The sequence below is a fragment of the Opisthorchis viverrini genome, assembly GCF_000715545.1.
Source record: "Opisthorchis viverrini unplaced genomic scaffold opera_v5_116, whole genome shotgun sequence".
Taxonomy (NCBI): domain Eukaryota; kingdom Metazoa; phylum Platyhelminthes; class Trematoda; order Opisthorchiida; family Opisthorchiidae; genus Opisthorchis; species Opisthorchis viverrini.
In genome coordinates, this window is record NW_008751772.1 from 1,366,810 (window position 1) to 1,438,898 (window position 72,089).

Genomic DNA, 72,089 nt, shown 5'->3' on the forward strand with positions numbered 1-72,089 from the left:
AGTTCCTTCATCCGAGTAGGGGTTCCTGTTTATTTTCGGGGGTTGAACTGATTATTACTTCATTTTTAATAGCCATGTGGGCGAAACCTCACAAGGTCCACCAATTTTTCATCAAATGAATCGAATTTATTTCACAACTCAAGTCTAATTGCCCAAAAGTTTGTCGTTTCACTGAATGTGCACCTTGCCTTTAGCAAGCAAAAATTGCCAAGGACAACATGTTGAAGGAGCAATCTCCAGATGAGGCATTTTATGAAGAGCTGTTTTTGGGAGAACCGGCTTCGGACGTAAAGGAACTGCATAAAAGCCAATGGAATAACCGCTTTTCGTTAAGACACATTTCATCGTTTGTTCTTCGCTCGTCCTTGACGGATGTGGGCTGTGGTGCACAACACCTTTGAATGCAGGTTTGCTCGTTGGTGTATATGTATGTATGCATATACTATGCATGAATTCGGCTTACTACAGTTCACGTCGTTTGCGTCAGAAAAGCTTCGGACAAAGAAGAGACGGCTAAATGTGAATCGGACCGTGGTATCAATTGAAGTATTTAACCACGAACTACTACTGAATGGTACTCATGAGTAGTGTTGGTAAGGTGGCGTCCTCTGGGAAGTGTAATGGAAATTCCGTTATGTGAATGAAGAAACGCTATGCTGAATACCCGGGAAGCTGCTCCACCTTTAGTGGATAACATTCCGACCAATCCAGAGATTCCCGTACGGGGAATTTTGGCCGCAAGCGGCTAATCAGTAGTGATCAGCCCGCACCTAGACGGAGTATATCGCCCTTTACCCCTAATTGGGGGGATTTATACAACGCGTTCATACATATTAACTAGCACCTTTTGATAGTTCGTAGTTGACTGGTGGTGGGTCGGTCTCCTCTCCGCAGGTGAGTTAATCACACAACTGCTCAGTCGCGGAATTCAATCTACCGACTGAAAAGCGGTGAGTTTGAGATTTACAAAAGCTGCTTGATTTTCAGTTTGGATTGGCTTCAATTGTGGGACTAAATCTCCATTCAACCTCTATTTAATCCTGTGAAAATCCAACGTACTGCTTTATTGATGGAACACTTCGTGCAAGTGATAAATAACCAGTGACAATTTCCCCAGTAAAGTGTGAAAAAAGTTCGAATGTTCCACAATGAAAATGAATTATGTCTTAGCCGATTCTGGTCCCAGCTGCGGTATACGGTTTTGCGTGGGGTAACGCGGCTGCTTGTCGTATGCTATCCGGTGAACTTGAGAGCGAATTCTCCTGCGAATGAATTCATGAAATTATCTGGGCGGCAACGCAACGTGTCCTATTGTCTTTCCGATACTCAAACCGTGATTATCTAGAAATACAACATGACATAATGAATTGAGAACATGTTATTTAATTTGCGTACATTGCCGCATTAAAAGGCTCTGGTACAAAACGGCACCAGTGAAACAAGTTTTGCTCCCATGAACCGCAGTAAGTGGTTGATAAGTAAATGATAATTAGTTGATAAACAACTGGTTTTGCTTAATTCTAGAATCTGATGCTTCTGAGAGTTGCTTGCCGTTTGGTAGCGTGTTCACTAAAGTTTTCCGCAGTTCCGAAGTTTTGTTACTCTCAACGGTCAGTGGACTGGGTCAAAGTAGGATTGGTGAAAGTCCGCCAGATGGAATTTTAGGGGTATCCACTTCTAAGAAAACTTTTGTCCAAGCGTTTCCCTTCTTTTATTTCTTACTCCACAGGGTTGCAATGCGTCACGAAACGTCTCATTTCCAAAAATGTGCACTTTCACCTGCATTTTATCTAAGACTTATCGCTTGGACACTTCTTCATGTTTCAGCTCTCGAGAGTTTGTTGCCCTCCGTCCAATCGGCGTTCACCTGGATTCTGGAAAATAGTGGTTTCTTAGATCAATAACGAATGTCCCATTTTGTTAGCGTTCGTCGTACTCACGTCTCCGAAACATAGTTAACACGTATGTGGGTCGACTACCCGATACGTTCCCTGCACAAGTGTTCAATTTTAGACGGTGCTGTCCAAAATCAAACTCAATTCTACCTTTCTCGTTCATTTTGTTATCGAAAGTCATACTTATGGAATATCATAAAAGCGAGATTCAGTTGAGTCTCTCTCTCGAAAACAGTCCACTTCGGGTAGGCCTGATGGGCCCGAAGGATGGCGAAACCGGTCGTGGGCTGTCGAACAATTTCAGCAGCTTTGTGAGTAGTTTCCTTCATCAATTCTCCAACTTTCGTACCAACATTTTTGCAAGTCTCCTAAATCAAAAATGATTTCGTTGAACGCGTGATTTGCATCATTCTCTGAGCGTTATCCATACTGCTTTGTGGCATCAAACAGCGTCACCCAAGCTTGACTCACTTCTGATTACGGGCGATTGCACTAATGCCAATATCGGTGATCCGTACATCCTTTCTGGTTAACAAAACCACATGATACCCTTGATTTATGTTGAAACAAAAGTTTGTTTGCTGTCTTTTTTGTCGATCATACGTCTCCATGGTTGTTTACAATTCACTTGACAGGAGTGGATTCTATGAACAACTCTGATTGTGAATTAATACGAATGACCGTTTTCACAAGCCTTTCAGTTTGATTCCACCCACTCAAAATGTGTGGTAATTACCTGTTCAATTCCCTTGTACAAACCGGTCTACGCTAATAAATTCGGCCCGTTTAGCAGGCTAACTCAGCTCTCCTCTATACTGATCACATGACCAGCGACTCTGAGAATGTGAAATTATTATCACTCCCTCACATAAACGGACGTGATTAGAATGCCATTCGGGAAATGCGTTAGAACTACTCGTTGTGTTATTGTGTTTTGTAACCTGGGGGCAAGAGAGAGAGTTGTTACAACCCGCGAACTGTTTTCCATAGACTTGGCATGTGCTTGACGTGTAGTTCGTCAAAACACATTGAAGATGAGGAAGAACACATTATTGATCATCTCAGCCGAGTTTTATTTTGATTTGTACATAGGAGAGCCAGCTCCGAATGTAACGGGACTATGTAACTGCCAATGGAATGACCGTTTTTCGTTCAGAGAGATTTCAGTAGCTGTTCTTCATTCGCCCTTCACGGACGAGTTGTATTCTTAGCATCACTTATGACATCTTGTCCGCGACAGTGATCAATAAATCAGCCGCCACGAACTGTTGTTGACTTTTTCCGCGTTTTTCCAAGCGCACTAGGCGATCAAGAGTCTATCGAGACCATGGTTTAGGGTAATAAAAAGGCATTAAGGAGACCGTGTTCCACAACACCTATGCCCCTAGTTTGGTAAGCCACCAACAGTTACAACAAATCTACATTGATCTACTGACTACTAATAATCATCATAAATAATACTGATGGTGGTCTTCACAGTCTCCTTTCCCTTACTCTGTAATGACATAGATGCCCCTTAAATCATCGGTCCAGTACAGTTTTTCTTTGGTCTTTCTGATGTGATTCCCGAACGCAGCTTCCGTTCAGTTTGCATTCATCGCATTTGTTCGACTTCAGCAATAACTCATAACGACTTCCGAACGTTCGAGATTATACGGAGAGCTATGCGAAGCTTCGGTACACAAGGTGGTATCCGTCAGTAAAGCCTACTCCCATCATTCAAATTTAATTCCCTAATCACTGCAATAATGAGACGAAGGCCGGTATGCACTTTGCACGGAAATTCGTAAGATCAGCTATCGAGGGCGCCACTTACAATCAACGGGAAAGCACTCGACGTTGTAGAGCGTTTTACGATCAGTTCTGAGTGTAGTGTGACTGATGCACGAATCTGCGACGAATCTGCCCTGGCTAATTTGAGACACCAACGGCGTCAAAGCGGTACATGCCCGAATATCAAAGGACGTGTGAATTATTGCTATTATTGTTATTACTATTGTCATTACTAGTATTATTATAAATTAGGCCACAGTACAAACTGTGTTGTAGTATGAATGAAACTTCTTTTGTGCGAGCAGATAAACTTGGAAGTTGTTAAAACCACTGTTTTCGAGAAGAGCACTGTTTTCCGTACCCATTTTAGAGTGGCGGAATTAGAAAGATGACCAATTAGTTAGGCGGCTTAGAGGTATGAAAGAGGTTACGATGCTACTCGCATCACAGGATGGCGATCACATGACATCCATGTTGTAGACTCCGCAAGGCATCGCTGCCAAACGATGTCAGCGGCGTTCTTGTTGCCGGTTTTTATCCCGCCTTTCGGACTAGGTTGCTAGATTTGGCCCTCCTATGTTTTTTCTCCAGCCAGTGCTCTCATAGTCCTAAATCACTTTCCGATCGTCCTCCGTTGTGCCCTACACGTAGGTTAACCAGGAAGCCATTTTCGAAGCAACGGCTATCCTAGAATGCTCCAGGTGACACAGTAACTAGAGGAGTGCCACTTCTCACGTGGTGGCTTAGCTAGATAATCAACCAACTTCCCGCAAGTCACTAGTGTGGTGAGCTTAGATGCTGGAATTTTCCGGTCCACGTTGCTTTTTAGATTCTGTCACCGAGTGTCGCACGTTCAAAGCTTCATAACACTTCAGTTCACGGCAAGGTGTTACTTGGCGGACACAATGATGTGCACCTTCCACCACACATTGATATCGTATCTACATTTTTGGCCACTGAAATTATCTCCAGCTTGGATTGTGATTTACACTAAAATTGACTTCCTACTCAAATTCCACTAGACTTTTCTTGTGTTTTGCTGCATCACATCCGATGATATAGCCCACAAAAGTATGTGCAAACCGGGTAGAAAAATACACTGCCTAAATGCATCCGGTAGTATAGAAGTAGCGAGGATTATGCGAAGCATGTCCCGGTATCAGCTGCGGTTTCCGTGGGCTCTTACTCCACCAGATCAACTAAGAGGTTGGCTTGAGCAAAAATGTTTTTCCCATGACTCGGCGCTTGAGTCCTCCTTTACCAAATCAATATGTTTACTGATCGTTTCGAAGTAGCCATTTCTATCACGGTGGATCGTTTTCAGTCTTCACAATATGGGAGTTTTCTCTGAAAAATGGATCTCCTTTCAAAAGTGCCACGTTACATCGACCAGTTGTAATTCTGAACTACTAAGGCAGTTTCAGTTAGTCTAAAAACTGCCCAGAATTGTTCTGTGAAGTTAGTACTAAAAACAAACCTATTACCAGTCATATAGATGTCGAACAAATATCTAGCCGATGGGACATTTCTCGCCTCATTTTGGCACCAGTCAGTTGGAAACATCATTAGAATGGGCGGAAGAAAGTTGTGGTAATGCCGACCTCTAACGCTGACCTCTAAGAGGTTAGCAGATATCAGCCCACTCTGATAATGCGGGATCCCATCCATCACGTATTCGGACTTTCAGGCCTATTAATTAAGCCATGCCAACTCATCATGAGCACACAGTTTTCTCATACTTGGGAGCGAATGACGATGGGATCAGCCGCCGCTGCTCACTTTTCTGAATTGTCTAAAATCTATGCGATTTCACAGTGTCTTCTGTTTGCATCTGAATAAGTACGGTTCAAAGATGTACACCAAAGATTGTAACAAATTTCCCAAAATTCATTTTACCCTGTATCGCTAAGTATACTGTAGTCTGCCCGCCGAAGGAATGGGATACAAGAAAACTCGTGACCAACGTGAATTGGATATGTTGATTCGCCTTCTAAATAAAGTCATTCACCAGATATAGATATCAGGGACCTACATTTCGGGGATCCTTTGTCTGAATCAGTTTGCCTTCGGGGACCATTTAAGCAAAACGATTTACCACTGGTAGCCCCAGTTCAAGTGCAGATTTCTAATACATGTTTGTTTAGGAAACATTTATGCTTGTATGATCCAGGCTTATAATACAAATATATGTCGCACGGTTCAACATTTTCCTTTTCCTTTTTGATATGGGCCCTAGAGGTCAGCGGAGAATGGCCGCCTGCCACCCTAGTTCAGTGTCCCATCGTCACCAGCAGTAACCTTCCAATCTTTTCTATTACATTCGTTTGTTGTGTTAACCGTGACACTGACGTTTTCGCTGAAACCTAGCTGATGATTGCTAGCACCGCACAGAACATTGTCAAACCCAGTCGGGTTCAATCCTGTGCTATGACATTAGTAAGATTTTGAAAATAGAATGGACAGCCTACGTTCACATGACTCTTGAGAGTCTTGGAATATGTGATCAAAATGTTAATTAAAAATATCCTTTTTAAAGCAAAATCCAGGTGTGTGTTTTGATGTCCCTAGAGATATGGGTTGCCAAGATCTGTCTGTGCTGTCTACGATCAGGGCTGCCGACACCCCAAAACTATGGATGTACAGAGAATCGGACGGAGTTGACCCCAGAAGCCGGTCAAATCTCCTGGTTCTATTTTTCCCATCAAAGCTATAGTGAGTGTACGGATACGATAGACCTATGTGGGGTAGGAAACATTAGGAAATAAGATGTAAGGAGGCATTATTTGAAGACTGCTTTGGTGGTCGAAGGTGAACTCGAGGTTGGTCAACAAAGTACATGGGGTATGGCAGTCACCTGGTCCCATCATCAGACTAGTTAGGATCTGTGCAAATCATTTCTGTGTAGAGGGGATCAGGTGGATAAGACCTTATGCCAATAAGTTCTGCNTCATCTACATCCTCAAAGACAAAGTCAACATTGCAGATGAGTGTGAAACACGTTGCTACTCTCATATGATGTTCCATGACCGGGAACAATTTTATGGTACCCAGTAGCCATGCGGATATCCCAGTGTTGGAGAGACTTCCAACTACTGATAGGTTTTATTCTTTATTTGAAATCATTCTATGTTTAAAAGACAAGAAAGTCTGTAGAGCTGCACGAACGCTCTGGTGTTGAGAGCCATTACCAGTGGAAATCAATAACCCCAGTGTTAATTCAACGGGTGGTTAATTATCCAGGAGTTCAAAATTTTAAAATGTTCTTGAACTGTTGTAGCTATCCTACCTAAGATCAGCTTTATTCGTATAACAGCTGAGAACCATCCGCGAACTCCAATTTTCTCATGTTTATTTTAACGTTTGCTCAACAGCATTGGCAAATGTATATCACAACTGATTGATGGCGTTTGCGGTGTGACAACAGGCGCTGCTGAGACACCCAGAATCCTCCGTGTCGAAGCAAGCATGGCGTCTATATTAAGCGGCAGTTTCTTCGCCCATATGCATGCAAAGACACCTCAGCACCGTTTTCTATGCAATATCCGGTTGGCCCCACATTCAAACATGCAAAGGAACCCATGATATTTGAAGGCTTTTTGCCATGGATGTTTCTAAACATTGGGCAAAGGTTATCAAAATGATGTTCGATCTTTGAGAATCATGGTGACAAATGGATTCAGGAATACGGGGGTTTGTTATCCCGCAAATGTTTCAAGTTAGGTGCGCTGAATGTCAACGAATCTCATGAGACAATTGGACAATTGGCTATTACAGAATGTGTTATGTGTGTAGTTCATCATGGGGAACACACAGTGTGTTACAACTGCTATTTCGGGGAACTAAGTTTGCGGTTAGTCTTCAGAGTCACTGTATTATTTAGGTCACTGTCTGTGTATACTTCGTGACAGCAGTTTGAATCTCTGAGCAATTTCACCAATTTACCTCATATGCGTTTGTACATGCAACCATATAAATGGCCGGTAGTCAATTGGTCTTGCGTCTGCCCCTAGTTGAGGGCCACATCAGGTATTTTCGGAGCCACGCGATTCCTTGACGCCAACGCAGCCTTGGGTGAATATGTATATACGTGTCCCACGACATCACCGACTGCATCAAAGTGGGCAACTGCTCTAGCGGCTTCTTCATTCCGGACGTCGGTGAATTTTCCCGTCTTTTAGACCCTCGCAGTGTGGCTCGAAGACATGGGTCATGGGTCACCGAGTGATATTCCATTGATTATAAGTCAGCGTTCTCGTCACTTTTTGAATGAAAATGTTCGGATGGTGCCGGCCGAAAACTGGAATATCGTGCTCGCTGTGTGGGACAGATATATATTTTACTTCTTGCTGATTTCGTCCCTGGAGTCGTGGCCCGTTGTCAAGTCAGCTACGTTAATTTTCGTAATTTACTACTCCTGAGGTTGCTGGAAATTCGTCGACAGCCCACGACCGGTTTCGCCCTTTTTGGTGCTCATCAAGTGGGCGCTGTCCCCGGGTTTCCGTCAAACTTATGTTCAACTTGAAACCAGATTCCACGAAATTAGTGAACTACACTCATTTGCAACCCAATTTGGTTTTTCGAGAGACTCACTTGGAACCGAGCAATGGAATGTGCTTCACTAGGCCGCCTAACGTTTCAGTCGCTACAATTTTGAGATATCGCGATACATGTATGTATTTGTAATATATTTATATATATTTGGACTATGTTCAGTTTAGGTACTGATACCCTGAATAATGCCCTAATCATTGCTTTATTCATTATTATCTCGTTTTAATACTCTGCATGCCGTATATAAACGCCAATCCGAATACATACGTGCCACTTGTTACGCTGGCCTGAATTCTGAATTTCTAGTTCGTCTAGTTATTCCGATATCCGTGCGAAACTTATTTTCCACACATACTCTCCACTTCGAAAATTTTGGGGCTGTGGATTCAGCATATCCATTTAGAGGCGAGGATACTGCCATTGAGATCGATCAAAAATCCGATTGCAGGATTTGCGGACAAGTGAAAATTGCTCTTGTTGAAATACACTTGGAGGAATCCGGGTTTCCCTTTCAAACCCGTGCTTTTATTCCATTATCGAGCATCTTATTTATGGCTTTTTTCGCCAAGAACATCCCTGAAGCTCAGGATCGCATGACAGTTTAGCTGGATAGATATAATTTCATTTTAATCCCATATGAAGTCTGATTGAGCTAAAACGATTGGCTGAATATGTTTCCATTCGACTGCCGCTGACCTGATGGACCACCGTTACAATGGCGGAACTACTCTGAGTCGTTGGCTGTCAACCGAAATCAGGGCAAGAACCCAACCCTACTTCACCACCACATCGAAATTTAGTCCACTAGCTTTCCTGAGCAAGTTTGCACACCGGTTTTGTTAAAGTGAATTACGCTTCGTCAAGGTTGGTAAACGTGAGACGGTGTTTAGTATCCCTTTGTCGACCGGCCCCGACGGTTACTGGTGAGGCCCACAAACAGTCGACAGGAAGTTCGATTACCTCCACGGCATTCTTGATAGATGTCCTGTGATAAAATTGAAGTCACGGGTACACGAGCTGTTCTGAAGATCATAATGAACTACAGAAACACGTTCCTGCAGAATGCTACGCATCAGTTATCCGCTGATTATTAAAGCAATGAAATTGAGTGCCGCTCATAGTATGTCAACTCCATGACAATCTCTTGTCCAAATTTAACCGTTTTTCGTCATAAGAAAGGATTGCTTTTGCACCCTTCAAAAGACGTCGAACGGCTTCAGTCCATTAAATTGCGTATGGCAGTTAAACAGAATCCCGTTGATCAATGTTGGCCCTTTCATTTTGGCTTACTTCGGAGTGAATGTGCCGAAACCGCTGCAGTTTTAGGTCAGTGAACCAGACACGTCTTTACGGTAGGTTGGGTCAGGTCAGCTCAACTAAACATCCCCCGGGCGGTTGATGTGTGACTTGTGTCACGGAAGTCTGTGTACGTCCGACTTCGGATCCGTGAAAGAACTACTGGACAGCCGTGATTTACTGTCTGACCGCTTCGGGTGACGCTGGAGAGCGCCCGCTAGAGGAACGAGACGAAGGCGGTTTTATTTGGGTGTTCAAGTCAGTAGAGAACAAGCTAGGTAAGTCAAGCAATTCAGATTCAAGACAGCGTTGCGCTTAACCCCCTACTGTTCTTGCTATATATCCATAATGCTAATGATTCGAACACTAGTGGATCACCCTTTCTGTTCGCTGATGATATAGAGACACATTGTATAGTTGACGCTAGTGATACACGTTATATTATTGCTAACATTCAGTGTTGATCCCTACTCTTCGCCACGTAGGACACTTAAGTCTCAGGTATTCCCTTGCGTTTATTTTCCTAACATGCGAAGTACAGACCGGCCAAAGTCCACAAGCAGTGCGCATTTTCCCGCCAATATTTTCTCAAGAGACCATGTTTTCTTTCTATCATTAGGCAGTATGTAAGGTCCAACCTTGAATCTAGCCCGCAATTCGCCTGACAGTACCCAAAGGCATACAGGACTGCCGTGGAAAATGTTTAGTGCTCGTTCACTAAGTTCATGTTCCCTGGATGATTCCCATATCCGTATCATCTCTGCTGTTTTTCGATTGGGCTGGATCCTTTATGGCCAAATATGCATTAGGATGAACCTCGGTCTTCTGCACCGCCTATTCTACCAACGAGCTTACATTTTGTACAAGTTTGAGCAGATATTTGACCACTCAGAACTGCGCATATCTGAATATGTTAGAAACTTGTTAACAGTGGTGATCGATGTCTACGATACAGTAATAATCCATTATCTGAAATTAATAGACCAAGTTTCTCCGGGAGTGAAGCAAATCCTTTTGACCGACTTCTGGGAGCTTTACTGAAAGAGCTTATGTCCCAAGTTATGCAAGAGAATACTAAACACGCATTTCGTAAATCCGAAGACGGTGACCTCAAAAATTAGAATTCTGGCTGTGATCAGCAAGTGAATCAACAATATCCACTTCCGCACAAATTCACCGTTTCATCACCTTCTTCTTGTTGGCTCCAATTTTCCAATTGCTTGAGTTCTCCCGTGTGACATCCTAAAACAGACAAACACGCATGACCAATTATTCCTGTGACAATGGTGTTCTCCACACTCATTCTATTCACAGTAACTATCCATTTGCAATATAACAAATCAGTGAAATCTATGCTCTTCCATCCATCTTCACTCATATTATTTCCGCGATGGTCTCTGTATGCTGCAAACTGAAGAACTCAATTGTTCGTCTATTTGCCAAGCGTAGCATTTGTATTTGCTCCCCGAGCCCAGTGTCAGTAGTTTAGTTGAACATGGACTAGCTGGGAACACTACCAAGAAACCCTCATTTAACTCAGTAGCTAAGGAATGCAACATACGTGGGAAATACCCGAAGTGAGTATCACTCATCAGCATGATCATCACAGTGGAACATCTCTTATCTATGATATCATCCAGCTAAATGTGCTGCCCTGAACACGCTGCTAATTTTGCTTGGTGCATCACTCGGGATATCACACATTCGATTGAGTGTGACTGATAATCCTTCACGCAGAAATAATTTAGGTACCGAAAATTCTCCCCGTGGAGAACACAACACGAATACTTACAAATTAGGTGCGAAAATATAATGATTTTAGGTAACTTTACATTCAAACAACACCAGTGGTCGATTATCTGAGCATATCCATGCGCAGTGCCCTGGAATGTAATTCGATTGAGTAGGGAACGAGATGGCTCTAGTGGCTAGAGCGCGAATTAACCGACGGGCACTTCCGTAGATCCAGCCCTACCTCTGCCTCCGACCTCTCTTGTCCAGGCTGGGGAGACCTGGCAGTATCCCAGCCCTCGTGCAACCTTCGTGTGCCGTGGCAGCTAGACACCTTAAAGATGCTACAGCCGAACTATTGGACCATGAACGACTTGCGATTGTTACAGTCTCCACGCAGGAACCAAACTTTAATGCTTTTAGAAGCTCTTTTCTCCTCTTCGACCGCATTACAATCTGTTTAACCTACCAGATTGCTTACTATTTGCTCCAAATCATCAGCCGGGTGGTGCACTAAGACAATATCTAGATATCAGTGTAATTCATTTCAGGCTACTCAAATGAGTACTCAGGCTGGTACACAAACGAGTAAATATCATTGTTGGTAGTGTGAGGAGCTTTGAGATCTTTGTGGAGATTTCGTCGTGTAAGTGAAGCCAATCTATGCTGAAAAGTCGAGAAGCACTGTACAGCTGTTTCATCCTTATTGGGAATCATCAGCAGTGCGCATCTCACGAAACTTCGGAAAGTCTCCAACCCGCGACCTCCTGGCTAGTAGTTTGAACACTTAACCATTCGGCCACGCTCGGCTGATCAGCAGTGTCATTAACTAGAACTAAGACAGGATATAGCGCTGCTCATCCTTCAATTACGGGATCCACATCACGAGGACACACGTGTTGACCATATCATTATCATCGTCATCATCAGAATGAGCTGGTTGTATCAGGGTTCTATGGCATCTACAGTCATGAAAAGACATCAACCAAAAAATTAAATCAGATATGACATCTGAACTGATGCATAAAAACCCATAATTGTCTTCAACTCCAACTCAACAGTTATATGCATGAGAAATACGGCAAAACAATGAGACGTGTCAAAGCCAAACAACGAAGCGCAATTTCTACACTCCTTTTGTTACCATATATCGATGTGCGTTGTAAACTTCCGCTGAACATGGACTACCTGGACTACTCACTAGAAAGTAGCCCTCATCTACCTCAGTAGCTAAGGAACACAACATACTTGAGAAATAGCCGCTATCTTGAAGTGAGTATCACTCATCAACACTAAACTGAATCACAGTTGAACATCTCTTATCTATGATATTCTTTAGATGAATGTGCTGTCCTAGACACGCTGCTTGGTTTCTTCGGTGCATCACTCGGGATATCACAGGATATTTCCCCGGAGAAAGCTATTCGATCCTTGTTGGCCCTCGTGCACATTTCGTGATTCTTTTGACAAAAACGCTGGCCTACTTGATAGGCCAAAAGCAGAAAGTTGAACTCGGTCATGGGTTGCTTGAATGTTCTCCATGATTTTATGTCTAGTGTTCGGTCAAGTGGATCGAACATCCTGTAATATAGTAAAACTAAATTGCATGCCCCACGGTTTGTATTGTGTGTTCATCCGCAGTGTAATTTCATTTGCAAATTGTTACACGGTGAACTGATGCAGGAATTTACTTGATTGCCGCGCACCAGAACACGGACTTACATTTCCTCGGTAGTCAATAATCACACCATTGTATACATCTTCGTGGTCGTAGTCATGGAAAACCTTGCCTTTGAAAGGATTTCTGGAATAAGAGAATGGAAAGTGTTAGTGAGTCCTCCGGGAGAAATTAACAAGTAGGTCAATTGGAAAGAAATGAAAGGCTCCAAATTCTGTTCGAACCGGGTTCGCAGGCTTGTTTTGGAATATATTTCCAAGACTATGAGTGTGCTTTCTGTCACACATCTGATTAAGTGTTAAATAATAATCCTTTACGCAGAAATAATTTAGATATATTTACCTGGGATTGTTTGCAATATCGTCGTAGGCGAGCGTAATTATATTCTGCGCTGGAACGTTGTTTTGACGTACGATCTGGTACGCGTGATAAACGTCAGCCTGAATGAGAACACAAATGACAAATGAACTATGGATAACAGGCGGAGTGAGGCATGGAGGCTAAAAAAGGCAAGCAGCGTGTGTAGAATAATCCATGCTTGGTGGAGCATCAGTTCTCCCAACAGTATTGGGATGCATTATCACAAGAACAGGAAGCAGGATTCCGCTCTGGAAGGGCTTCTATGGACCACAGTTCCACATTCGGTCAAGTGTCCGAACAACGGCCTGCTCATCGAAGTTGTGCAATCTTGGTATCCCTTGACTTCGAAAATACGTCCGAATCTGTCTTTCGCTTGTGTACCAGATAAAGGGTCAAATCGTGGCGAAACTCAGTGGCAATAAACTGTTACCCGCTGAATCTCAAGAATGGATACAGACGCACTCATTCTCGTAACATTTTCAATACGATTCTCTTGTATTTCCTTGCAAATGATAGACGAACGGACGATCGGATTTGACCAGGACGGATTTCTTCATTTTTATTCCAAATACACGCAACTTGAACTCAACAAGTAGTGAAGACTTATCTGCTCACATTGCTTAACATTTCCGGTCCTTTCGCCGTAACAGCCAATGTTGTCGGTACGTCAGTTTTGTTTGATGAGTTTTCTGAGACCTGCGGATTCCGGGAGCTTTTCTCTAATACAATGAAGCTACAATGTCAGGTCAAATGATTAGTGGTGGCTTGAAAACCATCGAATTCGTGTTTTGTACAACAACTTACGTTCCACGCACCGGCCGTCATTTCAACTGACATAACGCACAAGATACACTAAGCGTGACGATGACGGACTTTGAATAACTTAAATCACGGTGTACACCCCAGTAACATCTGAATTGAATAAGACCGGAGAATCTAACCATCCAAACCAAGATATCTTTGCACGACAGGGAAATACCGACCATAACCAACACACGTCACGCAATGTGTGTCCATTATTGTGTCCAATAGATCTGGCTTCGATCCATCGCCTTCTAGAATGAAATATCACATCCATTGAGAAAACTAAGTGGGACACAGCTAATCGGGGTACCGTTTTTTAACATTTTCACTTTGAAAATCCAATCTTGCGGGATTTAGATGAACTGCTTGGGCTCAAACCAGCGAAAAACCGACGGAAACATACTTGATGTCGATATTTGTCCCAGGTTTGGGTACCAGCGACAAGGAAAACCTAGTTCTTCGACAGATTGTTGTTAAATATGGATGACCAATTGTGACCACCGGTGGCTTCCACCTATGCAACATGGTCGATGCAGAACTAGAATGCAACAAAAAGCCAATAACGACGCATCATATTCAGGTACACTTGAAGCTTTATGTGCCTGGAAATTTATATTGTGTCTCCTGTGAATCAAACCTGCCTTACAAATTTATGGCAATAATGTAAAAAAGGTATCCACCAAAAATCTAACAGGTCTGTGGTACACTGTTTGTGGTCATCAGGGTATAATCGGCAATTTTGATCAGCTTGTTCAATGACTGATCATTTGTGCAAAATTACTCCGATAATATGTGCACATTGGTGGTTTGTGGTCGTGCGCATGCCATCGATTCTGTTACGTCGTACCCCGCCGTCGACCTCAGTCCACTGCTTCCAAGATTCTGACGATCCTTCCACATGACCCTCGTGCCTATGGGGAATGTTCCTGCCTTTCTCTTTGCCGTTTTCTCCCTAGTCTTTTCCTGAACGGTGGTGAAGTTGCCTCGAGCTCTTATTCTCTCTTTCATGGCTCCTCCAGAGACAAGCGTTTCGCCGGCCAACCCAATTTCCCGATCAACCGGAAGGTCCGGATATCGAAATTACTTCAGCACAAACGTCGACTTGCCTGTGGTTGGCTGTATGGAAGCACGATGAGCAAGCACCACCATCGACAAATTCACTTCCCTGTTATCTCATTTGGCCGCCAGGCACTACTTGTTCCTCCGATTATTTTGTTCGGTTATGCCATTTGTTTAAGGGTAGTATGGTATCGTCTGATACCCGAATTCTGAAAGCAAATCCTAAACTCCTGGCGCTCGAACCAAGGGCCGTGAACGCCCAGGATCATTTTGACGCCCCATGGTTGGCCACGATCTGATGCATCACAACTCCACGGATCGTCGTCGCCTGCTGAATAGGCACGACTGCCGCCTCGTTCCACCACGACAGATGTTCTGTCATTATCGCAACGTACTGATTCACGCTGAGTGTCACCGGAAACGGACCACAAATCTCCGGTTCCTGGGTCCGCAATGTGTTCTAGGGAATGGACTGGCCTTGATAGCTAGTTGCCAGTATTCGGAATGTAGGTCGAACACAGTGAAATATCGTTAATGCTGTATGGGGATCGAGTACGGGTACACTGGTTGTTCCCGAGTCAGATCCAGGTAGCATCCTGGCTGTCTTGAAGCGCCTCATATCCTCTAAGCGGTCGGTCGGCATTTCGAAATCCACTTGGAGGACTTAATTCGCGGCAGCGCAGTCGACCTTCCAAGAACCTCCTTTGGCCGCATCCAGAGCTGCCATCTTCCGATCCCTGAGGAGGAACTTCAGCGTCGTGGACTTACTCCGGTTGGTCTCCAGTCCGGCGGCATCCGCGACCTCCTAAAAGTCCGCCAGGAAGGTCCGAACATTCCCATCCTCAAAGGGTGGTGGCCACGGAATCTTGATCCTTATCCTGGTCACGGCAGCAACTGAAAGGAAGAAGGCCTTTCTGCGGAGTAACATGTTGCGAAATGCCAACTGACCAGTCACAGACTATTGGACAAGAAAAGCCAATCTCTCAAATGCATCTTGATTAGAAAAAAATCGAACATGCATCTTCACCTAAACGCGTCTTTTTGAACGGTTTTGGATATTCATCTTGGATATTCATTGAGGGTTGCGCAAGTCCTAGTAAATGGAACAAAGCGAGTCCACAAATTCCGCAAAGATCTGGCTTCTCAAGCAAATTATACAGGATGAGAACATATTACTCGCATGCCGGTCCCATTTGTAGTACCGCCGTTACATCAGAAATTCATGAGTATATCAGAGGAAGAATGGTTTTATAGGTTGACTGAAACTTTCCTTTGATAAGTGGTTACTCGATGAGCCTGTCAACATTATGTGACTATGTGAATTGGTTTCTGTGATTGAAGGATGATTGGCGCTATATCACTGTAAATGAGAGCTAATCGCATTACTGATCGGCAGTTCTTGGTTCATTTACCTGGTTGTTCCGTAGGCGAATTGAGGAAAGACAACGAGACTGATCTAGTGGAGGGTTTCCTCTAATCAACTGCAACAGACTATTTAAAAAACAGCTATGAAATTTTTCGCATCCGTGCTAAGGAGTTGGGCACAAAAATTTCCTTTAAAAGCTTCAGCACATCGGAAGCTTCGGCATGCATAACATACCCTGATTCGACACACCGCACCGTCGAGTCAAAATAGGTCTTGGGATTTCCATCTTCCGGATTCCAAAAGCCAGGTGAAATCGAGAATTTTTTGACGTGTACCAGCAAGCTAGGCGATGCATTAGTAAAAATAAGATGTTCAACATAGAGCCAACTCAGTGGGATTACCTAATCCGCCTTAATGTTTTTGTGTCTGTTTCTGAGGGGTTGAACTCTTTAGTACATATGAGATGTCAAAGGTGGGCCATTGAACCCGATGCTCAACGGTCGTGCGACTAAAGTCGCACTCGTGCAATTCCGCCGGCATCGCCTGAGAAACTGCATTCTCCACGAGAAAGCCAGGGCAACCTTTGAGTCGTTGGCCGGATATTATGTCAAAAGCGGAAAAAATATCACAGAACAATGGTTAACGGATCCACCGAACATCTGAGGCTCCTAGTTACGTATTGACTGGCCACCAGGATTCTAGCCCGGAGTTTGTACGCTGTTGAATCGTTGGACATCCGGACGCGCCGTAAAATGGAATTCCTATTTTAGGCCCAGCACATTTTGTGATTTTCTTGCTGTTCACCTGGCCTGTCCTGGTGTGCTAAATCATTCGTTGACACGAATCGGTCAGGATTAAACCTTATTTCAGTGTTGAATCGATGGATTCAGGGCGAACATAGTTCGAACTTGTAACCTATTTCAGCAAATAAACAAATGACCAAATGTTCATGACCTCGTCGGAGGAAGCCTACTTTCTGCCTAAACGCATAGCCCAATTTGGACGCGCCTATCCAAAAGGCTTCTACGTTCAAACCAAGGTCTCATGAAATCTCGGATGTGTAAATACTGGTCGGCCGTGGTTATTGCTCACCCAGATATATGTCTTCGTTAATATTTATTCGCCTAATTACTGGAAGAGACTGCAAGATTATACGACAGAGCCTAGATCCTGTACATGGATTTATCGTTCTGAGAATTTGATAAGAGCCTGAGATTGTTGCGCGGGTCATCGGAACATCATCGGAATGGTTGCGAACTACTTACACTGCCTGAGTAGGGGAAAAATGGATCAATTAGAGTATTCGGTTTCGGGCGTCATCCAGTATTTTTCAGAATTTCCGTAACTAATTCGGTGACCGCGGCGAGATGCGTTATCCCAAAGCCTTGGATGTGTTATTTTTTTCCATGCGGCATTGGTCAAGTACCGGTTCTCCCGTTATAGATTTAAAGCAGTTACTTTTGGAAAACCTCACGTTGCAACACAAGCTTACTTGTGAAATTACACTGTTTTTCGCACATCATAATCCCCTTAAATTAACGTGAGCTTTGCACTAATTGAGGTGATCCTTTGTCCCCTGCCCCATATATTATACAGTGGTTCGGCAGTCAAACGGTAGACAAAGTTCGGTGACTTGACACACTTAGGCGTCGACGTGAATTACAAAGCATTGTGACTATGTACATGGTTTATTCGGTCAGAGTGTATGTTCCAACCAAAGTCCACATTGATGCTCTTAGTGAAATAACCGCGTAAAGTTCATTTTTGCATCATTCCCTCATCCGCGTAGAAAATCCAAAATTGACAAGCTTATTTTTCAGAACCATAATCATCGAATTGACAATTTAATCACTTGTTTACTTCTCGGAACTCACTGCGTTCCACGCTGAGATGGAATGAAACAGCATGAATGTGAAAACGTTGCAATACATGCGAGATCTTATACGTTTCAGAGGAGTTTTGTAAAATCCGTAAAATTTTATTTGGGCTATGTTTCGCTTTTGCAACAAAAGCTTCATCAGGCCATGTGAGCTGGTCGCCAAATTGGCTAGGATAAAAGACAGGCGGGGAACCAGTCAGTGTGCCACCTCCATATCGTCACAGTAGGACAGTGGTGAGTGTGAAGTAAGGTTCTCGTCGGTTAATGTGGTTGTCAAAATCTTACTTTGGTGAATTCGAGAATTTCAAATGACGTACTATCATAAGTTTGATGAGGATCCCTCGAAAGGCGAGTTTTAAATAAATTCTGATCGTATTTCATTCATTAATCTCCCACTTTGTGGTACTTCTATTGATGACTCCCCTCGGTTGCCACTGGTAGCTTTTCCCTGGTTTGAGCTGGTGAGTTAAGGTTAAGTGGAATTCAGACGATGACTTATCTTGTATCTGATGATCGCACACCAACACCTGTTAGCTCGACTGATCCAAAACCGCTCCCCCAGGCTTGCCAGTCCCACGCCTTTCGGTTCTGTTAACACTGGGATGCATGGCGATTTCTACCACCTTGGTTACCTGTCCATGTGACGGGAACCGTGGTCCTCGCCTCACCGTTTCTACATCTATTTCGTGTCCCGTGTCCAGTGCGTGTTCCGCAATTGCTGGGTCCTCCAGTAACGGATGATATTCATCTGCATTTTCTGGCGGCCTGTTTATTTTTATATTATGCTTACGGATTTTGTTGTGTAGTTCCCTGGCCGACTGCCTTATATAGACCTTAGTGAGTTCGGTCAACTTAACTTTTTGGACGCATTCCCTGATACAGTTTGTCGGGAGGCAATGCTTTTACTGCCCCAGTGCAGAGCGCAGGATTTTCCCTCCCTGAGAAACTACTCTTATGTTAGCGGTGTTTACATTTCTTAGAATGGCCTCGGATGAATCTTGTTTAAATGGAATAACAGCGGTCCCGATCTTTTTCTCCTTTGTGTTTCTCTACCGATACCAACACCCTTCGCACTTGACGCCTAATCAAGCTAGTACCTAGAAGGTTGTTCTTTGCTTCAATTTTGGCCGCTGTCCGATCAGCTTCCTCTATGCACAGGGCCCCTACATGCTTAAAAGCTGATGGATCAATGTTAGCTAATACCGATTCCAGATAAACAGACAAGTAGTTGAAGACTTCCCCAGTACATCTGGCTTCTTTTTAGTTTCCCCTGGATTTATGGGCACGCAGTCTCAAAAGGCCTGTGTACCCTAAGTTCACCCTATCTATACACTAAATTGGATATGTGAGCGCAGTTCCTTCAGATAATTGTAAAACTCACTAAACATTTCTCACTTCATCGCGACAAAAGTGTCATCTACATACGGCCCGAATACCTCAGGTGGGTATGAGAATCCGGCCAAAGCTCTGTGTTCAAATTATTCAGTAAACATATTTGCCTAAATCCCGGAGTGTTGGAGATTTCATTGCTAAACTCTGTTCTTGAGTATAAATCACTGAGTCGAAAAACGAATTGAGTAAGATTCAGGCATGCTTTGATGCCTTCCGTAATGTCATCTACCGCAAGCGGTGTCCGTTCTGAAAGCAGTGTTCTCTAATAACTCTCACTTGGCTATTTCTAAAGGGTTCCCGATTGTCACATCTGAACATGCTGAATTCACATCGAAACCTACAAGGATTTACTCTGATTAGCAGTTAGCACTAGATTTCCCGGTGAGGAGCTTTAAAATACCGGATAAGAGTCTGGCCAGTCTATGCGGCGGAGAACCTATTCCATTAGGTTCCGTCTAACTGGAACATTTGGTTTATGGATATGTGGAAGGCCATAAAGCCGGAAGGAGCTCAACCACTTGGTCAAATCACCCACTAAAGGAAGACTCGATCGCGGACGTGTAAACCGGCAGTAAATTGCGACACTTTCATCCTGGTTGCAACAACCCAGCATCTAGAAAGAACCTACGAATTGCCAAAGTTGGAGGAAGTCGCTTGTTACTAGGCGGTATCTAGTCAGTTCCAAGCGCAACGATTTACGCTTTACTTGGTTACTGCGACGGGAGTTAGATGGCCGTTTTGTGATACCGGTTTACAGTCATTATCTTTATCACACGAAGGGATTTCGGGCGGCTTTTCAACAATCAGTCACACGTTGAAAACCGAAGTTCCGATCGAAAATAAACATTCGATAGGGCTGGACCCGTGAGACTGTGCCGCTTAGCAGGTTCAATTATGTTCTTACAAATCGATCTAAAGGATGCCTATTTTCAAACACCACTGCATGAAATGTCTGATAGTCTTACCGTGATCAACACACCTTTCGGTTTATGCAGATACAATTTTGTTTCTTTGGTCTGAATGTCTCACCAGCTGTATTTCAACAAGTGATGAATATTATTACAAAAGTTTTGGAGGGTGTTGAGACATATCCAGATAGTGTCATGGTGTATGCTGCTGATTAAGCTACTCCTGATATGCGTCTGTCTTTTTTACTAAATGGATTTTCTGAGTTCAAGTAACTATCTACCCTGAAACATGCACCTTTAGAGTTCTATTCTTTTCATGCCTTGGTTACATTGAGGATGGCTGCGGTTTAAAACCGATGCAAACCGTATACCTCCTTTAGCATATGTGCCATCACCAACCAATCTTCAAAAACTGCTTTCAGTTCATCGGAGCACTTCATTATTACTCTCGTTTTATCCCCAATTTCGCCAAACATGCAAGTTGCTTGTTTGATGTCGTATCTTTCAGTGAATTCAGTCAGTTCAATTCAGTTCAGTTCAGTTCAATTCAGTTCATTTCATTTCATTCCAGTTCAGTTCGGTTCTGTTCAGTTCAGTTTAGTGTAGTTCAGTTCAGTTCAGTTCAGTTCAAAACAGTTAGGCTCGGTTCAGACTTCAGCTCATCTGGCTGGCAACCTTAAACTTCCATGCATTGATGAACCCAATGGGACTTTCATTATAGCTGGCATAACCCCACCGCAACGACAAGGTAATAGGTAATATACGGATCGTGTATTCAACACGGCTAAGGAGCTTTAGCAAAGCAACGTTTGTTCAGCAATTTCGGCCGAAATTATTTGTGTTGTTATTCACAACCGCACAATTTAGAGGAACATTTACCGCACAAATCGACTTTCAACGAACAGAACGCTGGAACACCCGGTGCGATGAAACGGCAGAAGGCCAAGCCCGAACTGATGCTAATATTTTCGCCTCTTTCATGTTTTGGACATTCACTTCCAAAGATCTGTTGACTTAACTCACAATTATTATTCTGTACAGAGGAAATCAATGGAAGCGCACAGACATAACACTAGTTCGGTTGACTTCATAAGATTTGATCTAATGGTGGAGCATGGTTAACCACAAAGAATCCAGACAATTCCCTGTCCGGATGATCAACTCATATAACCTCGGTGAACTGCCAACGCACCAAGTTTCCTGATTGATTTTCTCAATTTTATGATACCGTCTTGATTGGTTTCTCTCCCTCCACATTCACGATTGATAGTTATTGCAACCGGAACCATATCCTATCCTGGACGTCCGTCACCATTTCAACTATCTCATTATCCGCACAGCAGGATTAGCAACAGAAATCGGACTATTCATATGGTAACTGAATGCTTTTAGACAGCTCACGAACAGTTTTGAATTTCTTGGGGCTCATCAGGTGGGCGCACTTCCCGAGTTCGCGTCAGTCTTCTGTTCGAGTTTAGCATACAGTTGAAGCGCGCCATCATTAGCGACATTCAGGTGGATTCGGTTGTGCCTCCTGACAAAATCAAATTCCTATGCAAGTTGGTGCATTTGCCCAATTTTGGTTCAAGTAGAACTTAAACTTGAGGGTAATGCAAGAACTGCGTCTACCTGAGGAGCCCCAAGACGGGCGAAACCGGCCACAGTAGTACTACGTATTTGGTTTCGTATCGTCCACAGAATTTCACTCATATGCTACGTAGCTGAAGACTGTTGCGTGTTCTCCGCACTCAGCGAAGAAGCTTATATCAAAACGCTTCACAATGTCCAGAACTCAGATCTGATGATACTCACCACCACTACCCATTCATACATTTTTTATTCTCCGACCCAATATGGGCTTGATCCCCAGTGTGCTTCACTGCCAATCTTCTCCACTGTTTGGCATACTGGCCTTTTTTCCTCGGGAGTGCTGAATTCTGCTGGGGGAAATTTGGATGAATTTTGTAGGAACACAATTTCCTGTTCGCTTGAAAGCATCCATTACCATGAGTCCAAACCTGTGTTGGATATGCATGACCCACAGTCCTTTTTATGCGTGGGGAATCATTCGTTTGCATGCCTAGAAGGATATCCCAGCTGAGATTCTGGTTCTTCTGGTTTGCGAGGTACCTCAGCACACAGTTCATCTAATGGAGCTGTGCAAAGCCGTGTACGACGCCGAAACCCTCATCGAGTCTGTCCATAACGTGCGTTCCTAACGGGCAAGCGCTGTTGTCTGATTTTACCAAAATAATATGAAATGCAACTGGTCCGTACGTGTTTTGCCATCGTTTCAAGACATGGGTTGTATTTGCCATCAAACTAGCTGTACAGAAATCGCTCGATAAATCCCAATGAATTCAGCCAGAACCGTCCGGATTCTCAGACACTGTTGGCTCATCAAGACGCCTTCACAAATCTGACGCACTAATGCATGTTTGATGTACAGGACAAATAAAAATAGGCCAGCGAATCGACACAGGTGGGGCAAATTTTGTGGTCATCTGTCTACTCCAACGCATTGCTCGAATTTCAATTTTTCTCATCACTCGCTTTCCAATCGCCTTTCACTCACTTTTCGCTCTGGCCGGACTGGAGACCTATTGCAAGACTTAGCTTAATCGACTTCGAGTAAGTTCTCACACAGTCCGTTACAACCACATAGAATGCTTTGTTGAAGTCGTTGGGAAGGCTTCAGTTTGTCTAACAATCGGACTGTAAAGGAGCCGTTTGGGATCGTCTGTTTTCTTCTCTAACGACACTCGCAACCTGAAATTGTTGTATTAGATTCATCAACTTGTCTATGCCCGTGAGAATTTTTATGCGTGTGAGACTGAACCGACTCCAAGCTAGATGTATCTTGTCCAGGAGCATAATCCAGCCATTCAAAAGAAGTTTCGGAGGCACCTGGTGCGCGGTACGGCGAGACTGATTACCAGAAGAAGAAGAATACCTGCTCAATAAGTAACCAATGAAAACCAAGCGACCCAATCAATGCAAAACGATGATAGGAATATGCAGAATCCAAAATCGATGTACTTGTCAGGTAACATAATCTAGTTACTCAAAAGGAGGAGTTTTGGATACATCGGATGCGAAGTACCGCACTGAAATCAGCATAATCGAGAGACCGATTACCAGGGGGGGAAATCCTGCTCAATTGCTGACCAATAAATCGCCATGCGACAAAACAGGCCGGTTCGCCACACAATTGATACACAACAAAATCAGCACGACTATTCATGAAACGACCGCCAACCAAGAAGATTGTTGAAAACTCTTCAGCAGCCCATTATCGGCCTTCCCTCTCTGGGTTTCATTAGAAACGCGTACAATGCGATTTTCAATTACAGCATAAATTTGATGGAAGATTACAGACGCATCAAAGCCACGAGTAGATGCAGCGTCACAGCTGATTCTCATGTTCCACAGATGTGTTTCTTAGGACTAACCTACAATGGCATTTTGCACTGACATTCGTCCCAAGGTTGACTACAGTTTTCAACACACAGACTGCGATGGAAGTTTTTTTGTGACGTGTGGACAACAGTATACAAACAATCATACACTGCACGGAACTGGATGCCGCTTGAAGCCCGGTGGAGGCAGACTACTACATAACACACACATAATACACACATAACATACATCTTATTAGTGACAGAACACATATTGCATTGAGTCTAGGTGGAAACCGTGCCAATCAACGGGCGATGACGATCCACGGCGTAGTAGTGCATCACATTGTGCTCAAACATGGTACCAAAGAATGATCCAAACCGATCAGAGACCTTGCTCTGAGAACGAGCTATTCTCAGATGGTGCGTTTGAACTGCTCATCAGGGCCGGAACTACACTAGGGATAGATGCAGTCCCCAGTTGTTAACAGTATGAAAAATCTTGGGTAGGTTTCTTTTTGTATGTAAAGGAAGTCTACGCCGTGAAAGATGAGATGCACTGTCAAGCTGTTTCATCTTTCCTGTAAATCATTAGCAGTGCATATCTCAAGAAATTTTGGGTAGTTTTTAACCGAAAGCGTGACTGGCCGGCTGTTGGTTTCCACTCTTAACCATCGAGTCAGAGATGTGATTAGCTCTCACTGAGAGAGTCTACGACGTCGCTCATCCTTAAATAACGGAAAAACGCATCACCTGGTCACTTGTTGACTGGATCCTCGAGTGACCAATTTTTTGGGACTATAAACAAGCAAATAAAGCTTTTACATGCACCTTGTTTTTAGAAAAAAACCGTCTTCTTGAACGCATATTCTCGCACTTCCATGTCTATTCGTGATTATCACGCAGTTATAAACTATTGCTGCAAAGCAGTTTCACAAATTTCTTAATTTCCATTAGATCAAGGCAGAGTTACGAAAAAACATACTATTCTTCCTGTCCCATCATATTATCCACCGTCACACAATTTTACCCCTTAAGGACCGCTTGTATGCCACCGATTTTTATTTGCCTCCATAAAATCGGCCCCAGCAGCTGGCCCGTTTGGTAGCACTTCGGGTGTAACATACCACTTTAGAAGTTGAGTTGCATTTCATCTTTTCGATCTCCGACCGCCATTAATTGTATAGGTGTTTCCCGGCGGTCGGACCTTGCCATCGAATGCCCAGCTTCCGCGAGCAAAGCCCACTCAAACCGGAATACTGAAGATCCCTCCACTTGATGAATGCAATCAGTTGGACGATTCAATACGCTTTGTAATTCAGGTCTCCCACTGTTGACATATCCCGGCTCCCCGCGGCTGCAACGTGGTCAATGTCACCTAGGCCAATTCGCGTGCCAGATGCACCAAGTGATCCTCACTCACCTGACCAGTGGCTCACGCCAACCGCAACTGGCCACGAAGCGCAGGCTGCATCTATTCAGTGAACTTGTCAGACAGCAGCTGATCGCACGACACTCCGTCCAGTCTCGGCAAGGCCCGATTCAACGACTGCTGCAGGCTGGTGAAGAACACTTTCGGGTCACACCCAGGTTCCACCGCAACCCTCTTGAACCGCCTCAGATTCTCCTGGTAGTCGACAGTGAGTCGGGGCTTGCTGCAAGTACGGCCTCCGCAACGTACAAATCCTCCCTTCAAGGATCCCTCTGGGCGCTTCCAGAGCCGAATCTGACAAGCCTCTGAGGAAAGTCTGCAGTGCCGCCAAATTACCCTGGTCGGTCTCCAGTCCAGCCGTCTTCGCATCTTCCTCGAAATACTTCAGGAAGTTTCGCACATACCCATCACAAAATGCTGCGGTCACGGGATCATCATCCGTATCCTCGTCACGGGACCAAATATAAGAAGTAAAATGCCTGAACAAATTTCCGATCGCCAGGGACCAGAAAATATATCAGTTACTTTACTTCGGGATTCTACATAATGGTCAAGGGATGGACGGTGATTTTACGAATACAGTAACGTTGGTAATATGGTTATAAATATACGCCTGGTTCACGAGATGCTTGGATTTCGTGACCACGGCAAACGAGAACTGACTTGGTCGTTACCGAACAATCTACTGATTGTAGATGTGAAAGCTCTGTAAGTGCTTAGTGTAAATCCACTGGCAACGGAAACTAGACGGATCGGCCGCTTCATAGAGTGTTGAAACCTGTTTTCCAAAAAAGCCAGATGTATTCTTGGTGCATTCTTCGCAGTTCTCAAGTTCGTGAGAGAGCAACGGCGTAGTTGCCACTGCAGGCCCTAACCCGATCGTCCCAGAAATCAGTCAGAATCTGGAGGTCTCATCCGATTCTTCCTCCGGGAGACTCGTCCATTCGGGGAGCACAAACAATTACGTGTTTTTTGAAGCGCCGGAATCATTGTAATGTTGGCTGAGATAATGAAACGATGAAAGAAATAAAGTACCGGAACTCTTTCTAGTGGCCCAGACGAACTCGATGCCGTTCGTTCTCAGATGAATTTTATCTCTCTAACCGTCCAACACATTTAACCCACCACGACATTAAGCGCAACAGGGTAAAGCTGAAAGGGTAAATTGAATAATGGTAACCAACATACGTCACACTGCTCATTTGTAGACAAATTCATTTGGGCATCCTCCAAACCGGGCGTAAACCTACCGTCATTTACATCATCACCCAATATATTCACACGTCAGCTAAGAGTAAGAAGAAAACGGAACACCCTTGAACATAGTACTCTGATAAAATAAGGTAACACATGTTTTTGAACATAGTACTCTGATAAAATAAGGTAATACGTGCTTTTACAAGGACGCTAATGGGCCTATTGCGTACTCTCACCGGCTCCTAAACGAGATCAGGACAAATTCTCATTACTTGTGTCAGAACCCTTCCGCAACTTACAACTCCTCCCTTCAAGGTTCCCTCTGGGCGATTCCAGAGCCGAATCCAACAGGCCTCTGAGGAAAGTCTTCAATGCTGCGGCTGCCTAAAGTATTAAATCGCAAATTTCAGCTGTTCTTGACCCTGGTATTTTGATTGCGCCAACATTCATACTTCTGCTGACGGTTTTCTGACAATCCTCGGGTGCCCTAATGTTTAGGTAATTTATTCTTGGGACACTGTCAACACTGCGAATAATTTTCACCCCGAGAGTCATGGACGAACTCATCATTGGACAGAATTCTAAGATTCGGTTTAACTCACAATCCAGTTGATTCCGACCAGTATACCCGGGAGATTTATCTGAGTTTATTTGTGTCCCATGTTAAAGCGAAGTTATTGTGCAAATGAGCGTATTTGTGTCAATCATGAATGTTAGTTTTGCGAACGAATTTCCGGAACCAACGGAGGCCATTAAACTCTAGGAAAGCCGGCAAGCATCCAGGGCAGTCAAAACTTCAATACATTTAGCAAATCCCCCTGAATATTTGTGTACGCTTCAGAGGCGCAATCGTATGTGACCAGCATACAGTCATCTCATGAAGGCACGATAGATGTTGATGAGTGTTCACTTAGCGACTAGTAGACAACCTCGAACCATCTCAGACAGTGCCCTTTAAATTGCGCCATGCCGTTGTAAATTTCGCAATCGCACGCACTCACTCGCTTGTTCGGAATACAGCTGTTGTGTTGCCTCAACCGTAATTTCTCTATGGCACCAGGCACTGGTTTGGGAACAGCATTTCTATATAAAAATATCAGTCCTATTTTTCACTCCCAAAATGAAGTCCAGTTCAAGAGTAGTACCATTTGGTGGCGAAAAACTGTATCAAACGATCGCTAAATTCTTTGTGTAAACGAACTAATAAGATTGCTGTCTGAGTTCGGAGTTCGAAAGATGGACATGTGTAGAACGTGTAAATCAACCGCCACACCGCATCTACTCGGTGGCGTTGATTCGTCCTTGCTTTTTTTTGTCTGCAATTTCCTATCAACCTTGTTTTAATTGAACACCAAATTGTACGCCTATCTATTGAAACTCCGAAAGGGGAGACCGGTAGGTAGCTGTTGAAGAGTATTCAGCAAACTTATGAGTAGCTATACAATATCAGGTTGCCGGTGTCGTAAGAAAGCAATTGCAAAAACAGAGGAATTCAAATAACCCGTCTGATCGTGAGACAAACTAGCACCGTCCTGATGACTTCAACTAAGCACCCGATGAAGTTCTGACTGGCTGTGTGAGAACTTACTCATAGTCGATGTTGTGACTGGCTGTATGAGAACTTACTCATAGTCGACAGGGCTAAGTTAGACTATGCGTCTCTAGTCCGATTTGAGTGAACAAGCGAAAACTTGGAATTTCAGCAGTTTTTGAGTCGAAAGACCAGCCGGTAACTGTCCTCACTGCGTTGAACGACCGGCCTATCATTATGCGTCCTGTGAATACATTGTGCAATAGTACGTCAAGTTTGTGGAAGCGTCCTCATAAGTCCGCCGAACCTGAGAATCCGGACGGCTTTACCTGAATTCCTTCGGTTGATATCGAACAATTTCTTGACCGCTAGTCTGATGAAAAATACAACCCATGTCTTCTAACGGTAGCAGAACACGATACGGACCAGTTGCAATTCATTTTATACTGGCAGAATCACACAACATGTTGCGTGTCCGTTAGGAGCAGACGATGTGGACAGACTCGATGAGGGTTTTGGTCTCGTATCCGGCTTTGCACAGCTCCATTAGATGAGTTGTGTACTGAGCTACCTCTGGGACCTGAAGACAGAGAGATAAGATGATCTAAGCCGGGAAATCTGGCCGGGCATGCAAACGATATAATCACCACGCATACGACGGGCCGAGTGTCATCCATGTCCTACACAGGTTTGGACCAATGCCTAAGAATGCTATCAAAGGAACAAGGAATTGTGTTCATACAAGATTCACCATAACGTATACCAACAAAATGGAACATTCCCGAGAAAACGTGACAACTGTGCTACAGAGTAGGGAAGATTGTCCCTGAGCCCCACTGAAGGTCGAGGGGATAAGGGACCCGAGATTAGAAAAAGTTACTTATGAGAGGTGTTGGCGGGAATCCACATATTTGATTTTTGGATATTTCGAAGCGTCTTGATATGAACTACTTCACTACTAGCAGAGAACGCGCGAAATTTTTCGGCCAAGTAGCAGATGAAAAAAACTCTGAGAGATCCACGGAACATACTAATATTCCTGGATTTTGTTCGATTTGAATAACAATACCAGTGACTTTAGCCACACGTGCTACTCTACACTCACTAGCAGTGTTGAACACACGGATCCTTCGTGAAGACTGTCCCGTGTCACTTCCGAAACGATCGATCAAACTGACGTCGTGGTGGGTTTAGACCGGCTAGGGTTTCATTCACGCCAGAGAGTGCAAGAGAGCCTGTCCGACAAGCTGAACAACTGACAGGAAACTGAACTGAACCTGACTGAACTGGGTTTGGACGAACCCCGAGATTAGAAACCTTTAGCCACACGACTGAATTGAACTGAACTCAAATCAAATCAACTCAACTGAAATGAACTTAATTGAGCTGAACTGAACTGAACTGAGCTGATCTGAACTGAGCTGAGCTGAACTAAAGTAAACTGAACTGAACTGTACTCAAAAGCATCATTCAGCTGATGTCAATCTTCTTATATTTACGTGCTCACTGTGAGGGATGGTAGATCCCATTCCATTACACTAATTTTAATTTTAACCCACATCACTTTCCGTATTCGATGATTCGCCCTTACATTTCCAACCGTAAATGTCGATCGCTGGGCGTCTAACTAGAAGTACTTTGAGAACGATCCTCGATTTATTTGACGCCAACGGTGAATGCATTGGCAAACAAGGTAGACATTTTCGCGCACTTGTATGTGTGCGCAAATCACCTGATGGATTGTGAAGCAGTGAGCCCGGAATTGATCGAATACTTCCTTCAAGCACATGAGCTCATCTCTCTTGGACAAGTGCTTTACCGTTAGCTTATGGTGGGTTTTCACATCCATCATGATGTCGTTAATCGTCTCTTTGATGATGTGACGAAGCTGAAAATAACAAGAGGGGTAGTTGTGGAAGATTGTCGGGAGACTATAAAAGATTTCTTGCACAACTAAACGGACCACGTTCGATTTTCTGGTGGCTTCATGAAATGGCTGCTAAAGTGCTAAATTGATTACCGTTTACCTGCTCCATTGCATCCTCAACACGTATTCTCCACTAAACAAATCAATGCTTAACTATAACGATCGTTATATCGTGCATTCAGCTCCTTTTTGGGATGATTTGTGTAGGAAAAGAAAATACAAACCTGAAGTGCACGGTGCAGCTTTCGCCAAGCCGTTTCATGTTCCTCCTCGGTTGTGGCCTCCATCAGGCTTCGGGACATTGAGAACAAATGCACCCGAGAGGAAGGTCTTCTATCTACAACATTCGGCTAGAACGAAGAAAACAATTGCGCAACGTATACCGTTAACAGGAGCTCCGTCAATGCTGACTGGGAGAATGGTCTTCCTAGACTACTCACTATTGAGGAGAACCTGCGCAGTCTATGTACGTATGTATGTATGTATGTATGTATGTATGTATGTATGTATGTATGTATGTATGTATGTATGTATGTATGTATGTATGTATGTATGTATGTATGTATGTATGTATGTATGTATGTATGTATGTATGTATGTATGTATGTATGTATGTATGTATGTATGTATGTATGTATGTATGTATGTATGTATGTATGTATGTATGTATGTATGTATGTATGTATGTATGTATGTATGTATGTATGTATGTATGTATGTATGTATGTATGTATGTATGTATGTATGTATGTATGTATGTATGTATGTATGTATGTATGTATGTATGTATGTATGTATGTATGTATGTATGTATGTATGTATGTATGTATGTATGTATGTATGTATGTATGTATGTATGTATGTATGTATGTATGTATGTATGTATGTATGTATGTATGTATGTATGTATGTATGTATGTTGTATGTATGTATATATGTATGCATGTATATAGGTATGTACACTTCATCCAACCTGATAATTATCTGACAAACCGGGTGTCACATAGTTCAGATTCGTGCACTAACCAACCTCGTTCTCACCATCGAGAGAGCGGTGGCCTCTCCGATAGCCCAAAGTAGCTGCATGTCTCACGTACCCATTTTTCTAAGTAAAACGGACAAACTTGTACTATGATGAATCTCCTAAGACACTAGCATTAACACCAATTTGGGATATGAAGTAGAGATTCTGACCAGTTCGTTCATTAGGGGAAAAGGTGGGTGCCCTCGCTTAAAATGAGGGCCTGTGGCGATATCAACTCGAACGGTGGAAAGCGTTTCTGTTACTGAAGTGATTGACACAATCAATTTCAATGGATCCCAACTTATTAGACTGTCAGTGGACTGTGGAGTAATCACTTGGTTCCCAAACATACAATGGCGTAGGTACTGACTGTTCCAATATAGAATTCAAAGTATCGAATATTGCGCTGAACAGATCATAATGACCTTGGAACTTTCCAACTGGGAGACTGCCAATCGTCTGAAATGAACATAAATAAAAATACGCTTATCAGTGTGTTGTCAACTTAGACAGTGTCTTATTCCATACAATGAGGAATAGTTCTACGATGCATCCGCAGTTCTACACTTAGGTACCACGTGCTCGTGGTGAAAGATCCTATTGATCAATAAACATTTCTTCCGAAAATGTTCTCCCAAACACTAGTGCACAGCAAAGATGATCACCGAAGCACTAATATGCTCATCTAATTTCCTTCGTTAAGGTCTATTAAACTGCGGTGCGGACCTAAGTGCAGTATCCGATTTGTTGGCGTAATCTGCGCTTGGTAAAACTCGCAAGTTCAGGCAGCAGTGTGCTCTCTTGATTTTGCTGTCTATCAGCTACTAAAATTTGCATGGATTAATTTTTTATGTTCAGACCATGCAACCCGACTTCTTGGGACTACAAAATGTGAGAAACCATAGCATCACTGTTTTTTATCAGAGCAAGTCTTGTAACCACACAAACTACTCCGTAGGAAGTACAAATACGTCGTTCGCGACTGATGTGTACACAAAGATGCGTTTTAATTTGCCATGAAGCTTGATCGTCTTACTTAACAGGTTTAACCCAGCTGGACAGTGCGCCAAAGGCTTGGTCAAATTGTATATAATTTAAAGTCGAATCACATCAAAATGAGTCTGTGACATGCTTATATCGATTGATTGTACCCGTGTTATTGTGCACTTTTGCTTTTTTGCCGCCAAGCATAACTTTCTCATTTCATTGGATATTTCATCGTTTCGGTGAATGCAATCTGTGCTGAGAAACCGAGAAGCGCCGTATAGATGTTTGATCTTTATTTGTAGTCAGAAACAGTGCGCATCTCACTCCAGCTGGGAATGACGAACCGGCGACCTTCTGGCCAGTGACTGAATACTTGACCGTTCAACCACAACGGATTGATCAGCCGTGTGATTGGCCTTTACTTAGACAGCACATGGCGTCGCTCATCGTTCAATCACGGGAAACCACATCACGTGGCCACATATTCACTGGCTCCCCGTGTGGTAAGTTCTTGGATGAGAGTTTTAGTTCTAGTGTCAATCTATTCATCCCCCGAGTTACGTGTGGATGATTAATGTATATTTGGGTTCCTTTCGTACCATAGCACAGAAGGGTATAGAGCACAAGGTATCCAACGCCATTGCTTGGTTATCAAAAGTGGACACTGGCCGGGATTGCATATCTAGATAACTGGACCGGCTGACTTGCAGAACTTCGTCAATGGAACACGAGGTACCTAATCAGCCATATTTGACCTTACTGTCACATTTCTAAGTTAACGAAATGCAACTCTCATCTCGAAAAAATACACTCATTTTTATCAGTTTGGTTTTTCACAAGTGACTCAACTGAATCTCTCCGTGACTGTTTGTGACTCACCATCTCACCGTACCTCGTCACATGACTATCTTTTGTTCTCTTTTTCACCTCCTCGTACTGTTGATCCAGTGTACGCTTTTTCAAGTCATTCTGCGCGTGGGTGAGTAATAATGAGCAAAGGAGGCTATGTGAAATGGATATAATGTAGGCAAAACCAGTGAAAGCACTAGAGTTAAGACAACCGAGTTAAAGAACCACACACTACTGATACCACTACTGATAAACCAGTGATCACTCCACTGTTCCAGGACACCATACACATACAACACAACATTTGCATAGAATCCTTAATTCCCCTGTGCCATGTCAAGTTCTGCTTACCTGTTTGTTTATGGCAATCCGAACTGGGCACGGATTACAACACCCCACTCGGCGGCCAGCTATTAGAAATGCACAACACATGGCCCAGCCAACTTCGCCTGCAAAGCTTGAGGAATTTCTTGAATGGATCTATCGTTTGCTCGGACAATATTTAGCTGCTACTTATTTGCTATTAGGCAGGGTAGGCGAGAAAACATAAAGACTCAAATGGCGATAACATGACACCCGAACACACCCAAAAAATGACAACAACAGCATCTCCACTAACATTGGTACGAAGACATACTTTGCAGCGTATTTAACCGGGAGAGTGGGAATCAGGCGGTCTCCAAAGACTCAAGACTCCATTATCACCCAAAGTTTTACACTTACTGAGACATTATGGCTAACTCATTAGAAACAATCAAATAGACTACCATTGCCCGCTACCTACCACAGAACTATCTATCCACAACTGACAAGCTTATCTGCAAAAGTTTCGATAAAACTCACAAATTCCGAATCCGTAATCCAGGCATACGAGAATTCGGTCGCCAGACAAACACCGATTTGTTTGTTATGACAAAACATAGACCAGCTTTCTTCATTTTCTTTGGCTGAATTTACCGCGTAGACTGCAGTTTTGGGTGAGGGGGTCAAGAAAAGAGAACAAATGGATTACTGTCAAAAAAGTATAAGTTTTATTATCGACGATCTTATACTGTGACTCACAGAAATCGTGAAACTAACCCACTAAACAGAAGATCGCTGTAAAATCTTCGGCAGAACACCATGGATTTCACACTTCTTGGGGTCAATCAGAAAGGCGCATTTCTCGAATTTCCCTCAACGATCATCACTCCTAGAAAACAGAGTGGACGGAGCTCGCTAAAAACGGTTGGTTCAGGCCTTCCAAATCACATCAGTGTAGATATATAATATGATTTTTCTCTGGTAAAACCCCCGTCAGAATAGATCACTGACGATCGTGACGGTCAAAGGTAGTCACGTCACTGGTGGTATACCTATTGTTTGATCCATGGAAAATGTACTTTTTATGAAAGACTCAAGATCCATTGATAATTTACAAATATGGTATTCACCTGGAAACGGTGGTTGCTGCAAATGAACTCCAAATAGCACAGGTGTTGCACCGATATTACTTCAAACCAGCTGAGACTAGTTCAGCAGCAGAGGTGACACCAATCGATGAAGGTGGGATGTTGTTCACTATTCGGATGAAAGCTTCTTGCAGATGGCCAGGGACTACCTCCGTTCAAAGATCATAAGAGAACGAGCATGAAACATGCTTGGAACTTCGTTTTGTTGTACTGGCCAGTGCGGTGTTTCAGGCATATGCGAGGAAAATTCTGGATGTTAGTTCACAGGAACTCTACGAGATCCAGGCAAAATCACGCTACTTACTTCCCACGTTTGGAGGAAGAAGATCACGAAACAGCGAACCGGAGGAGCAAGCATCCAAGTAAATCACCAATTTGTTATAATGTTTGTTGGAATACATTTCGGTGAGGATATTCTTCAATTCCGCGACATGGAGCTGAAGTAATGCAAAAAATAAAGTTTGCATGAGCTCGAATGATTATAGCTGAACGAGTATTGAGGTTCTGGAAATACTGTTCCTCATGATCAGTTGAAGGACTATGTTTGGTCTACCTGACGTTAACTCTGATTACCCTGGTTATTGTCCTTGTTTTCTTGGAATATCTCTGCCGCCATGTCCAATATGATGTTAGTCAGCTATCCTGGTGAAATCCATTAAACCTACTTTGGAAAGGGCACGCAGGGTTCAATGTTACAGTGATTAAGGTTACAGTTACAAATTCAGAAAAATGAGTTGCCGGTTTGAGCCACCGATTTCATCTCACTCCGGGTGTCAATTTTACCGCCGATTTCGACCATTTCCTCATTACATTCACATGGTTTTAAATAGGTTTGGTTGCATTTTAAGAACGACTACAACAATCATGAATACGCTCAGTACAAAGGGTGCCTATTAGGGTGAATGTCACCTTGCAGCACAAAGCTTGTACTACTCGTTGCAGATTAAAATGCTGTTCCATAAGTCTGTGGTGGGAAACCAATCCCTAATCATGTTCTACGAAAATTTAGGGTGATTTCTTAATTTCATCTTGCTACCAACACACTGTAATTGGTACGGAATGAACAATAATTCATAGGTGAGTTGACTTTCAAGAAGGATGTTACCAGTGATATTGTTCCCTTGACTGAAGGATGAGCGGCGTTATATTCTGTCAAACTGCTGGTTGGCCACCCGTGACAGAACGGTTAAATTTTACTTCTACAAAGCGCACCACTAATGATTCCCAATTAGGATGTAACAGTTGTACATTGCTTCTCGTTTTCTTATCCCAGACTGCATTCTCATACATAGTATACGTGGACCCATTCATACTACCAAATTTTCTCTGTGTGTCGAGAAGTAAAAAAGAGCATGTATATCTTTGTAATGTACTACTCATGAAGTTGCTGAAAATCCGTCGACATCCCACCAGCATATTGTATTTGTAACATCCACGCCTCATGGTTGACCGTGTAAGCTTGCTTAAGAGTGAAAAAGAATCAACCGCGAAATTATATCAGTTGAGCGGCTTTGAACTTAGTAAAACGAAATCTATGTAATGTTATCAATATGGAACCCTTACGAGGTCAGCTTAAATTGTAAAATCTGTTTTATAAAGAACCACGGGTGCCAATGCGCGCCTCTTTGCTCCGTTCACAATTCACCCTCATTTTGAAAAGCTGTGTGCTATAAACATGGTTACCAAAATTAATAAAACTTACATATTCATGTAAGAAGGAAATACCTTGAGGCGAACCATGAAAACGTTGTCATCAGGACCGCTGCAAGTGAACGGGAATGGTCATAAAGAGTAGTTTATTAAGTGACGCTCTCGCGAATAATAGGGCGCAACAAAAAGCCGCGGAAATGGAAATTTGATGGTAATATTCCACAAATATATGGGTTTTCTCACACGCTGCATTAGCCGAGTTGTTGCGCAATCGGCCTTGGCTAACTGGTGATTAACGATTTCATAAGGTTATACAAAGTTTCGCAGTTCAATTTGGTCCATGGCACACGACTATGGTGTGTAAAATGAATATGTTCAAATTTGGGTCATTAAGTCGCACAATTCCAATGCGATTTATTCGTAAGCCACATAACAAGACTGAAGTGAAGTGATAACTAACACGCAGGTCAGAATATTGTTTTGTACACGCTAGTGGATGTAGTCAGTAGCTAAATTAAATCTACTTAGCGTGGTTGTTGCACGGACCCATGAATATGAGGATGAAAAATGAATTTTTCGGACGCCTGTTGGTTTGCTGTTGTATCACGCAGTATACTGACTCGCTTGGCTTTTAACATATGAAGGTGGTTGAAGGCATATCTTTGTAACCTACTACTCATAAGGTTGCTGAAAATCCGTAGACAGCCCACGACCGGTTTCGCCCTTTTTGGGGCTCATCAGGTAGGCGCAGTCCTCGGGTTTCCATCAACCTTATGTTACAATTGAAGCTAAATTGCACGAAATTAGCGAATATACATGCATTTGCGAACTAAATTGGTTTTGTCGAGGGACTCACCTGGAACCCAGCTGGATCTCTCGTTTGTGACGTTCGCAGCAACTGAATGTGCAGCACCAGGCCGCCTCATGTTTCAATCGCTACGATATTCGAGATATCGCGATACATGTATATCTTTGCAATGTACTACTCATAAGGTTGTTGAAAATCCGTCGATAGCCCACGACCGGTTTCGCCCTTTTTGGCCTGAGAACATCCCTACGAGAGATTCTCTCGAAAAAACCAAAGTAGTTTGCCGATGAGTGTATATTCGTGGGTGGGGGCAGTTTTCCACGTTGGCTGATTTTGTCAGCTCGCCATTGGAACGGTGACTCTCAGCTCTTTCGAAAACACGCAACATAATTAACTCGATGTATGAAAATATTCCCATGGTGTATTCACTACTGAGATCAACATTATGATCAAGGTGACACAAACCGATATTTCCAACACGGACATCCACGAAGCCATATGTTCCATTTATTCGTCGTTGAACAACAGGATGCTCATATGTTCTCTGATCCTGGTGATTGGTTCGCAAATGTTCCGTCACCAACCAAAGTGACAGCATTAGTGAATGATTCCGTCGGCAGTTCTTCCCTCCCTCTCTGAAAGTATGCGTTGATCAAAAGATTGCTCATCTGTCCGCTGTATTCACAGAATATGCCCAACGAATATTCTGACCGGAATTGTAGTTGCTGCGTTCCCTGAAGTCGAGTATTTTCTGTCTGAGGACCAAGTGATCATGGTCTGATTGGTCGGTTACCAATTTCTGTTGTGTCTTGGCCTCCTTCCCCACATTTGGTTGACTCCCAATTGGACTTTTGGGTTTAGTAGTTCATTTTGATTGGTTTGTTCTGATATTCTTTTGCACCGATTTTTCGGAGTTAGTTTGAGTGAAGGCCGCTTCAGTTAAGAACACTACTTTCATTTGCGAGGGACTTTATCGCCCTTAGTTACCTATCTAGTTTTCTGTCTTTCTTTCTCTATCTCAAGAAACTACGTGCGGGATCGGAAACTCTGAAGCGGTTAACACGCACAGTGAATAACTGATTAGATGAGAGATTTATGAGTTTCAAGTGAATACACGTTTTCCTGGTATCGTCGCTGGAATCTGTAAGCCAACTCATCATTTCTCGTCATATGCGGCTCAAGAATCCGTAGGAAGATTCTCAAAAAATTAATCGTGACCTTACCAGACCACATGAAACCCAAGGTGAGGCAGGTATTCTTGAAGCTGAGAGTGTTATCGGTGAATGACCATACGGATTTGAGTGACTGCTATTCAGCCAATCTACACGACTGCAAGTGAACTTGGATTTTCATTATTAATTATTCATGTTTCTATTCAGCCAATCTACACGACTGCAAGTGAGCTTGGATTTCCATTATTAATTATTCATGTTTTGGACAACACAACGAGTAAAAACAAATTCTGAATCCGAGAAAACCCAGATCGACCGACACCAAGATGTACAAGATGGGGCAGATGTTTGACTATTCACAACTGAGAATGTCTGATTATTTTCGAAACATGTTAACAGTGGCGATTGATACCTATCATATAATAATAACCCATAGTCTGGAATTGATAAACGGGGTTTCTCTTAGAGTGAAGTAAATCCTTCTCACTGCTTTCTGGGAGCTTTACTTAAAAAATACTACGTACCATGTAACTTCCGAGAATACTAAACACGCGTTTCGCAAATCCGAAACCTCTGATATGCAACATTAGAATTCTGGCTGCGATGAGCGAGTGCATCTGCAATGTCTAATTCCGCACGGACTCACCTTTTCAACACCTTCTTCCCTTTTATTTCGAGTTTTGAATCGCCTTTCAGTACTTTCGCGAAGATATCCGCTTTGACCTCCTGAAACAGATAAACACGCATAATCAATTAGTTCTGTGACAATGGTGTCCTTCACAATTGTTCTACTCACAGTAACCATAGATTTACAGAAATCTAGGATCTGTTCTCTATCTTCACTCAGACTCCTTTCGCAACGATCGTTGAATGATGAAAACTTAACACTTGATTGTTAGTGAGTTTGCCGTGTATGGCAGTTGGATCCGGCGGGTTGTTAAGCCGAACTCTGGTTGGAACCAATAGCCAATCCTGATTCAGCGTCCATCGAATGCTGTTTGCAAATGGCGAATCCAGGAGGTACCACAATTTCCAGCAGTCGGTCAACGCATACACTCCACGAACAACCCTGCTTATCTGAGTAATCTGCTCTAGATTTACTATTGTGTTTTTACGCAGTGTCATATAACTTACACCTTGCATTACACAGTGAACAAATTCATTTGTTTGCTGAGCATGGACCTACTTTTCCACGGTAGTCAATGACCACACCCTTGTAAATATCTTCGAGCTCGTAGTCATTGAACACTCTGCCTTTGAACGGATTTCTGGATTGAAAGAATAAAAACTGGCAATGTGTTTTTTGGAAGAAATTAACGTGGGGGTCAAACAGAAGAAAATGAAATGCTCGTAACTTCTGTGAAATCTACGTCTCAGAAATGAGACAACTGAAAGTCAAATAGAGGAAAGCAATTTCAACAGACTAGATACTACCAGATGGCAAACATTCCATGTGATATTTACTTGGGATTGTTTGCAATATCATCGTAGGCGAAGGTAATTATATTCTTTGCTGGAATCTTGTTCGCACGCAAGACGCGATAGGCGTGATAAACGTTCGCCTGAAGGGAAATACAAATGGCAGGTGAGTTAGAGATAACAAGCAAAGTGCGGTACATGGTGCTAAAAGAGGCAAGCAGAATGACTAGAATCATGCATACTTGGTGCAGTATCAGTTCTTTCAAAAGCATTTGCATGCATCATACCTGCGTAGTAATGTGAATATAATGTATTCACGTCTGTCCTTATAGATTAAATGCTTAAATTTGGGCACGGCAACTAACTTCTCAGATATTTGGCTGAAATTCATCGTTTAGGATTTTCAATCGTGATTTTATGCTTTATCTGAGGCCAAGCTCTGTTAGAACGTCTAGGTCGAATATGCAGTTGAAGTATAGTGCCCACTTCATGCTTCTCCGGAGAGTCCCGAACGCGCTACTTCCCGGTAATCACTCGGAGGCTGAGCCGATTGGCCAGGAAGAGCCCACCGCATTTGGGTTTTATATTCACTGATACTCGAATGAGCATAGGTCTGCGACTGGGCTGTTCCTCCGTAAGGTTTTTCTCAAATGGATATGGCCTCTGATGGCTCGTTGAATAATCGAAGGAGGTTCGTCATTTCTTGACCAACTCTGTGTCTCATTTAGAACTACGATCATCCTAATGACCACGGATAGCACCCTTGATCATGGAAAGTGTTTCATCCACGACCCTTCCAGATGAAACGAACTCCTAAAAACCTTAAATGGTGTTCTTTTTCACCTGTTGTCAGAATAGTCACCCGAACGAAAAATATGCTGTATATAGGTCTTTTATAGACAGCCTGAATTTCACAGAGGCCTGGCGAATAGTTCGACTCAACAGGCCACTTAGCAGTGCATATTCCACACTCATAGAGCCTCTCCTACCAGGTTGGTCCCTGGCTAGAAACCATCCATGTTGGGGTTGGAAATTCTCCTCAGGCTAAGTGCACAATCCCTCACCAATCTGAAAATCGAGCAGTGCAACTAGGCTCTTGGGATGAAGGCCTTAATCGGAGACACCAAATGATCTTTCCTATCTGTAGCGGAGGATACTACTGATCAGGCATGCGAGTAGTATGTGGTCTTCTCGACCCTCAGCGCCGCGTCAACTTTGTTTACTGTATCCGTTTATAATATCGACATTTTCACTCTCTTAAGAATATTGACAATTTTTTTGTTTTCCAAATCCATGAGCAAACGAGATGTTTATTTCACTAGTTTGTAGCTGCTTGGATGGTGTTTGCGAATAAAACAATTCTCGGTGAAGGGCATTCCTCATTGAAGTGGTGTCATCACACCCTAATTAAAAGTATGGATTGTACGCTTACAAATGATCTCATGTCATATCGGCTGTGACTGGTTTTGGCAAACCCATTGCCTTGTCTGTTGTAAACCGCAGGACGATTAGGCGAAAATCTACAAATGAAACCTTCCTTCTATCTTTCTCTCCCATGTATCTGGCATCCACGTTGGAATCTGTTTGCCGCCCATTGACGTCAACTGCAATATCCGCGGTCAATTCGGTTGCCACAGTCTTAGACGCTCCGAAATTATTCTTCAGTTCGTCTGGCAATCTTTAATGTTTGCGCTCTGAAACTAGCTGCGCAGCTTCCTTGTTACCTGGACACGCTTTTTGTTTTTTCTGAAATGTGGACGTATTATCCCATCAAGGTAGCTGTACTGATCTTTTCATTGGTTTTCGCTGGCTCCCAACTACCCTCCTCTGGCGCTGCTGCTTGTTCTACTGGAACTGATATTTTTCTAGGTCAACGAACCGAAGGTTATCTCATTGAATCGTTATCCCCATTGATGGTAGCATTTTTACATCACCTTGAAGAATAACCAGGAAAGAAAACAAGCCCATATATTATTGTGGTTGTCAAAGACATGAATGAACGGGCAATGGCAGACGCCTGAAATAGTTACGTGTTGATAACGGGCGGGGGTAACTTCCGAAATGAACGAGGGTGATTCATCACATGTTGCACCTTCAGACAAACCAACCACCAGAACAGACAGACTACATTGACATTAGCTAAATGTGGCGTCACTCATTCTGAAACACCTGTGTAAACCCGGATCAAGCGCTTGTTCGTCGGTGATTTTGTCGCAATATTGCTGGACTTGAATGATGTGCCCACCTCAGCCGACCATTGAGAAGACTACGAAACCTACGGTTAAAAAAGCCTACTAGAACCAATATTGACCCTACCGGACAAGGCGAATTCTGATGTTAACTCCTACTGGAAAGTGGTGTCTTCAAAATGCCGAGCACCACGCTCGTGAAATAGTACAACAAATTAGATGCAACTACTGGATCTCGGCTAACCCTCTAAATTTATTCGAAACCTGGACAAGTTTACTTCCAGGTAGCGAACAAAATATCACTCAAAGAACAGTGGAACCTGGGGTAGGAAAACAAGACCTGCTTATGTTGGGCATCGCTGTGGACTGAGGAGTTGGTGAGTTATAGTTCCCTACGCAACAGGCCCAAAGAGGCCTTCCATGAGCCAAGCAATCACTAGTATACATGACCAATCATTCGATTAAGCATTTTCAACAATTAAGCAACTAATTAACTGCAGCCTTAAAACTAAAATAATGACACTGTACGTGGGGCCTCCGAAGAAACAATCGCTTGCATGTTCTACTTCGAAATTATGAAGCATCTGGCCTCAACTAGAAATCGCTCATCTAATTTGCTTTTCCCGGACGGAAAAAACAATCTACACAAGCTTATTTGAGTCGACAGAGACCTTAGTGAGTGTATCTGCCACCGAGGAATTAGCTGGACTTCCGTCGTGACAAGAATGTTTCCTGTGCCCACTTCATTTCGTTTCACGGAGGAATTCGAAGGCAGAAAGCTGAATAACAACACAACAAGGAAATGTATTAGAAAAACGTACAAAGGCAAAGAAAAGTGTGCCCATTAGTGTTGGATTTGATCAACCGTCTTTCTCAGTAAAACAGCACAGCCATATAGACAATTAGGTGGATCACAACAGTTTGGCGGACCATTGGTGCAAATTTCCCCTTCGGAAACACTTTCATGTGGTCTTTGGTTGATATTCAGGCCAATGAAAAACCGACTGAAACTTACTTGATGTCGATAATTTACCCAAGACTCGGTACCAGCGACAAGGACGGCCCAGTTCTTTGACGGGTTGTTGTTAAATATCGATGACCAATTGTGAACACCGGCGGCTTCCAACCATGCAACATGGTCGATGCAGAACAAGAACGCAATGAGAACCGAACAACAACGCATCTTGTCCAGGCTTACTTGAAGCTTCATTTGCCTGGAATTTTATACGGTGCGACTCGTGTGAATTGAACTTTGCCTTACTCATGTCTGGCGATAGTGTGAAAAAAGGTATTCACCGCAACTCTAATTGCACTGCGGTACAAATGTTTTGCTAACCAGGGTACCATCGGCAAATTGGGTCAGCTTGTTTAATGCTGATCATTTGCTCAAACTTTTTTCAACAGTCTGTGCACGCTGATGATTTGCGGTGTTTTCTAGGACAAATGTGGATAATATGGTTGAGCACCTGTGTGTTTCAGACAGTACTGAGCAGCAAACTAGATCCTCAAAACGGTTTCACGCAGCTCCTGGCTTCATATGTACATTTGCGGATAACTTTGGTCCATGGGGATGTTGATGCATTTTTGCATTGAAAATCACCCAGCAAATTTGTGTGCTTGCAGTAGGTCAGCTTAAAATTTGAAAAATCTTTTTGACTCAAATTTAGCTCCTCAAAACCTGGGTATTTACTCACTGCGAAGATTGATGGTCTCATGACACTTCTGGTTGACAAAAGTGGATGAAATTGAAGGTCACGTGAAGCTTTGAACCAGGGAATTTACTTTTCTCCATGGTTTTGCTTCACATCAAATTGCAAGACCCTGAAATTGGAAACATTGGATAAGCTCAAACCAGTTGAATTTTGCACCGATGATTCACCACGTTCCGTAAATTTGTTTTCAATTTTCAGGATCGGGGGTGCGCGTAGCAAGATTTCTTTTCCTATTTTGATCAGTAACTGATTATAAGACTTCATAAGCCATTCAAACGGAAATTGTAATAAAGATTTAAAAGTAGTTCTCGTTTTGATGAGAATACACTTTAAAATGTAGAACCATCACATTAACATGGTATCCACCTTGAATTGTGGGCGTCTGGAGAAGGCCTGAGTCTATGTTCGTTGATTTTGCGACTTCGTGTAAGAAGTGGACTCATGAATTCGCGGTGCAATATACACTGACGTTCACGCTCCCAATCCTCTCAGCTCTACAGTTAAAGATAATCTACTGAAAGTGTTAAAGTTAAAAAAACAGCAGGTTCCATATTGAGAACATAATGATTATAGTAATAATTCAGCGGCAGCACCGTTTTGGTATGCAGCCGTCCTATTGCCCGAGGGAAGAACGGGTGCTGAGCAATCGCAGAATCGCCGGATCGATCAAGCCCGGACAATACTAGTCGAGAGGTCGAGGCTGGATTTGAGACATGGTCAGTGATTTCTAGCCCTACTTATTGGATGATTTTCCTGGGTTTCTAAGCTAACTTGGATTTCGAAGGCATTTTTCTGCACAGGAAGTTAAACCTTGGTCCGGAGGTTTCGTTTGCTAGGTGGAAAATTATTTTAAGTCCATAACCCCATGAATTGGTAATGTTTTCCTCGTGTTCTCATTGTGTAGAACGGTATCGCGTATTTCTTCCTTCCGCCTTGTGCCCATGTCCTCTGGGCTTGTTAATGGTATTTGACGCCAAACAGCCAAACACCACCCACCGATCGTCGTGGCATATCACCATCACCAGTACCATCAGCATCATCAACATCATCATCATCATGATCCGCGACACCTTGACATCAAAGTTAAGCGCAGATGTTTCACTGTGAAACTAACAATAAAGGCATAATATGAAAGGACTTATTGCTAGCTCGCTACATCTCCAACCACTGTTTCGGGCAAACTGGAGAGAGACTGACAACAAGGACGCGAGTGACAGCAATTAACAGCCATATCTGACAGCGTCTCCAACTTGAGTTAGTTTCGAAAAAAGATTTTAGGAAGCTGCGAGTGTTGCGAGAGATTATAGGGCTTTGAATGAACAACGTCCGTTTCTAAAATTTTACACAAAATTTTTCTATGTTCAAACGAGAGTTTCGCGAAAATCTGTATCTACAAGACGGTTGTGGACACAGCTCACTCAAATAATGAATTCCTCGGAGTTTTCCATGTGGCATTGTTCAAGCATCGCACCTGCTTTCGAACTCTCCAGCTACGAAAATCGGTGGTGTTATTTTACTGGGTAGCCATGAAAGAATGTGGTTGGTTCTTCCGGGGATGCTCATATGTCCACGCTAAACATAATACCACCATAATTTATTCAATATAGATTTAAGCGAAGACCTTCCATTCTATCCAATGGGTCCTGGCTTTGAATTTCGTCGTTCGTTTTCCAGGCCTGCTAACAATAAGCACTTGTTATCAATTTTCGGTCAGTTATTCTTGGAAAACAACATGTTGCAATGTGGAAACGCGAGAAAAAACAAGCTTACATGAGAAATCTTACTGCTTTTTGTCCATCACACTCTCCTTATGGGGCGTGAGCAGATTACCCTACATTAAACCATCCGAAGTCATCCTCCAGCGCCTGCCCCATACATTATGCAGTGGTTCGACAGTGGAAGGGTTTTCAAAGTTCATTTTTGGTAATATGTTGGACCGATTGGATTCGGTGATGATGTGGATCACGAACCGTTGTGACCATGGAAACGTTTTTGTTTGGTGGGACACCTTGTTCCCATCAAATTCCACATTTATACTACCAGCAAAACCATCCGCCTAAAGTTTATTTTTGGTCATTCCCTCATCCACTTTGAAAAATCAGGAGGAAAACTTTTACTCTTCAGCCATATACTCACTCAATTAACGATTTATTTATTCATTTTTGTCAGAAGATACTGTGCGCTACCCTGAGATTAGTGAAGCACCATGAGAATAACCACAATTCGGGATAAGCGAGATTTATACGATTCATGAGTGGAAGTTGGCTTCTCACAGACAAAAGTGTTCTTCCAAACCTATCAGTAACGTTTTGGTTTCACATTTCACCTCTTCCAGGATTTTGCAGGGCCGCTTTTTCTATTCCGTGCCAGTTTCTTCGTTTAAGACAGTTCGATAACTGTAGATGTATGAAAAGCAAAGAGAGGTTAACTCTATGGAACACCAGCCAAGAGGTAGAGTGTTTGTTTCTTGAGATTCACAGTTCCAGTGAACCTCAGTCATGGTGGGGCAGATGTAAAGTGCTTCCTGTCTTCACTTACCGGACGAAATGTTGATGCGAATTCGCTGAATGGTGCTCTTTTCTCAACGGTGGAAAGGTTTTTCGTGGAACTCTCAGTTTACTGGAACTTGTGATTTGCTGGCTTTAAAACTCATGCGTAATCTCAAGTTGTGTGTGGACGAAGTTCATACACAAATCTATGCCATCAGGATCACGTTTCTGATTCAAGACATGGAGGCAATGTGGCATACCCCAATTCTCAGAGACTGTATCATCCTAAGGTACATTTTGCTTCTTTTATATAGCTGTTAGACACGGCCACTGGCGGTAAAAGGACTAAACTGTATTTGAGTCCTCGATCAAAAGCCGTGATCTCCGAACCAAAGCTTACGTAAACTGGTGTCTGTAAATCCTCAACGACAGACTAACGAAACGAGTGTTCTAGAGTCCCAGAGAGAATTCAGTCGAAGCAAGTGTGACGGTTAGAAAGAGACTTCCGTAATGATGTGCATGCCAGTGCGAAGGTTTTTCCAGGTTAAAGCACAAAACCACCGACAATAGCAGTGTGATATCTCTCAATGGCAGCACCAGTGTAGATATGAAATCATTGAAATAATCTGAATTGAACTCACTGACGTCCGAGACTGAATATTCAAATTGATCTCCTTATTCACCTGCCCAAACAGGGTAAGTAGTTCGCAGTGATTCAGTTTCGATTCCTAGTTGCTATCATATTCACAGAAGAATAAATCAACATCCAGACACAAGGCTTGCACGTATGAACTTAGAAGAAGAACTCAGCATCTACCAAGAGCACATAGATTGCGAAAGTCGGAGGTAGGCGCCTGTTAAATAGCGGTATACATTCACTTAAAAGCCCATTGCATCATGATGGAAACCTGGCTAGTTCGACGCAATTTAAATGACAGTGTTGTGTTACCGGCTAAACAACATTCCTTCTATCACATGCAGGGCATGTGGGTAGCTTGGTAAAGTTCTAGCACACTTGGAAAACCGATGTTTCGATCGAAAGAAACCATTCGATACGAATAGACCTGTGCCTTATGGAACGTGGCAACGCAAGGAAAAACAAGCTTACATGTGCATCAGATTCTCCTTAAGTGGCGTGAGTAGATTATTCTACTTTACGCCATCTGAAGTCATCCTCCATCGCCTGCTCACTACATTATACAGTGGTTCGACGGTGGGACGGTGGACAAAGTTCATTGACATGATGAAATTCGGTGAGGACGTGGACCGCGAACCTTTGTGACCACGGAAAAGTTTTTGTTCGGTGTGAGAACTTGTTCCAACCAAGGTCCACATTTATGCTACCAGCGAACACATCCGTTCATAGGTCATTTTTGCCTCATTCTTTCATATATTTAGAAAACTCAAGATGGAAAAGCTTATCCCCCAACCACATACTCACTCAGTTATTGAGTTATATTTTCGTCAGAATTTACTATTTGGTACGCTGAGATAAGTGAAATGGATATGGCCCGCATCCTCCTGGAAGTGCAGGGATTAGGTCTGAGCACGTCATCCCGGTTGTGGTGTTACAAAACTCCAAAAACTTTCGGAAATATTTCAGCACTCTTCGAAACCGTCAGACAATTTAGCTGAGAGGGCATGGTCCTGGTGTGCTTCGCCTCAGTTTAATATTGGCCAGTCACTTCAGAATCGCTGCCAATATCTATTTCGTGGTCGTTTGCCAACTTGAAATGGTTTGTTAGTAGCCCCGTTACATCTGGACATCGCAATCACCTGACCTGAAACAAGCCAGCTGGATGCATTATTTTTGTCTCTAACTGAACGATTTCAACACCCGATTCGCTCTCATGGCCTGGTGAAATATATGTTCGTGCCGTGACGGACTGAGCGTCACAGAGTTATCTGTATTTCTGTATTTCGTGTGCAATATAATGATATGATTTCCACATGAGGTGCATCAATATCTACCGTACACCGATTTATGTACAGGAGAACGAAGTCTCGAACCAGACCTCTTCTGTATGATTAAGTTATGTGGCCCTATTCCTGTTGGTGTAGGAGTTCGTCCTACGTGGTTATCCCGGTTGTCCATTTGGCGGGAATAAGCCAACTTGAGGAAGACAAACATGAGTTTCCACCCAAAGGCTGCATTTTTCGCCTGCTCAGACCCAGGATGCGTTTGAGGCCAATTACACCACACCTTCATACCATATTGTTTCCGGATTTCCTAGTGAAGCCATTCTGCACCCCTGCACTCTATACAACGATTGTGGCCTTAACTAAAATACGCTAGAAAAACTCTCTCTTTGGAATGGACTTTTCATCATGTCACTGGTAACAGTCTACGCTGAAAAAACCAAGAAGCAGTGTACAGGTGTTTCCTTCATATCACAAGTCAGCAGGAGCGCGCATCTCACTCCAGTATGGAATGAAGAACCGGCGACCTTCCGGCCAATGGTTTAATACTTAACCGTTCAGCCACAAGAGACTGATCAGCAGTGTGATTGGCGTTTACTTAGATAGCACACACTCATCGTTGAATCACGGGAAACCACATCACGTGGCAAGGCATTAACTGGCTGCTCGAGTGTCAACTTCCTAAATAGAAGTTTCAGTCATCGTGTAAATCTATTCTCCCTCTGGGTTACTTGTGGGTGATGCATATAAATCTGAGTTCATTCTGTACCATAGCACAGAAGATACAAAGCACAACTCACTCAACTTCAATGCTTGGTTATCCAGAAGAATGACACTGGCTAGATCTGGATACCCCAGTGCCTGGACTTGCTACCCTGCTGAGTTTGGTCTATGCATCCTCAAATCCTTAATCAAATAATACTTCACCATTCTTCGAAACCGTCAGACAATTCGTTTGAGAGGACATGATTTTGGTGTGCTTCGCCTCAGTTTAATATTGTCCAGTCATTTCAGAATCGCTGATAATAACTATTTCGAGATCGTGTGCTAACTTGAATTGGTTTGTCGATAGACCCGTTCTAACTGGGCGCTGCAATAATCTGACTTGAATCAAGTCAGCAAGATGCATTATATTTATTTGTAAATGAATGATTTCAACACTGGAATCGCTCCCATGGCCTGGTGAAAATATATGTTGGTGCCGTAACCGACTGAGCTTCACCGTGTTACTTAGCCTGTTATCTGTATTTCGTGAGCAATATGATGATATGAATTCCACGTGAGTTGCGTCAGTGTCAACCGTCCACTGATTTATGAACAGGAGAACGAAGTCTCGAACCAGACCTCTTCTGTATGATTAAGTTATGTGGCCCTATTCCTGTTGGTGTAGGAGTTCGTCCTACGTGGTTATCCCGGTTGTCCATTTGGCGGGAATAAGCCAACTTGAGGAAGACAAACATGAGTTTCCACCCAAAGGCTGCATTTTTCGCCTGCTCAGACCCAGGATGCGTTTGAGGCCAATTACACCACACCTTCATACCATATTGTTTCCGGATTTCTAGTGAAGGCCATTCTGCACCCCTGCACTCTATACAACGATTGTGGCCTTAACTAAAATACGCTAGAAAAACTCTCTCTTTGGAATGGACTTTTCATCATGTCACTGGTAACAGTCTACGCTGAAAAAACCAAGAAGCAGTGTACAGGTGTTTCCTTCATATCACAAGTCAGCAGGAGCGCGCATCTCACTCCAGTATGGAATGAAGAACCGGCGACCTTCCGGCCAATGGTTTAATACTTAACCGTTCAGCCACAAGAGACTGATCAGCAGTGTGATTGGCGTTTACTTAGATAGCACACACTCATCGTTGAATCACGGGAAACCACATCACGTGGCAAGGCATTAACTGGCTGCTCGAGTGTCAACTTCCTAAATAGAAGTTTCAGGTGTAAATCTAATCTATTCTCCCTCTGGGTTACTTGTGGGTGATGCATATAAATCTGAGTTCATTCTGTACCATAGCACAGAAGATACAAAGCACAACTCACTCAACTTCAATGCTTGGTTATCCAGAAGAATGACACTGGCTAGATCTGGATACCCCAGTGCCTGGACTTGCTACCCTGCTGAGTTTGGTCTATGCATCCTCAAATCCTTAATCAAATATTTTCAACCTTGACGCCACTTTTGAAAATTAACGAAATACAACTGGCATCTCAAAATGCATATTCATTTTCAAAACATGTTAGTTTTTCTCAAGTAACAAAGCGATCTTTCCGTGACATCTTCTGACTCGCCATTTCACCAGTTCATGTGATGAATCCCGTGAACTTTATCCTCATTTCCACCCTCCGGTGAAAGGGAGAAGGCCTTCGCTGCGGAGTTGTTTATTAGTAACTGCCAACTGACCGGTTACATACTATTGGGCAGGGAAGCAAAACTCTCATTTACATCTTACAAAAATTGGATATCCATCTTCTCCTGAACGCGTCTTCTCTAACTTTCCTGGATATTCATTGACCCAATGCCTCCTTGCTTGAATCCAAGCAGACGTTACAAAGCAACTCCAAAAATTCCGCAACAGATCTCCCTCCTTCAAGAGATGCAAAGCAAAATTCCACGAACAAAACATTCTACTCGCGGGCCTCCCCATCCGTAGTATCACCATTACACACCACCATTTAAAGGTCGTTCGCGTGCCGTTGATTTTCATTAACCTCCGTCAGGTCGGCCTCGGCAGCGGGTCTACCCGGCCACTATTCGGATGTATCATGCCACTTGTGAAGCTGCGTCCCCTTTACTGTTTTCGATCTCCGAACATTCCAAATTGTATAGACGTTCCCTGGCTCTCGGTAAGGACAAACGGCCCTAGCCATCGACTGCCCTGCTTCCACCTGACTTTCATGCCTACTGAGAATGTTCGTGCCTTTCTACTCGCCGTTTTCTGTCTAGTCCTTTCATTAACGGCGGTTAAGTTTTCACGAGCTCTCCTTCTTTCTTACTATCCTCCAGGAACAAGCGTGTCGCCGGCCTCACTCCAATTTCCACATCAACCGGAAGGCGATGATATCGACCCTACTTCAGCATAAACGGTGAATTGCCTGTGGTTGGCTGTACGGAAGCACGATAAGCTGGCAACACCATCGACAAGCACACTTTCCTGTAACCTCATTTGACCGCCAGGCACTTCTTGATCGTTCGGTTATTACGTTCGGTTAGGCCATCTGTTTGAGGGTGGTATGGTGCCGTCCTCAGCCATCTGATACCCAACTTCTGCAACCGATTCCGAAACTCTTCACTCTCGAAGCAAGGTCTTTGATCGGTTAGGATCGATCTGATACCCAACTTCTGCAACCGATTCCCAAACTCTTCACTCTCGAAGCAACGTCCTTGATCGGTTAGGATCACTTTTGGTACCCCATGGTTGGCCAAGATGTGATGCATTACCATTCCGCTGATCGTCGTCGCCCGCTGACTAGGCACGGCTGCAGCCTCAATCCATCGCGACAGATGTCCTGTCATTATCACGATGTATTGTTCCACTGGTTTTCACCGGAAAGGAGCCCATGAGATCTGCTGACCACAACTCGCCGATTTATGAGACTGAAATAGGTTTCATGGGATGGACTGCCCCTAGCGTATCCCCTTTCATTAGTTGGTAACGCTTACAGGACGCCAAATAATACATCACTTCATTTCTCATCCCGGGCCAGTAGGTCCTCTGCCGGAGTAAGTCGTACGTCTTGGAGCACCCTGTATTTGCCATCCCATGATATTCTCCATCTGCGCCCCGGTTAGAGATAATGGGGGAGGGGGATTATGTAAGGCAGATAAATCAGCTTACCAAATTTTAACAGGGATCCAATGTAGCCAAAGAGTGAACCCATTACTAGTTGTAAGAAAAGCGAAGTATGGAACGACACGTACTACTGATTAATCAATGAAAACTGTACTACACACACTTTTTCTACTTCACTCTACTACTACACATACAACACATGTTCAGGATTTCACGTTCCAGGGCAGTCATCTCTATCATCAACATCATCATCATTGTCAGAATCCGTGTTCAACACTGACACATGCATTGAAAACTGATGGAGAGTTCTTTCAAAATAAAAGACGGCATACAACTAGCAATCGTGGTTTTTGTACGGGGACACCAAAATGTCACAGATTTTGTGCCGGTTACTCAAGGATTTCCTCGACCCATATGAAACTTGTTCAGCAGCAGAGGTGACGTCAATCGATGAAGGCTGGATGTTTTGCAATCCCCGGCGTAATACTTCTTCCAAATGGCCACGATCGACGTCCATGCAAGGATCATGAAGCGATCAAGCAGGGACTAGGTTTTTTAACATTGTTTCGTTACTGACCAGTGCGGTATTTATCCGTATGTGTAGGATGCTGTTGCACAGGATCTACACGACAGCCCGCAAAACATTACGCTACTCATTTTCCACAGTTGAAGGGAAAACATCGTGAAACATAGAAATAGGGTAAAAGGCCCCTGTGTGCAGCATCATTTTCTGAACATATCTTTTGAATGCATGAAGACGAACGTATCGTTGAATTTCCTTCCATAGAGTAGTCGCAAGACTTGAAGAATAATTTTGGTGAACTCAAGAAGCTCAACGATTTAAGGGTGATCTTACGGGATGGAGGATCCGGGTTTCGAACACAACTTCGACATTTCGCAAATTAGCAGTTTCTCTGCCCTCGTGATTCCTTTGGGCGGGAGAGCAGCTAGGCACTGAATCGGTGTTCTAGGTGAACGAGTGTTGATCTTTTGGGAAATACTGTCCACCAAGATCAGCTGAAGGACGAGGTTTGAATGCGTTTCGCTGTATACCTAGTTTAACATATTTTGTTTCCATGTAATATCAGTGTCGCCATGTTCTCTGTAATATTAGTAAGCTACACTGCTGACAGTAATGCTAAGCCCCTTTGGAAAGGGCGCGCGAGCACCAATATTAAAGTGAATTCGCTTGCAGTCACAAAATCGGTAGACTGAATATTCAAGTCAATCTACTGAGTTAAGTCTAGCTCTGATGACGTTTCACGAAAATTTAGGATTTCCATTTAATCGAGAACTTCCGACTGTCGTCACACTACCAAGAGACTGTAAGTAGTTAAGGAGGAAGAATAATTCGCGTGACGAATGGAATTTGTGAGGAAATGTCTCTCATATGTGATGTGAATCCCTTGCTTCAAGAACGAGCGGAGATATGCCCCGATTAATTGAGATTAACAGGCGTGGCCTAACGGTTGAATATTGCAACTACTAAGCGCATCATTGATGATTCTCAATAAGAATGGAAAAGTTGTACGTTGCTTCTCAGCTTTTCATCACAGATCGGATTATCATACAGGAATTTATGAAAATCTGTTCATACTGCCAAAGATTCGCGCTGTCTTTAGAAGTAAAAAAAACGTTGTCTTGTCGGGAAGATCTCGGCTGACGTGTTCTTCGTAACGTTCTTCGTACCATGTACGCCTAATGAGTTTGTATTGTTTATTGTATATGCGCTTGCTCAGCAACCACGATGTGAAACGTAGCAAAAACAAAAGCTATGTGAGCCTATTAATAAAAGCATCCAGATGAGTCCTACCAAACTTTAATTTCTAGGAATATCAATCTTGAGAGGGACGTAAATTTTCTGAACGAATTTCCAATTGCCAGCAACCAGAAAAATATACCAGTTCCTTTGCTTCGGGATTCTACATAATGGTCAAGTGGTGGACAGTTATGTTGCAAATGTGGTTACGAATATGCGGTTAGTGCACGTTTTCCTTGGATTCCATGACCACAGCAAACGAGAACTGACTTGGTCGTTACCGAACAATCTACTGATTGTAGATGTGAAAGCTCTGTAAGTGCTTAGTGTAAATCCACTGGCAACGGAAACTAGAGGGATCGGCCGCTTCATAGAGTGTTGAAACCTGTTTTCCGAAAAAGCCAGATGTATCTTGGTGCATTCTTCGCATTTCTCAAGTCCGTGAGAGAGCAACGGCGTAGTTGCCACTGCAGGCCCTAACCCGATCGTCCCAGAAATCAGTCAGAATCTAGAGGTCTCATCCGATTCTTCCTCCGGGAGATTCGTCCGTTCGGGGAGCACAAACAATTATGTGTTTTTTGAAGCGCCGGAATCATTGTAAAGTTGGCTGAGACAATGAAACGATGAAAGAGATAAAGTATCGGAACTCATCCTAGTGCCCCAGACGCACTCGATGCCGGTCGTTCTCAGATCAATTGTGTCTCTCGAACCAGCCAACACATTTAACCCACCACGACATTAAGCGCAACAGAGCAAAGCGGAAAGGGTAAATTGAGGAAGGTTAACAAACATATGAAGCCAACTTCAATTGGACAACTTCCTGACCGGGCGTGAACGTACCGTCATTTGCATCAACACCCAAATAGATTCACACTTCATTCGTTCCCGACAGCTAAGAGTAAGAAGAAACCAGAACACCCTTGAACATAGTACTCTGATGAAATAAGGTAACACATGTTTATACAAGGACACTTATGGGCCTGTTGCGTACTCTTGGCTCCTAAACGAGATCAGGACAAATGCTCATCAAATTCCTTCGCAGTCTTTGGGTTGACAGCCTTGGTGAACCACGGGACGAATATCAGTACAATATTCTCTTGAAGTTTGTCCTAGGAAACACAACTTTGGATCGTGTGAATCAGCTGTCACGCTGCATCTACTCGTGGCGTTTATTTGTCTGTAATCTTCCATCAAATTTATGCTGTAATTGAAAATCGCATTGTACGCGTATCTGATGAAACCCAGAGAGGGAAGGCCGGTAATGGGCTGTTGAAGAGTTTTCAGCAATCTTCTTGGTTGGCGGTCGTTTCACGAATAGTCGTGCTGATTTTGTTGTGTATCAATTGTGTGGCGAACCGGCCTGTTTTGTCGCTTGGCGATTTATTGGTCAGCAGTTGAGCAGGGTTTCCTCCCCCCACCCTGGTTATCGGTCTCTCCATTGTGCTGATTTCAGTGCGGTACTTCGCATCCGATTTATCCAAAACTCCTCCTTTTGAGTAACTAGATAATGTTTTCTGACAAGCACACTGATTTTGCTTTTTGCATTTTTCTATCATCGTTTTGCATTAATTGGGTCGCTTGGTATTAATTGGTCACTTAATGAGCAGGTATCCTTCCTCCACTGGTAAACGGTCTCGCCGTTCTTTTGATTTATGTGCGGTACCGCGGAACTGGAATGGTTGGATTATGGTCCTGGACAAGATACATCTAGCTTGGAGTCGGTGCAGTCTCACACGCATAAAAAATTCTCACGGGCATAGACAAGTTGATAAATGTAATACAACAATTTCAGGTTGCGAGTGTCGTTAGAGAAGAAAACAGACGATCCCAAACGGCTCCTTTACAGTCCGATTGTTAGACAAACTGAAGCCTTCCCAACGACTTCAACAAAGCATTCTATGTGGTTGTAACGGACTGTGTGAGAACTTACTCGAAGTCGATTAAGCTAAGTCTTGCAATAGGTCTCCAGTCCGGCCAGAGCGAAAAGTGAGTGAAAGGCGATTGGAAAGCGAGTGATGAGAAAAATTGAAATTCGAGCAATGCGTTGGAGTAGACAGATGACCACAAAATTTGCCCCACCTGTGTCGATTCGCTGGCCTATTTTTATTTGTCCTGTACATCAAACATGCATTAGTGCGTCAGATTTGTGAAGGCGTCTTGATGAGCCAACAGTGTCTGAGAATCCGGACGGTTCTGGCTGAATTCATTGGGATTTATCGAGCGATTTCTGTACAGCTAGTTTGATGGCAAATACAACCCATGTCTTGAAACGATGGCAAAACACGTACGGACCAGTTGCATTTCATATTATTTTGGTAAAATCAGACAACAGCGCTTGCCCGTTAGGAACGCACGTTATGGACAGACTCGATGAGGGTTTCGGCGTCGTACACGGCTTTGCACAGCTCCATTAGATGAACTGTGTGCTGAGGTACCTCGCAAACCAGAAGAACCAGAATCTCAGCTGGGATATCCTTCTAGGCATGCAAACGAATGATTCCCCACGCATAAAAAGGACTGTGGGTCATGCATATCCAACACAGGTTTGGACTCATGGTAATGGATGCTTTCAAGCGAACAGGAAATTGTGTTCCTACAAAATTCATCCAAATTTCCCCCAGCAGAATTCAGCACTCCCGAGGAAAAAAGGCCAGTATGCCAAACAGTGGAGAAGATTGGCAGTGAAGCACACTGGGGATCAAGCCCATATTGGGTCGGAGAATAAAAAAATGTATGAATGGGTAGTGGTGGTGAGTATCATCAGATCTGAGTTCTGGACATTGTGAAGCGTTTTGATATAAGCTTCTTCGCTGAGTGCGGAGAACACGCAACAGTCTTCAGCTACGTAGCATATGAGTGAAATTCTGTGGACGATACGAAACCAAATACGTAGTACTACTGTGGCCGGTTTCGCCCGTCTTGGGGCTCCTCAGGTAGACGCAGTTCTTGCATTACCCTCAAGTTTAAGTTCTACTTGAACCAAAATTGGGCAAATGCACCAACTTGCATAGGAATTTGATTTTGTCAGGAGGCACAACCGAATCCACCTGAATGTCGCTAATGATGGTGCGCTTCAACTGTATGCTAAACTCGAACAGAAGACTGACGCGAACTCGGGAAGTGCGCCCACCTGATGAGCCCCAAGAAATTCAAAACTGTTCGTGAGCTGTCTAAAAGCATTCAGTTACCATATGAATAGTCCGATTTCTGTTGCTAATCCTGCTGTGCGGATAATGAGATAGTTGAAATGGTGACGGACGTCCAGGATAGGATATGGTTCCGGTTGCAATAACTATCAATCGTGAATGTGGAGGGAGAGAAACCAATCAAGACGGTATCATAAAATTGAGAAAATCAATCAGGAAACTTGGTGCGTTGGCAGTTCACCGAGGTTATATGAGTTGATCATCCGGACAGGGAATTGTCTGGATTCTTTGTGGTTAACCATGCTCCACCATTAGATCAAATCTTATGAAGTCAACCGAACTAGTGTTATGTCTGTGCGCTTCCATTGATTTCCTCTGTACAGAATAATAATTGTGAGTTAAGTCAACAGATCTTTGGAAGTGAATGTCCAAAACATGAAAGAGGCGAAAATATTAGCATCAGTTCGGGCTTGGCCTTCTGCCGTTTCATCGCACCGGGTGTTCCAGCGTTCTGTTCGTTGAAAGTCGATTTGTGCGGTAAATGTTCCTCTAAATTGTGCGGTTGTGAATAACAACACAAATAATTTCGGCCGAAATTGCTGAACAAACGTTGCTTTGCTAAAGCTCCTTAGCCGTGTTGAATACACGATCCGTATATTACCTATTACCTTGTCGTTGCGGTGGGGTTATGCCAGCTATAATGAAAGTCCCATTGGGTTCATCAATGCATGGAAGTTTAAGGTTGCCAGCCAGATGAGCTGAAGTCTGAACCGAGCCTAACTGTTTTGAACTGAACTGAACTGAACTGAACTACACTAAACTGAACTGAACAGAACCGAACTGAACTGGAATGAAATGAAATGAACTGAATTGAACTGAACTGAACTGAATTGAACTGACTGAATTCACTGAAAGATACGACATCAAACAAGCAACTTGCATGTTTGGCGAAATTGGGGATAAAACGAGAGTAATAATGAAGTGCTCCGATGAACTGAAAGCAGTTTTTGAAGATTGGTTGGTGATGGCACATATGCTAAAGGAGGTATACGGTTTGCATCGGTTTTAAACCGCAGCCATCCTCAATGTAACCAAGGCATGAAAAGAATAGAACTCTAAAGGTGCACGTTTCAGGGTAGATAGTTACTTGGACTCAGAAAATCCATTTAGTAAAAAAGACAGACGCATATCAGGAGTAGCTTAATCAGCAGCATACACCATGACACTATCTGGATATGTCTCAACACCCTCCAAAACTTTTGTAATAATATTCATCACTTGTTGAAATACAGCTGGTGAGACATTCAGACCAAAGAAACAAAATTGTATCTGCATAAACCGAAAGGCGTGTTGATCACGGTAAGACTATCAGACACATCATGCAGTGGTGTTTGAAGATACGCATTCTTTAGATCGATTTGTAAGAACATACTTGAACCTGCCAAACGACACAATATTTCTTCGGACCCTTCCTTAGTGCTTGTACGCTGCATTAGCCGCGAATTTAGCGAATTTAGCTATTGCTTTCTCGAAAACTTGGGGAATGCGGAAAGAGGCCATTAGGTGGTTCGGCGCGGCCAGCATGGGACTCTGGTGTGACTCGACTGTCTTCTTCACCAGCCTGCATCAGTCGCTGAATCGGGCCTTGCCGGAACTGGACGCAGTGTCGCGCAAGCAGTTGTTGTCTGACCAGTTCGTTAAAGCGGTTGATTGCTTAATCATCTCGTAACCAAATTACCTCGGATAGCCTGCATGGAACAACTTTCGTTATGTCAAATAATAGACCGATTGCGATAACATCAGAGCGAACGTGATTTCGGCGAATACTGACCAGATAATCGATCGACGACTAGCACTCGCATAATACACGGGTCCAGCCCTATCGAATGTTTATTTTCGATCGGAACTTCGGTTTTCAACGTGTGACTGATTGTTGAAAAGCCGCCCGAAATCCCTTCGTGTGATAAAGATAATGACTGTAAACCGGTATCACAAAACGGCCATCTAACTCCCGTCGCAGTAACCAAGTAAAGCGTAAATCGTTGCGCTTGGAACTGACTAGATACCGCCTAGTAACAAGCGACTTCCTCCAACTTTGGCAATTCGTAGGTTCTTTCTAGATGCTGGGTTGTTGCAACCAGGATGAAAGTGTCGCAATTTACTGCCGGTTTACACGTCCGCGATCGAGTCTTCCTTTAGTGGGTGATTTGACCAAGTGGTTGAGCTCCTTCCGGCTTTATGGCCTTCCACATATCCATAAACCAAATGTTCCAGTTAGACGGAAGCTAGATGGAATAGGTTCTCCGCCGCATAGACTGGTCAGACTCTTGGCCGGTATTTTAAAGCTATTCATCGGAAAATCTAGTGCCAACCGCTAATCAGAGTACAGTTCGTTAAAGCGGTTGATTGCTTAATCATCTCGTAACCAAATTACCTCGGATAGCCTGCATGGAACAACTTTCGTTATGTCAAATAATAGACCGATTGCGATAACATCAGAGCGAACGTGATTTCGGCGAATACTGACCAGATAATCGATCGACGACTAGCACTCGCATAATACACGGGTCCAGCCCTATCGAATGTTTATTTTCGATCGGAACTTCGGTTTTCAACGTGTGACTGATTGTTGAAAAGCCGCCCGAAATCCCTTCGTGTGATAAAGATAATGACTGTAAACCGGTATCACAAAACGGCCATCTAACTCCCGTCGCAGTAACCAAGTAAAGCGTAAATCGTTGCGCTTGGAACTGACTAGATACCGCCTAGTAACAAGCGACTTCCTCCAACTTTGGCAATTCGTAGGTTCTTTCTAGATGCTGGGTTGTTGCAACCAGGATGAAAGTGTCGCAATTTACTGCCGGTTTACACGTCCGCGATCGAGTCTTCCTTTAGTGGGTGATTTGACCAAGTGGTTGAGCTCCTTCCGGCTTTATGGCCTTCCACATATCCATAAACCAAATGTTCCAGTTAGACGGAAGCTAGATGGAATAGGTTCTCCGCCGCATAGACTGGTCAGACTCTTGGCCGGTATTTTAAAGCTATTCATCGGAAAATCTAGTGCCAACCGCTAATCAGAGTACATCCTTGTAGGTTTCGATGTGAATTCAGCATGTTCAGATGTGACAAATGAGAACTCTTTAGAAATAGCCAAGTGAGAGTTAGTGAAGAACAGTGCTTTCAGAACGGACACCGCTTGCGGTAGATGACATTACGGAAGGCATCAAAGCATGCCTGAATCTTACTCAATTCGTTTTTCGACTCAGTGATTTATACTCAAGAACAGAGTTTAGCAATGAAATCTCCAACACTCCGGGATTTAGGCAAATATGTTTACTGAATAATTTGAACACAGAGCTTTGGCCGGATTCTCATACCCACCTGAGGTATTCGGGCCGTATGTAGATGACACTTTTGTCGCGATGAAGTGAGAAATGTTTAGTGAGTTTTACAATTATCTGAAGGAACTGCGCTCACATATCCAATTTAGTATATAGATAGGGTGAACTTAGGGTATACAGACCTTTTGAGACTGCGTGCCCAGAAATCCGGGGAAAACTAAAAAGTAGCCAAAGGCACTGGGGAAGTCTTCAACTACTTGTCTGTCTATCTGGAATCGGTATTCGCTAACATTGATCCATCAGATTTTATGCATGTAGCGGCCCTGTTCATAGAGGGAGCTGATCGGACAGCGGCCAAAATTGAAGCAAAGAACAACCTTCTAGGTACTAGCTTGATTAGGCGTCAAGTGCGAAGGGTGTTGGTATCGGTAGAGAAACAAAAGGAGAAAAAAGATCGGGACCGCTGTTATTCCATTTAAACAAGATTCATCCGAGGCCATTCTAAGAAATGTAAACACCGCTAACATAAGAGTAGTTTCTCAGGGAGGGAAAATCCTGCGCTCTGCACTGGGGCAGTAAAAGCATTGCCTCCCGACAAACTGTATCAGGGAATGCGTCCAAAAAGTTAAGTTGACCGAACTCACTAAGGTCTATATAAGGCAGTCGGCCAGGGAACTACACAACAAAATCCCTAAGCATAATATAAAAATAAACAGGCCGCCAGAAAATGCAGATGAATATCATCCGTTACTGGAGTACTCAGCAATTGCAGAACACGTACTGGACACGGGACACGAAATAGATGTAGAAACGGTGAGGCGAGGACCACGGTTCCCGTCACATGGACAGGTAACCAAGGTGGTAGAAATCGCCATGCATCCCAGTGTTAACAGAACCGAAAGGCGTGGGACTGGCAAGGGGGAGGGAGCGGTTTTGGATCAGTGGAGCTGACACGTGTTGGTGTGCGATCATCAGATACAAGATAAGTCATCGTCTGAATTCAAATCTCAATTCAGATACAAGATAAGTCATCGTCTGAATTCAACTTAATCTCAATTCACCAGCTCAAACCAAGGAAAATCTACCAGTGGCAACCGAGGGGAGTCATCAATAGAAGTACCACAAAGTGGGAGATTAATGAATGAAATACGATCAGAATTTATTTAAAACTCGCCTTTCGAGGGATCCTCATCAAACTTATGATAGTACGTCATTTGAAATTCTCGAATTAAGGAAGATTTTGACAAATTAATTAACCGACGAGAACCTTACTTCACACTCACCACTGTCCTACTGTGACGATATGGAGGTGGCACACTGACTGGTTCCCCGCCTGTCTTTTATCCTAGCCAATTTGGCGACCAGCTCACATGGCCTGATGAAGCTTTTGTGGCAAAAGCGAAACATAGCCCAAGTAAAATTTAACGCATTTTACAAAACTCCTCTGAAACGTATAACATCTCGCGTGTATTGCAACGTTATCACATTCATGCTGTTTCATTCCATCTCAGCGTGGAACGCAGTGAGTTCCGAGAAGTAAACAAGTGATTAAATTGTCAATTCGATGATTATGGTTCTGAAAAATAAGCTTGTCAATCTTGCATTTTCTACGCGGATGAGGGAATGATGCAAAAATGAACTTTACGCGGTTATTTCACTAAGAGCATCAATGTGGACTTTGGTTGGAACATGCACTCTGACCGAATAAACCATGTACATAGTCACAATGGTTTGTAATTCACGTCGACGCCTAAGTGTATCAAGTCACTGAACTTTGTCTACCGTTTGACTGCCGAACCACTGTATAATATATGGGGCAGGGGACAAAGGATCACCTCAATTAGTGCAAAGCTCACGTTAATTTAAGGGGATTATGATGTGCGAAATGACATGCAAAACTGAATACCCAAATTGATCCACATTTTCACCTACTCAGGCAGTGTAAGTAGTTTAAAATGATCCAGTTGATGAGCCTGTGCAACAATCGCAGGCTCTTATCAAATTCTCAGAACGATAAATCCATGTACAGGATCTCGGCTGTGTCATACGAACTTGCAGTCTCTTCTATAAATGTGGCCAAATTAAACGAACAAATGATAACACTGACCTGACGTTTAGTTGAGCAGTAACCACGACCTACCCTAGTTACAGATCCACGATATGATTACACCCCAGATTGAACATAGCAAACTTTTGTGTAATGTGATAAAATTGACTCTATTTATTCGTAGCCCTAAATCCTCTCGCAGCATTGACAGCTTTTAGTCTGCTTTGAAATTAACCCACGTTGGAGACGCTGCAACATATGGTTTGTACCCGACGTCACTCGCGTTCTTGTTGTCAGCCTCTCTCCAGGACCCAGGTTAAACTTCAGCTCCGCCTTAGAAACTTGTTTCCGGAAGTTCAATTTGGCTTAAGAAATCAGGATAATTCAGTGCTTATGTACAGAAATTACTGGCCGCGTTTCGAATCCAGCCTCGGCTTCTCGACTAGTCCTGTCCAGGCTTGGGCTATCCGGCGATTGCTCAACCCTTGTGCTGGCGGCTGTTCAACTGAAGTGCTCTGAGGGTCAGAGAGGTAAACTTGAGTGAATACCGCTCGCAATTGAAGCTTTCTAAAGCTATTGGACAGAGCACACATGTTTGTACGAGTACCTGTGGATCGCGTGTTGTTTGCCTGGTAAGAACACTGAACTTATGTCGAGGCGGTGAAAACTCGGGTGACATTACAAGTTATTGATCATCTGGATGTTGATCTGTCTGTCAAGCCAGAAAATACCGAGTGCGAAGGTTTCAGTAGCTATTGACCTACCACTGTGATAATGCTTCCTAGGTCGATGACAGTGAGACGGGAGTAAACTAAATATGAGGCTGAGCATACTTGTCATTCTTCATTCCCTTGGGTGCTTGGTTAGGCGAACGAAAAGCAAACGATACACTAGCAATGAAGTCCGGCATAAAGGAGCTTATATTGAGTACAGTTCCTCGGAAGAGGTCATGAAAATTTGGTCAACTGTTCATTTGCGGGTCTAGGTTACATATGCGAAAAATATTTGACCTGAATCCATCGAGTAAACACTGAAATAAGGTTTAATCCTGACCAATTCGTGTCAACGAATGATTGAGCACACCAGGGCAGGCCAAGTGAACAGAAAGAAAATCACAAAATGTTCCGGAGCTAAAATGGGAATTCCATTTTACGGCGCGTCTGGATGCCCAACGACTCAACAATGTACACACTCCTAGCTAGAGTTTCTGGTGACCAGTCATTTCGTAACTTGGAGTCTCAGATGTTCAGTGGTTCCTTTAACCACTGTCTAAGTGATAAATTCGCCCGCCTTTGACAAAATATCCGGAAAATGGGTCAACGGTTGCGCTGAACTTCTGGTGGAGAATTTTGCTTCAGAGTCGTTGCCGGCGAACGTGGTCGAGTGAGCCTTTCGGAAAATGGGTCAACGGTTGCGCTGAACTACTTGTGGAGAATTTGGCCAGCGAACGTGGTCGAGTGCGCCTTTAGTAGTATGACCGTTGAGCATCGGGTTCAACGGCTCACCTTTGATACTCTTATGTACCTGAATTGATCTACCCCTCAGAAACTCAGACATACAAACATTCAGGTACATCAGGCAACCCCACTGATTTGGTATTGTGATCGAATTCTTCTTACTAACATATCTCGTATTATGCTGTTAAACGTCAAAAATCGCACGACATCACCTGGCTGTTGGAATCCGCATGATGGAAATCCCGAGACTTAGTTCATACTCGAAGACGTGGTGTATCAAACCATGGATGTGATGCATGCCGAGACATCTGATGTACTGAAGCTTCCAAGGGAACTTCTTGTGCTCACCTTCTTTGTACGGATGCGAAAAATTCCAAAGTTGTGTTCAAAATAATCTGTTGCATTTCATTAGAGGAAACCCTGCACTAGATCAGCCTGGTTGCCGTTCCTTCATTCGCCTACGGAACAATTAGGTAAAAGTTGGGCCAAGAACTGCTGATCAGTAGTGCGATTAGCTCTCAGTTAGAATTGATACAGTGCCAATCATCCTTCAATCGCAGAAACCAAATCACATAGTTACATATTGTTGACGGGCTTCTCGATTGAAGACTTATCAGAAAGAGGTTTCAGTCATCTTATAAAGCCATTCTTTCTCTGACCTACTTATGGATTGCTGATGTAACGTTGATACTACAAATGGGGAAGGTATGAGAGTTGTATGTTCTCCATAAATTTCTTGAAAATGGATATCTTCGCGGAATTTGTGGACTCGCTTTGTACCATTAGCTTGGACGTGAGCAACACTCGATGAATATCCAGAAACTTTCAACATGACGCGTTTAGGTGAAGATGGATGTTTAGTTTTTCAAAGTAAGTGTCATCTGAGCGGTTTCACTTCGTGTCCAATTGTCTGTAACTCGCTAGTTGGCATTTTGTAATAAATTACTCCGCAACAAAGCTTTCATATTGTCACTGATATTGTGAACAGTTCCAGCTGGTTCCGACAAGTTTTCACTATGACGTTTTGATATAAAAAGCCGCATTGTTGTCCCCGTGGACCAAAGGAATTTTAAAGGTACTCATAACGCCAGCAGATCCATGAATGTAATTTTGTAGACCCAGGTTGCTGCTCAGTACTGCCTGAAGCGCATGGGCGCTGAACAATGTCCTATGAAACACCACAAATCACCAACTGGCATACATTGTTGCAATAAGTGTGCACAGAAGATCAGTCACTGAACATCCTGATCAAAATGGCCTATCATACCCTGGTTTGCATAAATTTTGTACCGCAGACTTATTAGATTTTTTGGTGGATATCTTTTTCACATTATTGCCATACATTTGTAAGGCAAAGTTCGATTCACAAGACACGTAGAGTATACAATTCCTGGCAAATGATGTTTCAAGTAATCCTGAATATGATGCGTCGTTGTTCGTTTCTTTTCGCGTTCTTCTTCTGCATCGACCATGCTGCAGGTTTGGAAGCCGTCGGTATCAGCAACTGGTCGTACATATTTAACAACAATCCGTCAAACAACTGGGTCGTCCTTGTCGTTGGTTATAAGGCCTGGGAAAATTATTGACATCTAGTAGGTTTCCGATAGTTCTTTGTTGGTTTGAGGCTCAAAACTTCATCTAAATCCCGCATGAAAGAGTTTTCAAAGAGAAAGATTGCAATAATGGTTCCGCAAACATTTGTGTTATATTTATTAGTATCCATGGCTGTGACATTTTACTCGAAAAGGAAGTGGATACAAGCGACAACTAATAGACACACTAATGGACATACATTTCATGGCCTGTAATTCTTTTCGTCAGTATTTCCTTGTCGTTAAACGATATTTTGATTTGCGTGGGGTCGATTCTCCGGCCCTATTATTCTCAGATGTTAATGAGGTGCACTGTGTGATTCACGTTATTCGGAATCCGACTTTCCTTACTCATAAATGTTTATTGTTGCGTTACGTTAGTTTAAATAGCGGCCTGAGAGTGGAATGTATGGTGTTGTCTAAAACATGCATTCGATGGTTTTCCAGGTAACACCAATCACCTTACGTTACACAGCGGCTTCATCATATTAGAGAAACGCTCCCGGGCTCCGCAATGCCGTAGCCCAGTGTGACCTGTTGTATAAACCAGGTCGCAGAAAACCCAACACAGACCACTGAAGTACCATTGGCTGTTACGGCCAAAGCACCGGAATCGCTAGCTTATAAATCTGTACTACTTGGTGAAATCAAGTAGCGTGTATTTGGAATAAACTTAGAAATCTAATTTGGTCAAATTCGTTCGTCCTCTGGTCTATCATTTGCACGGGGTTATACGAGAATCATATTGAAAATAATACACGTAATTATTGCGTCTCTATCCAGTATTGACATTCGGCTAGTAATATTTTTTACCATTGAGTTTCGTCGCAATGTGACTATTTATCTGGTACACAAGCAAACAACATATTCGGATGTATTTTTGATGTCAACGGACACCCGAATTGTACAGTATCAGTGAGCAGGCCATTGTTCTGGCATTTGACTGAATGTGGAACTGTGGTTCACACAAACTTTTCCAGAGTAGAATCATGCTTACTGTTTTTGGGAAAATACTTCCAAATTCTTTTGGAATAACTGATACTCCACCAAGTTTGGACTACTCTACACACTCCGCTTGCCATCCTTAGTCTCTATGCTTCACTCTGCCTGTTATCCTTGATTCACCTGTCATTTGTGTTCTCATTCAGGCGGATGTTTAACACACGTATCAATTCGTGCGTAAAAACAACGTTCCAGTGGAGAATGATATTACGCTCGCCTACGACGCTATTGCAAACAATCCCAGGTAAATATACGTAAATTATTTCCGCGTAAACGATTACTCTTTAACACTCAATCAGGTGGCTGACAAAAGGTTCACACAAAGTCGTGAAAATTTATTCCAAAACAAGCCCGCGAGCCCCATTCGAACAAAATCTTGAGCCCTCCATTTTTTTCCAATCGACCTACGTGTTAATATCTCGCACAGGACTCATTGCCACTTTTCATTCTCTTATTCAAGAAATCCATTTAGAGAAGAAGTGTTCCATGAATACCTGCGCGATGATGTATACAATGGTGTGATAATTGACTACCGAGGAAAAGTAAGTCCGTGTTCCGGTGCGCAGAAATGAATTGAACTCCTGAGGCAGTTCACCGTTTAACTCAAAGTGCAAGTGGAACTATACTGAGGATCAAAACGAAATACAAACACTGGGGTATGCGATTTCGTTTACAGAATGTTCGATCCACTAAAACGAACACTAGTCATAAGGTCGTAGAGAATTTCCCCGGTAGCCCATGACCGAGTTCAGCCTTCTGCATTTGCCCATCACATAGGCTAGCGTTCTTGTCATACGAACCATGAAAATTTCACGAGGACCAACATTGCACGAATAGCTTTCTTCGGGGAAATATCCTGTGATAACCCGAATTGTGCACCAACAAAACAAGCAGCGTGTCCTGGACAGCACATTCAGCTAAAGAATATCTTAGATAAGAGATGCTCAAATGTGATTCAGTTGAGTGCTGATGAGTGATACTCACTTCACGATAGTGGCTATTTCTCACGTATGTTGCATCCCATACCAACTGAGGTAGATGGTGGCTACACGAGCTTGCTTCCAAGGAATCCAGGATCAACTGAACTACCAACTCTACGCTTGAGGAGCGAATCCAAATGCCATGCTTGGCAAACATACAAACAATCCAATAATTCATTTTTCAGCATACATCGACCGTCGCAGAAATAAAATGAATGAAGATGGGGAGCAGATCCTAGATTTCACTTATTTCTTATCGTGGAAGTGGATGGTTAAATGGAAGAGAGTGAGTGTGGGCAACACCATTGTCACAAGAATAATTGGTCATGCATGTTCATTCGTTTTAGGATGTCACACGAGATAACTTCGTGAAAGTATTAAAAGGCGATGAGAAACTTGAAGCCAACAAGAAGAAGGTGCTTAAAAGGTGAGCTGGCGCGGAAGTGGATATTGCTGATCACAGCCAGAATTCTAGTTTTGCAGATCACGTTCTCGTAAGTGACTTGGCACATAATCACCTTGAGTAAGGCTCACAGAACTCAGTCAAAAGGATTTGCTTCACTGCAGGAGAAACCCGGTTCATCCAGAAATTTCAAAAATCTTCAGATATGCGCAGTTGTGAATGGTCAAATGTGCGGACTGACTTCTACAATATGGGGTCGGTCGATCTTGGTTTGCTCTGATTCAGGAGTTGTCTTACCTCACGGTGTTGAACAACGCAAATAAACACCGCTTTTTGGATGATCGAAATCCAAGTCCACTGACGGCTTTGTCGCTTTATGGCGGTCCCGCAAATCTGTTTCGAGAATAACCCATAATATTCTCAGCTTTTATAATACCTGTCTCGCCTATGTGGTTTGCTAACGTCACAGTTGTTCTTTCGAACTTCCTCCCACGCATACTTGTCCCGCACATGACGAGATGGGAAGCGTCGGCATACAGATACAAGCCATGAAACGAGGCAAATGTTTATTCACTCACAAACGATAAGTCTCTCATCCGGTCGGTAACACAGTGTTTGGATTTGCAATTGCGGCAAATTCCGTTATCACTCGCCCATTATGCGTGTTTCCTGATCAACCCGTTTTTCGTACAGGGACCTGCGATGGACGTTTCCGTACATATTCCCAGCTCTCGTGAACCGATCTTTTTCGATTACAGTTCGACAGAAACCCCTTCATTAAAACGTTTTTCTGAACACCGATTGTTGATTCTTCTTCAAGAGCATCGTGCTAGTTGGTGGTCCGCTGTCACTCAGCTATGCTTCCGAGAACTTAGTGACTCGTGTTCTGTTCGGTCGTCATTCCAAAGGGTGGTCTGGTAGTTGTTCATATGGGCTTTATTCTGAGGTTTCGCCAGTCCTCAAAATAGCTTACAGTGGGCAGTTCCCGCATTCCCCCTTCCAAAGCACTCAGTTTGACAAACACTCATTTCTGAACTCACCCGCCAAATCGTAATAGATCTGTGTCACCTTATTTGCGTCGCCTAGAGCATGAAGTTTCCGCTGCCTGTCGCGGGTATTATATCCTGCTTTAGCGAGCTAGTTTTCTGCGAAACGAAATTTTCAGATAGAATATTTCGTTGGGCATATTCAAAAGAGATATTTCTTTTTAATTGACACATTGTGAGTCTAATCGATTGTATTTTGAAATCCGTCTAACGTTGTACAAAACTTTGTGTTACGTGAGCTCGACGTTATCGTTTTCCGTCAATTTTGCACTATCTGGTTTGTTTTTCTGCTTTGACCAGCTTCGTTAACAGATCTAATAAGCAAATGAACAGAAAGTTAAAAAGTCGAACAAATTCAATTTTTTGGACCCCGCGTGTAGTTAGTTGGGATAGAGAAGGAAAGGGACATGGTCGATTGATTAGGTGATCAGAGGGGATGTACTCATCTGCACAACAAACGAGTTCTAGTAACTGGAAAAGCGTTCGCGTAAACAAACTCCGAAAAATCAGGCTACAGCACAACAGCAATCCAGAAAAATACAATCAATATGTACTACCGAAACCAGAGGTCGGAGTGAGAACTAATCGAATGTGGAAAGCCAGAATGCAACACATTAGAAATCGGTAACTCATCAATCAGACCATGAACAAAAGGTCCTCAGACAGAAACTACTTAAAGCAGCAATTCAAGTGATGCCAGCCACAACGCAGCACAGATAGAAATCGACCATTTGGATTCCGTGAAGTGTATGCTCCCTTTAGCTAGTCACAGCCGTATAATATCAGAGGGATATGGAGTAACTTCCAATCCAACCCCTCACTCACGACATCACTTCGGTTGGTGATGAAACCTTTGCAAGCTGGTCACTACGTCAGAGAACGGATGGACACCATCTTGACCTAAGACCAACAATCGGAACATTTCCAGATCAGTTTTAGATTACAACATTTGGTTTCTTTGATACCCATGTTTAAATTGTAGGAACGCCCAACCTTGGTCATAATATTTTTGGTAACCACGGTTATAGCACGCATTTTTTTAATTGGAAGCTGAATGGCGAACGGATTGAAAACGCTTACGTTAACATGTTGGTCCAATGACATGGGTAATACTTTATAAAAGTATGTTCACAGTCAAGCTGTTCTAAACATCAACCGAACAATGGAACACAAGCTACGATGTTCGTACGTCACTCTCATGGGTGATATCCCCAGGAATTCAAGTTTGATAGGTCTCGTTAAGTTTCTTTGAATGACACCGTCACAAAGAATTTATTTTACAAACTTTGAGGTCGTTCGAACCACATGATTTCAAAATCGATCCACTCAGTCTATTGAGCAAACGTAGATACCATAAACAGAGAAGCTCACCAAGTAAAGTCACTCATGAGGCGCGGATACTACGAAGAAAGCGTCAGCTGAATCTTTCCTGACAAGACAACATACTGATTTTCCATTGGAGAGAGACTTACGTAAACATTTTGGTGTAGTGACATGGGTAATTCTTTATAAAAGGAGGCTGATAGTCAAGCTGTTCTACACATCAATCGAAAAATGGAACACAAGATACGATGTTCGTACGTCACTCTCAAGATTGATATCCCCAGTAAATCAAATTTGTCAGGTCTCGTCCATGTGCTTTAATGACACCGTCACATAAATTTTGTTTTGCGAAGTTTAAGGTCGTTCGACTCACATGATTTTGCGGTTGATTCATTCAGACTGCTGAGCAAAGGTAGATAGCATAAACAGTGAATCTGGTCGTATACGGTCACTCATGAGGCAAGGAGGATGCGAAGAACGCGTCAGCCAAATTTTGCCTGACAAGACAACACACATCATTTTGCTTGTAGACATTTTTCTATCAGACAATTATCAAATAACTTCCAACCCAACCACCCACCCATGATGGCACTTAGGTTGGGGATGAAACATTTGCAAGCTGATCACTACGAGCAGACAACGGTTGAACACCATCTTGATCTACGACAAACAAACGGAACATTTCCAGATCAATTTTAGATAAAAACATATGGCTTCTTGGATATCTCTGTTCAAAATCAGGATCGCTCCACCTTGGTCATAATATTTTCCCTCAGTAATGTATAGATTATGTGGATATTTCATTAAACAGATTTAATCACGCTAACCAGAGCGTGCTTTCAAAACAGCCGAGTGTGACTGATTCAACGGCAAGAGGAAAAAAACTAGCTCAAGTGGAAAATTGTTTCCAACCATATCCATGCATTGAAAACAGTAGGAATAAACCAACAGACGTCCAAAATATCAAATTTTTCTCCTCGTATTCACGTGGCCACACAAATAGCAGACCTAGCAACTGATTATACACAGCCGAGTGCACGAAGCAATATTCTGAACTACGTACCCGCCAACCTTCCATTTCCGCGGGTATTTTCTTGTGCTTTCCTATCTGTGGGAGCGCCAGCCAATAAGCTACTCTTTAAGATCGCTTTAAACTTTCTGCCCAATAACAGCGGTCCTAACGACAACGTGTTCATCTTCTACTCTGGCCATGGTGGGACTTCCTATATAACCTTCCTCAAAGAATATGTAAGTTTAGTTGATATTGGTAACCACGGTTTTAGCACACTGCATTTTATTGGATGCTAAATAGTGAGCGGATTGAAAAGGCTTACGTAAATATGTTGGTGAAATGACAATTATAAAAGAGAGTTTATAGTCAAGATGTTCTACACATCAACCGAAAATTAGAACGCATGCTGCTATGTTCGTACGTCACCCCGAAGAATGACTTCCCAAGGAATGCAAGTTGATAGGTCTCGTCAAGTTGTTTCAAATGATAGCGCCAAGGCGTTCTTTTCACTAAGTTTAGGTCGCTCGACTAAAGTGATTTGTGATCGACACATTCAGACTGCTGAGTAAAGATAGATAGCATAAACAGTGAATCTGGTCGTATACGGTCACTCATGAGGCGTAGATGATGCGAAGAAGGCGTCAGCCTAATTCTTCGTGACAAGACAACATACTGCTTTTTGCTTCTAGATCGACAGCACGATTCTTTAATAGTATGATCTTTTGGTGTTTATGTATGAGAAACCAGGCTGTGATGGAAAGCCGAGAAGCAATTTACAAATGTTCTATGCTTATTGGGAATCATCAGTGGTGCTCTTGGTAGTTGCAGCGTATAAAATTTCGGCCACGAGCGACCAACGAACAGCCTGATTTATCCGCACTAGGTACGGATATAACGCCGCTCATTCTTCTATCAAGGGATCCACATCACTGGTGACTGACTCATCGAGTGCTTCATCTCGAGCTCACGAGAATTTTTCTTCTTATCTTGCGACAGCTGTATGCCATGGAGTTGAACGATACCCTCGCCTACATGCATTCAAAACAAAAGTTCAATAAATTGGTGCTGTACGTAGAGTCTTGCAGCTCCGGCTCTATGTTTAAAAATCTTCCTTCAAATATTGGAAGTAAATAGCGTAAACTTCTGGCTGATTCTTGCAAGGATCCCGTGAAATAGCATTTATAATGTCAATCATATATATGGTTTAATAGCAGCGTTGATCGGTAAAACATAACGAAGTTCCAAGCTTAATTCATTCATTTTCACTTCGCGATTTTTATATGGACGTAGCCCATGACTCTGCGCAAAAAGCGTTTAGCCCATGATAGCATAAA

General features: G+C 43.2%; 1 protein-coding gene across 1 annotated transcript; it reads right to left on the reverse strand.

Annotated features, from left to right (window-relative positions):
• Positions 1-28,671: 28,671 nt before the first annotated feature.
• T265_05899 (hypothetical protein) lies at positions 28,672-42,936 on the reverse strand (the record flags this gene model as incomplete). The annotated part of the gene is made up of 11 exons (XM_009171028.1): positions 28,672-28,830; positions 29,983-30,138; positions 30,402-30,527; positions 31,275-31,320; positions 31,554-31,660; positions 33,068-33,157; positions 33,881-34,002; positions 34,793-34,925; positions 39,305-39,386; positions 39,583-39,680; positions 42,742-42,936. 11 exons carry the CDS (start codon positions 42,934-42,936, stop codon positions 28,729-28,731), a joined length of 1,257 nt encoding a protein of 418 aa, XP_009169292.1.
• Positions 42,937-72,089: the final 29,153 nt, after the last annotated feature.